The 55,790-nt window shown below is 42.1% G+C and overlaps 2 protein-coding genes across 2 annotated transcripts; one reads left to right on the forward strand and one right to left on the reverse strand.

Moving 5' to 3' along the window:
• Positions 1–15,080: 15,080 nt before the first annotated feature.
• Positions 15,081–35,860, reverse strand: slc12a9 (solute carrier family 12 member 9). The gene is made up of 14 exons (XM_034198373.1): positions 35,595–35,860; positions 31,771–31,991; positions 31,492–31,626; positions 30,854–30,991; positions 30,459–30,761; positions 30,004–30,111; positions 29,414–29,525; positions 28,191–28,348; positions 25,929–26,011; positions 22,890–23,014; positions 21,354–21,546; positions 18,765–18,939; positions 17,538–17,684; positions 15,081–17,058 (listed from the first exon to the last, which is right to left on the reverse strand). Exons 2-14 carry the CDS (start codon positions 31,967–31,969, stop codon positions 16,226–16,228), a joined length of 2,709 nt encoding a protein of 902 aa, XP_034054264.1. The 5' UTR covers positions 31,970–31,991; positions 35,595–35,860; the 3' UTR covers positions 15,081–16,225.
• Positions 35,861–39,334: 3,474 nt separating this feature from the next.
• Positions 39,335–54,539, forward strand: gnb2 (guanine nucleotide binding protein (G protein), beta polypeptide 2). The gene is made up of 10 exons (XM_034198140.1): positions 39,335–40,036; positions 41,726–41,803; positions 41,909–41,947; positions 42,443–42,549; positions 43,667–43,730; positions 45,457–45,619; positions 47,661–47,727; positions 47,812–48,013; positions 51,211–51,427; positions 52,949–54,539. The coding sequence occupies exons 4-10, from the start codon at positions 42,479–42,481 to the stop codon at positions 53,053–53,055; spliced, it is 891 nt and encodes a 296-aa protein (XP_034054031.1). The 5' UTR covers positions 39,335–40,036; positions 41,726–41,803; positions 41,909–41,947; positions 42,443–42,478; the 3' UTR covers positions 53,056–54,539.
• The last annotated feature ends 1,251 nt before the right edge of the window (positions 54,540–55,790 follow it).

Genomic DNA, 55,790 nt, shown 5'->3' on the forward strand with positions numbered 1-55,790 from the left:
GAGCGCACAAACCAGACTCTTCACAACGAAGGATCACTTCTTCTTCAAGGCAGGGAAGGGTTTGCAGTACGCAGTCTACTGTCCCGCAGCTGCTGCCTCTCTGTTGGACTCCGGTACTGCACACAGTAACCACGCCGCAGTCACCCCCGTCGTGCGGGCCGGATGTGGCCCGCGGGTCGCCAGTTGGTGGTTGTCACTGTCACTACCCGATCTGCAGCTCTGCCCGATCTGCAGTGCGCATGTGCGAGATGGTCCGCCATATTGGACAACTCCGGACGGCAACCCAAGATGGACACTTGACACAGTGGCTTTTAGCAAAGCTCAAAAATAAAACGAGAGAGAGATGAGTTATTGTTATTACAACGTGACTTCACTATTATTTAACAACTCTTTTTATGGGGTTCTTTTATTTGGGGTTAAGTACATTGTCAGAATAAGTGAGAAATGAATTTAACTTCTGTTAGACAGCTATCATACTGAATACATATTTACTGTGAATGTGTGCAAAAATGTATGGTCTAACAGAAGTTAAATCCATTTCTCACTTATTCTGACAATGTACTTAACCCCAAATAAAAGAACCCAATAAAAAGGGTTGTTAAATAATAGTGAAGTCACGTTGTAATAACAATAACTCGTCTCTCTCGAGTTTTCCTTTTGCGCTTTGCCAAAAGCCACTGTGTCAATGTTGTCCTACTGGGGTTGCCGTCCGGCGTGGTCCTATATGGCGGACCATCTCGCACATGCGCACTGCAGATCGGGCAGAGCTGCAGATCGGGTAGTGCATCGGAGGACAGCGTTTCAGCTGGGATTTTGTGACAGCGGACATTTCTTTTCCCCTCCTCGGAGCGGATTTTTTGTGTGCTCATGGACTCTTAGTGGACGTTAAGAATAGGCCTTTGGTTGATGCCTTAACGTTTTCTTCCCTCGTGTGCACACTTGGCAGCGCAGCCCGTCGGCTGTCGGGCTCGCTGTCGGGGACAGACACGTTTCTCAGACTGTTGGCCGAGTTTCCAGACCTGTCGCTGCCCACCTTCTCTGCGCTTACCACTAAGCATGGCGTGGAGCACCACGTCACTACCGAGGGGCCTCCTGTCTACGCCAGGGCCCGGCGGTTGAACCCTTCTAAGTTGGCTGTAGCGAGGGCGGAGTTCGCAACCATGGAGCGCCTGGGCATTGTCCGCCGCTCCGACAGTCCTTGGGCTTCCCCCCTGCACGTCGTCCCCAAACCGAACGGCGGGTTCCGCCCGTGCGGGGATTACCGCCGACTCAACGACGCCACTACGCCTGACCGCTATCCGGTGCCGCACATTCAGGATTTTTCGGCGCATCTGGCCGGTACAGGGGTGTTTTCCAAGGTGGACCTGGTGCGTGGATACCACCAGGTGCCCATGCACCCTCTGGACATTCCCAAGACAGCAGTGATAACGCCTTTTGGACTCTTTGAGTTCCTGCGGATGCCTTTTGGACTCAAGAATGCTGCTCAGACGTTCCAGCGCCTGATGGATTCGGTGCTGCGGGACCTGCCGTTTGTGTTTGTCTACCTCAACGACATACTCGTCGCCAGCGCTTCAGTGCAGGAGCACCTGTCCCACCTCCGAGCCCTTTTCACGCAGCTCAACGAACACGGATTAATCATCAATCCTGCAAAGTGCCAGTTCCGGGTGTCTGACATTGATTTCCTGGGGCACAGCGTCACCAAGGGCGGTGCGGCACCTCTGCCGGCAAAGGTGGAGGCTGTTGCGGCTTTTCCTCGCCTGCTCACAGCCCGGTCGCTCTGTGAGTTTCTGGGGATGGTGACCTTCTACCACCGTTTCATTCATCATCGCCCGGGACGCACACATCATGCGGCCGCTGTATGAAGCATTGAAGGGCAAGACCCCCGTCCAGGCGATCGACTGGACGGCAGAGGCGGATGTCGCTTTTGCTGAGGTCAAGACCGCGTTGGCTCAGGAGGCTTTGCTGGCACACCCATCATCTACGGCTCCCATCTCCATCACCACGGACGCGTCGGACTACGCGGTCGGCGCGGTGCACGAGCAGTGGGTGGAGGGCGCTTGGCAGCCGCTCGCCTTTTTCAGCCGCCAGCTGACGCCCAGAGAACGCAGGTACAGTGCTTTTGACCGTGAGCTCCTGGGTCTTTATTTGGCCGTGCGGCACTTCCGTTTCATGCTGGAAGGCCGGGAGTTTACGGCGTTTGTCGACCACAAGCCACTCACTTTCGCCATGTCTAAAGTGGCGTAGCCTTGGTCGGCACGTCAGCAGCGGCAGCTTTCCTACATCTCTGGGTTCACCACAGACAATAAGCACGTGGCTGGCAAGTCGAACCTGGTTGCAGATTGCCTCTCCAGAGTCGTCATCGGAGCCGTCCAGTTGGGCCTGGACTATACTCGCATGGCGGCGGACCAGGTCACAGACCCCGGCGTCCAGGTTCTGAAGGTGGAGGGCGCGGGGCTGCGCTTGGAGGAAGTGGTGTTCAGCGACGCGGGCGTTACCCTCCTGTGTGACGTCTCCACAGGCCTGTCGCGGCCAGTCGTTCCCGCCAGCTGGAGGCGCTCTGTGTTCGAGGCAGTGCACGGACTGTCACACCCCGGCGTTAAGCCTTCGGTGCGCTTGGTGGCCGCGAAGTTCATCTGGCATAGGCTGAAAAAGGACGTGAGGACTTGGGCTGGTGAGTGCGTGGCTTGTCAGCGCGCTAAGGTGCACCGCCACACGAAGGCCCCTTTGGAGCGTTTCCTGGTGCCTGAGAGGAGGTTTGACCACGTCAACATCGACCTGGTTGGTCCATTGCCCTCCTCTCAGGGCTTTTCCTACCTCCTCACCATGGTGGACAGGACGACCCGTTGGCCGGAGGCGGTCCAGCTCGTTTTGACTTCGGCCGCGGACGTTGCCCGGGCCTTCATTGCAACGTGGGTGTGTCGTTTTGGCACCCCGTCGGACATTTCCTCAGACAGGGGCTCTCAGTTCACGTCCGAACTCTGGAACGCCGTGGCAGGCGGTTTGGGGGTTAAGCTGCACAGGACTACCGCTTACCACCCTCAGGCTAACGGCCTCTGCGAGCGCTTCCATCGCTCCATGAAGGCGGCCCTCAAAGCCGGCCTTAAGGACGGGAATTGGGTCGACAAGCTGCCCTGGGTGATGCTAGGCCTGAGGACTGCGCCTAAAGAAGACCTGCAGTGCTCTACGGCTGAGATGGTCTACGGGCAGCCGTTGAGAGTTCCAGGAGATTTCCTCCCGAACGCATCGGCTCCCTGGTCGGCGTCGGCCCAGTGGGCTTTCCTGCAGGACGCCGCTGAGGCCTTTGCTCCGATCCCTACTACTCAGCACGGTACTCAGGTGTCCCAGGTTCCCGCAGAGCTCCGCTCGGCGGAGCACGTGTTCATCCGGCACGATGCGCACAGAGGCCCCCTGCAGCCCCCTTATGATGGGCCTTTCCGGGTCTTGGAGCACGGGGACAAGCACCTGGTGGTCGACCTGGGTGGCAAGGCCGAGCACGTCTCGGTGGTCCGGGTGAAGGCTGCTCACCTGGACTTGGACCAGCCTGTGGTGCTGGCTCGACCTCCGCGACGGGGCCGCCCCCCGGCCTCGTCCCCTGTCACGGATTTAAGACCTGTTGTTCCGGTCCCTCCCCTTCCGGGAGCCGCACAGGCGGAAGTCACTTTTCCGACTCCCGTGCTCAGGAGTCGTGGGGGTCGGCGTGTCGTTCCTCCCCGCCATGCTGATTTTGTTTATGTGTGAATTCTGGGGGGGCTTGTGTGGTGACACCATGTGGGACCATAATTCACCTTGCTTATTGTGTTGCCACACGGATCCTTTAGTGGGGAACACCTGTAGCTTTAGCTGCCATTCCTGCTAGCTCATCAGGCAGAGCAGTGCATGTGTTAACCTCTCTGATAAGAATGGATAATAAAGATTGGAACTCCATTCTTAATACACCGCCTCTGACTCTCTTTTCACGGCACTACAGGACCCAATTATCCCAGTGGTAGCCGCCGGAGCTAACGGAGCCGCAGGGGGCTAGCTCCAGCCGGCGTCCCGGAGCTAGCCCACTGCGGTTCCGTTAGGTCCGGGCGGTGGAGTCCGTCTTTTCTTAACGTGTGAATGACAAGCATTAAGAATAACAAAATATAGCTAATTCTCTTGCAGATTGTCTAATTTGATTATGAATGTAACGTTTATATAGGGGAACTACACTGTTAGCAGTAACTTGGTATGCATGTATTTTGTTAGCAGAGTAAGCATAACTTCATTGCTGTTTAGCATCCAAATAAGCGGAGGAATAACGAAACATCAGAGACAGTGACATTTCATTCAACGGGCTCTCCCATTGGAGGCGTGGCTTTATTTATACCCATCATGACCTTTAACCTGTTACGCTATTGGCTTCCGGTCATGCACAACAAATAACACGAATTGGTAACACATTTACCTGAATGTTAACACCCCCACTTGATATCACATTTGTGTCTTTTTTTTTTTTTAACAAATAAAAACATTATAAGGTTCTCTACCTTACAGAAATTGTTACTCTCCAAACATAAACTTTGCAAACTTAATCAACTTAAACTTTGGTGCAGGTATTGTCATGACATCTGCCACCATCTGGTCTGTTGGACAATAAATCAGATTTGTTTTTCCCCCTTCCACAGTAGACCTCAGAAAATGATACTTAGTGTCAATATGCTTGCATCTCTGTCTGTTAACAGGATTCTTTGCCAACGCTATTGTGCCCTGGTTGTCTTCGTAAATCGTAGGTAGTGTATATTCACATTTGTCAATGCCTTCTAGTAGTTGTATTAAGTACATACACTCCTGCATAGTAGCTGCTAAAGCCATATACTCAGCTTCACAAGTTGATAATGCGACAGTTGGCTGCTTTTTTGTTTTCCAGGAAACCAGTGGCCCGCTCTCATTAAGGCTAACACAATAACCTGACATACTACATCCGTCGGTTAGATCAGCAGCCCAATGTGCATCGCTGTATGCTTGTAAGCCCAGTTTTTCACTCTTACTTTTCCGGTAACACAGTTCTCTGTCGATTTTACCTTTCAAATATCTCAGTACATGTGTTACAGTAGTCCATTGCTCTTCTGTCGGCTCAGAAAAATACTGGGACAGTTTACTGACAACAAAACTCAAATCAGGCCTCGTGCACACAGCCAGGTAGATCAGGCTACCTACTGCCTCTCTGTACATTCTAACATCCTTCATCGGAACAGCATCATCTAAGTAGTTCAGTTTTTGCTCACAAGGTGTCGCTCTCGGTTTACAATCCTGCATGTTAAACCTTTCAAGTATTTTGTTCACATATTTCTTCTGCGACATCTTTACACATGAATCAGTTTGATCAAAATCAATGCCCAGGAAATGTTTTAGTTTCCCCAAGTCTTTCATCCTGAATTTAGCTGTGAGCATCTCCTTAACAACTTTCAATGCATTGTTATCACTAGCTGCAATGATTATGTCATCAACCCATATTATCATTATCACTTTCCAGTTTTCAGTTTCTTTTCTGTAAACACAATGGTCAGCCGGGTTCTGTAGGAACTCTTTTTCACTCAGATACTCATGCAGCATTTTGTTCCAATTTCTGCCTGACTGTTGAAGCCCATATAGTGACTTTTCTAGCTTGTACACCAACTTTTCACCTTTACTGGATTTGACCTCAAAACCTTCTGGCTGTTCCATGTATATCTCACAGTCTATTGGTGCATGTAGGTAAGCAGTTTTAACATCCATTTGGTGTAAAATCAGATTTTCCTGTGCTGCTTTTTGCATTAACACTCTGATACTGGTGAGGTTAGCGGTAGGTGAAAATGTCTCATCATAGTTTTCGCCCATCTTCTGACTGTATCCCTTTCATTACATATCGTGCCTTGTATCTTTCGGACCCATCAACATTGGTTTTGATATCATACACCCATTTACCCCCCACTGCTCTCTCACTCTGAGGTAAGTTGGTCAGGATAAATGTATCATTTTCTTTTAGTGATTGCATTTCCTCATCCATTGCAATAACCCATTGTTTTGACTCAGATGAAGTTACAGCTTCCCTAAATGTTAAAGGGATATTGCACATTAATCTGTAACAATAGTCAATATTTGTCAGTAGCTGATCCTCACTTTCCTTACCACATACACTGGCACATAAGTAAGCTGGCTTCTTCCTCACTCTTGAAGGATAACGCCTAAGCTCACTCTTGTCGTCTTCTGTCTCTGTTACCACAGGTATAGATAATGGACTAACGTTAGTATCACACTTGATTTTGCCAGATTTGTTCTGTACCTCAAAGTCATCATCAGAGACAGTTTCTGTTTGTGTTTCTCTTTCTGAATTGGTCTTGGTCACAAACTTCACAAGTCTAGATTTTTGCACTTTTCCACTGTGAGGGAAATAGACCATGAAGGCTGGACTATTTTTGTCATATCCAACAAAAATTCCCTCCTCACACCTTGAGTCCAGTTTCTTTTTGTCTTGCTTATAGGCATAGCACACTGACCCAAACTTGTGCATTCTGGACAGGTTAGGGCCGTCTACCTGTCAGCATAAAGTAAGGTGTCTGTTTTGTGTGGTTGTTAAAGCATCTATTCCTTACTACGGCTGCTGTCTGTACTGCATAGGTCCACATACTTTTTGGCATCTTATTTTCTATAAGCATGCACCTGGCCATGTCAAAAAGTGTGCGCCAATTCCTCTCAGCAGTGCCATTTTGATGTGGGGAGTACGGTGCTGACTTTTCATGTCTAATCTTATTACTGCATAGCAATGCTTGGTAATGTTTCCCTGTGAACTCTGTGCCATTGTCTGACCTGATACATTTTACTTTCCCGTATGGGGCAGTATCGGCCAGAAATCTCTCTGTTGCTTGCACTGTGTCACTTTTGTTTTTAAGGAAATACACAAACACTGCACTGGAGTAATCATCTGTGAATGATAAAGCATACTTAAAGCCTTCTCTGGATTGCGGATCTATTGGTCCTGCTATATCTGTGTGCACCAACTCTAGAGCTTCTCTGGCTCTTACATCAGGCTCCCTGTTCCTGGTTTGGGTAAACTTCCCTTTAGTGCATACATCACAATGTGGAGGTTTGTTTACCTTACCCTTAACTGACATGCCTTTAACAACATTCTGTAACTTCTGAATATCATCATAATTACAGTGTCCTAGGATCTCATGCCATGTCTGTAAATCATAACACCTGTTGCATTGGTCATCACATTCATCATTTACTGTGTTCAAGAAATAAAGTCTGTTCAATTCATAAATGTGAAAATGTGTACCGTCTTTGTGTTGCAGGACGTCTTTGCCCTGCTCGAAGGTTACCGTTGCTCCTTTGGTAGTAGCTGCTTTCACAGAAAAAAATGTCTTGGGGGTACGATGGGATGTACAACGCCTTATTCAGGGTTGTTTTGTGTCTTTTCCCCATGCTATCCACCATAATAACAACAGCGTCCCCTGTTCCTTCTGCTACACCATTGCACCTGGTACCATCAGCTAATTCCACACAGTGGGATTCAGCCTGGAAGTCATCATCAAACCTCTTGAACTTTGTTACATCCGTGACGATATGTGAAGTCGCCCCCTGTGTCCACCATCAGTCTTCTCTCGGTGATGCTGTTGCCCTGGCTGGACCTTGTTGTCCACGTCGTTGACTCGGAAGCATACTCCTCGCCAGTCGTTTCATCCGAAGCTTTCCGCGCGTCGTCCTCTCCCGTCGCTGCTTCCGCCTGCAGGCCGCATCCCGATGCGTGTTGCTTTTACAATGACTGCACCACAGCTTACGTTGGCAACGTTCCGGCCTTGTGTCCACTGAGGCCGCACCTGTAACCAACAATGTCCGCACACTTCGTTCCTTTATCCCATGCTCTTGGAACAGAGGGTCGTCTCGGTCTCAACTGCTTCCCGCGCCCTCAATGACGTTGTCCTCTGGTGGCGGTGTGCGCATTCGCTCAGTATCCTCATAGCTGCGGAGCTTAGTCTTAAATTCCGCAAAACTATTGTCCGGTCAATTTGCGTGATGTGGATGGCGAATGGTTTAAATGATTCTGGCAGTCCCTTCAAAACCATTGCTACAAGAAGCCCATCCTTAATTTCTCCTCCGCGTTTCTCAAAGCGGTTGGCGGTCTCTGCACGTATTATATACTCCGTCACACTTTCACTGCTTGACTTTAGGAGTGATGTCAGTTCAGTATTTAGGCTGATAATACGTGGTTTACCTGTGCCAGCATAATAGTCTCTTTAAATCTTCAATGCCTGCCGACCATTATCCGCCGCCTCCCTCATTACAAGGGACAAACTTTTGTCATCAAGAAATTGGATAAGCTCTGCATAAGCCTCTTCATTTTCCCTTCATCGTCCGCCTCTTCATCTTCCTCAATTATGTCCGTGGGACTCCTTAAAATAGTATTCTTCAGTCCCTGTAAGCGAAGATGGCCCAAGAATTTCGTCTCCCACAGTTCATGGTTCTTTTCATCCCCGTCAAACACTAGCCGAGACCAGCGGCTACTGGATCCTGTGCCCAACCTGCTCATGGCGTTAGCTTAGCTTGCTAATCCACCACACGTGCTACGTTGCGACTTTCCATCGGTGGACAAACGCCGGAAATACTTATTTGGGTGTCTCTGGTCCCATAACCTGTTAGCAGAGTAAGCATAACTTCATTGCTGTTTAGCATCCAAATAGGCGGAGGAATAACGAAACATCAGAGACAGTGACATTTCATTCAACGGGCTCTCCCATTGGAGGCGTGGCTTTATTTATACCCATCATGACCTTTAACCTGTTACGCTATTGGCTTCCGGTCATGCACAACAAATAACACGAATTGGTAACACATTTACCTGAATGTTAACATATTTCATGTTAGCTTAGCTTCTTAGCCTGAGCTAGCTCTGTTTACTTCCAGTTCGGAGGCAGCAGGTCCAGTGTTGCGAACTCCATAGTAAGGAAAGTAGCTATTGGCTGCCCGAAAAATCGCCAAGAAGTCGCTAAATGACGCCATCGCCTAATTTGCATATCATGTAATCGCGGTAAAAAAACGTTCCACCCGACCCGCTCTGAGGACCAAAATTGAAAACCACCAGAGTAAATCCAGACGACAGTAGATCAGAAATGTCTCTATTAGAAAAAGTAGAAAGTAGAATAGTTTTTAGTAGAAATCTCCCTTACAATAAAGGCAGTATGGTATGCCCGTGTGTCATCTCCAATAAATGGCTTCAAACCATCCTTTAAAATCAGGGTTTGATTCCCACTCCTTTCTGTACTTTTGTGATACAGTTTAGACTGTGACATGATTGACCTACGTGGACGTTTAGCTGTCACAGAGAGGCCACACACAGTGGACGAGGTGATTAAGTGACTGAAGCTGTCGAGACGCGGGAGAGTGTGGCTGTCTCCTCTCTGCTCTGACTGCAGCTGAGCTGCTGCGGGAGCAACTGTGAGTCTGCACACCTGTGAGTACTATGGGAGGGCAGAGGGGCTCACGGCAGCCTCGTTAACTGCAGAACAATACGTGAGTCTCCAAACACCAGAAAAGTCCCTATAACAGCATTACAAAGTCGTTAGATCAGTCGTAGTCGCTTTGACAAAAATAAGTAGCCGGAAGGGTTTGGAAAGCCGCCAAATCTAACGACAAGTCGCCAAGTTGGCAACACTGAGCAGGTCCCGCCTCGGCTCCGCCTCTTTGCCCTTATTTGGAAGCAGGCGGGATTAGACTCTGACGTCACAGTCGAGCCGTTAGTGGCCGACTCCGCCGACTAAGGGCTTCTCGGCAATTCTGCAGAATCCTATGGGTGACGTCACGGACACTACGTCATTTATACAGTCTATGATGTATACCAGTAGTCCTCAGGGCCGCCCAACTTGGGGGCCCCAAGCGACATTGTGAGATGAGCCGCCCCCCCAACCGACAGGAGTGAAATGTTTTGGAAACAAAGTAGGCAGAATGAGTCTCTCTAGCTTAGTAAAGGTCTATGTTCATCCCTTTGGAGTCATTTATTTTAAAAAAAAGCACATTAGCTACTTGTATCTCCAAATTTGGGACCATCTTCCCAAGATGGGCCGCCATTTCCAGTCGAGGAAACACATTTTACCACAGAATTGTAAACCATTGGATACATTTTGGTGGTTTGTTATTGAGTTACTGTATATGTTTGAGACTATGGGGAAGTCAAATGTACAATTAAGAAACTTTCTCAGAGCTTTTTGTCTCATTTTAAACACCAAAATGTAAAACATAATAATATTATTATTATTGCAAAAAACATAACGATTTTTTCAAAACTCCAACGGGAACTATAATTGAATTTCCATGTTTAAAAGACATATAATTGAAACAGTATGATCCTATATTCAAAATGCATTCTGCAAAATAACAGTAAATTGGTTAAAAGAGCGATATTTTTTCCTAATATGTCCTGGCATCAGTAGATACACAATGCTGTCTTTAAATATACTCCTGGCAACCTGCAGCTGCATATGATCGAATGAGCTATTGGCTGATTGGATCAAATTATTGATTGGCCCATTATATAAAGGAGATTTAATTGGCTGATTGGGATCAAGTGGTTTCACTGGCTGATTGGAACGAGTCATTTGATTGGCCTGTGGGTTTCCAGTCACTCAGTGGTGTTTTAAGTTGTCCTCTCTGGACTCTCTCTGTCCTCTCACATCTCGGCAGGCTCGTCAGTCCCCTCCTGCTCCCTGGCTAAATGACGCACTGCGTGCTATTATAACCATCCTCCGGGCAAGCTGAGCGGAAATGGTTGAAGTCCAAACACCCTGACAACCTCCTAACCTATCAAGCTCTCCTCTCCTCTTTCTCTTCTTCGATGCTCTCAGGCAAAAAGCACTTTCTTTCAAGATAAGATCCATTCTTCCCTATTCCAATCCCAAAAAACTATTCTCTATCTTCTCCACCCTCCTTGACCCCCGCCCAGAGGCCCCTTCCCCCCCTTCTTCCAAGCGACTTCGTTAACTACTTTGAAAAAAAGGTTGATGATATTCGCGCTTCATTTTCCAACTCACCATTACTCACTCCACTGGCTCACCAGACCCCCTTTCACCCACACACTGACCTCCTTTGCCCCTCTCTCTCCAAGTGAGGTTCTTTACCCTCATTACCTCTGACGTACCACCTGTCCTCTGGACCCTATCCCCTCAAACCTCCTTCAGACTATCGCTCCTGATATTCTATCTACCGTTTCTTCTCACCCATCTCATCAACACTTCTCTAACTTCTGGTCACTTTCCAAACAGTCTCAAGGAGGCAAGAGTAAACCCTCTCCTAAAGAAACCCACTCTCAACCCGTCTGATGTTATAAACTACAGGCCTGTCTCTCTCCTCCCGTTCCTGTCTAAACACTTGAACGCGCTGTCTTTAAACAACTCTCCTGTTATCTCCATCAGAACAACCTTCTTGATCCGCACCAGTCTGGTTTCAAGGCAGGTCACTCAACAGAAACTGCTCTCCTTGCTGTCTCTGAGGAACTGCACACGGCTAAAGCAGCCTCCCTCTCCTCTGTCATCATCCTTCTGGACCTGTCTGCTGCATTCGACACGGTGAAACCATCAGATCCTCCTTCGCACTCTCCAAAAAACCTTGGAGTTTTCAGGCTCTGCACTTTCCCTCCTCACCTCATACCTCGAAGACCCGCACCTACAGGGTAACTTGGAGAGGGTCCGAGTCCGACCCTTGTCAATTATCTACAGGGGTCCCTCAGGGGCTCTGTCCTCGGTCCTCTCCTCTTCACTCTGTACAAAAAAAACCCTAACCCTTTTTCTTCCGGGAAAAATCTTGTCCGCACTGCTTGACCTAACAATCACATCGGCCCCTCTGTTGTGTCCCCGACTCAGACTGCAAGGAATCTGGGTGGGGACCCTAGATAACAACCTGTCCTTCAACATGCAAACATCGCTGCTGCAGATACACGCTTTACAACATCAGGAGGATACGTCCCCTCCTGACCCAGAAAGCGACGCAGGTTCTGGTCCAGCTCTCGTCATCTCACGCCTAGACTACTGCAAGTCCCTCCTGGCTGGTCTACCTGCATGTGCCATCCGAGCCTCTGCAGCTCATCCAGAATGCAGCGGCTCGTCTGGTCTTCAACCTTCCAAAATGTTCCACACACCACACCGCTCCTCCGCTCCCTTCACTGCTTCCAGTGAACTGCTAGAATCCACTTCAAGACACTGGTACTTGCGTACCATGCTGTGAATGGATCTGGCCCTTCCTACATCCAGGACATGGTTAAACCGTACACCCCAGCACGTGCACTCCGCTCTGCATCAGCCAAACGGATAGCTGCACCCTCACTGCGAGGGGGACCCAAGTTCCCATCAGCAAAAACACGTCGGTTTGCTATACTGGCTCCAAAATGGTTGAATGAGCTCCCCATTGACATCAGGACAGCAGAAAGCTTACATATCTTCCGGCGCAGACTGAAAACTTATCTCTTTCGACTCCACTTCGAGCAATAAAATGAAAAACAGAAAACAAAACAAAATAAAAAGCACTTATATACTAACAAAGGACTGGCTTATCTACAGTAAAGCCAGTTGAGTAGCACTTAAAATGGTTTGGCTCTATGAAACCTGATGTACTTATATGATTCTGTTTTCTTCAAGTTTGTATCTTCTTGGTCGAATGCACTTATTGTAAGTCGCTTAGGATAAAAGCGTCAGCTAAATGAAATGTAATGTAATGTTATTTTAAATGGTGGGAAAACATTTGGACTGAAAATTCAGAACTTACCTGTTCTAGTGGTGCAGGTTGGAATCGGCCCCTTTGCTGCATCTCATCTCCTCCCTGTTGATCCTCGGCTATACTAAAGACAAAAATAATGTAAAATTATAGAATTGTAGAATAGTGATAAATACTAGCAGCAACCAAGATTTTACGATTCTGAATTACTTTCATTTCAAAATGACTGCTGCAGCAGGTGCTTTGATCCATGATATTTCTCTGTTGACATTGAGGTTTCTGCCAATATTTGCACAGTGTTTCATTGGTCGAATAATACGCAGGTTTTACAATTAACCTTTAGCTGTTCTCAAACACAACCTGTGGTTTGCAAAACTGTTGCACTTGACTTATGTCTTTGTCACTTCTCGTGGATTCATCTTCTTATTATAGACACATGCATTCCAAACATTTGGTCTACCTATGCTGTAAAATGTATTATCTCTGATTTTTCACACGGCATCTATTGCACGTCTGTCCGTCCTGGGAGAGGGATCCCTCCTCTGTTGCTCTCCCTGAGGTTTCTCCCATGTTCCTCTTTAGGCAAGGCAAGTTTATTTATATAGCACCTTTCAACACAAGGCAATTCAAAGTGCTTTACAAAAAACCAAAGACATTAAGAAAATGGCATTTAAAATCAGTCATTAAAAAGAAAAGATAATAAAATAAATATTAAAAGAAAAAATACAAGTTAAAAGTTACAGTGCAGTTTACGATGTGAATAGTTCAATTAAAAGCAGCGGCAAAAAGCAAAGTCTTCAGCCTGGATTTAAAAGTAGTCAGAGTTGCAGCGGACCTGCAGGTTTCTGGGAGTTTGTTCCAGATATTTGGAGCATAATAACTGAACGCTGCTTCTCCATGTTTAGTTCTGACTCTGGGGACAGAAAGCTGACCAGTCCCTGAAGACCTGAGAGATCTGGATGGTTCATAATTTAGCAGGAGGTCAGAAATGTATTTTGGGCCTAAACCATTCAAAGCTTTATAAACCAGCAGCAGTATTTTGAAATTTACTCTTTGAACTGTGGGTTTTCTCTGGAAGTTTTTCCTTGTACGATGTGAGGGTCTAAGGACAGAGGGTGTCGTATTGTCATACTGATATTCTGTACAAACTGTGAAGACCACTGAGACAAATGTAACATTTGTGATATTGGGCTATATAAATAAACATTGATTGATTGACTTCTCAAACAAAAAGCACTTTTAAAAAGGCCGTATTATGCTTTTTGGGGTTTTCCCTTTTATTTCTTGTAGTGTGTTATGTAGGTTTCTGTGCATGTTAATGGTCTGCAAAAGCTCCTTAAATCCCAAAGTTCCCTCCAAAGGGAGTTTCTCTCGCACACACTCTTTCCCCTGCCTGAAAAGCCTCCATTGGACTCCTTTGTTTACTTGTGAGACATAGTGACATCACTATGCGCTTCTATTGGCTAGCGCTCCAACACTTTTTATGTGATAGGCAAGGGGAGGGACATCTCTAAGCGGTTAACCAATCACAACAGAGCCGGTCAGCTAACCAATCAGAGCAGACGAGTGAAAAGAGGTGCTGCAGCACAGGCAGTATGAGAAAAATAAAGAGCTTTGTGAACATTAAAGCATGTCATCAGGTCACAGAGGCACTCATACAATAATAATAATAATACTAATGTGTATGATGTGAAGGGAAGTTTAACTTGACCAAAAACAGTCCATTATTCCGTAGTGTGTGGCTCCCTTCATGGTGTCCACCAACATGACGAACAACAGGACAGCCAACTGCTTCGTGAGGAGTTCCTCAGGGTTTGTCCGCGAGGCCCTGAACACTGTGGGTCTCTCCAGCTTCACCAGTGGCTCTCTGTCCCACGCTCTCCAGGTCAGAGGAACGAGAGGCTGTGATCACTTACCAACCGTCAGCTGCTGCGATATCTTATAACATCATGTTTTCCCCTCTTTCCCATCACCTTACAGAACATTGCTCTCACAATACTGCTGCCAGACTGGTTTCGTATGTTAACGTTCATCAGAAATCTACGAATAAAGCAGAAGCCGACAAATATTATAAAAGAGTATGCAAGGATACGCTTGTTGAAAAGGAGGATTAGTCATGTGACTGCATCTGCACTTAAGCTACATTTTTGACTGACGTTTGATAGCTACATTTAGGCTATTATGGTACTGTACATGAGGTTTACTACAAGTCTACTATTCTGTAATAATTAGCCTGAATTATACATGCACATTCTCTTTTGTGTATTTATGTATCTTCAATTATTGCATCAAGTTTTTACACATCTGTATACATTACTTCAATCTCAATTCTTAGATTAGTATTTATCTTATTAAACATGACAGACGTTAGGACACAATCAGTTTGTATTGCATTAAAGCAATCTTTTAAATACATATTTTCTGATAGGATTTTACAGTATGACAGTGACAGTGATACACAGTACATTTTGCATATATTTACCACAATGACAACCAGCAGTGTAATTTGCACATCTAATAATGACTGTTACAGTTTACATGACTCTTTATGCTTTGTCTCAACATTGAAATGGGCGGATGGCACAAAACAAAACAATAAAGGTTTAACTTTTCATTCTGTGATTTGTGAATGGGTGATAATGCATTTTGTGTGTGAAAATGTAACCCGTTGCTTTGGTTTAGATTTGGTTGGTATCATTGTTGGTCCCAAACTTAACGAGTAACACAGACTCACCATCAGTGTAATCCCTTTTTTGCATCATGAAGCACAAAATCCCAGTTTATTTTTCAAGTACGCACGCACACACAACAGCAAGAAATGCTGTTTATAATTCTGAGGTCAAATGTACAAAACAGTTCCCTTCTGACGGCTAGAGATTTCCACATAATACCATTATTAAATTAAACTAAAAACCAAAACCAAAAAAGGAATCACTTGGTCCAGCAACCAGCAGAAATGTCAGAAATGAAAAGAAAGCATAAAAAAGAAGATTTAAAAAAACAAATGACTATGCGTTAACAAAATACTTTTAAGAAACTGAACCAGGTAAATATGTCTCCCCAACTTGTAATCACAATATCATAATTTCCTCCCTGAAATGTTATATATATAAATATGAAATCCTAGACAACCCGTATTCATCAAAACAAATTGAGTTTTTTTCCAAAGAGTCAGACACATTTTTTATTTCCGCCTAAGATAATATAATGCAGACAATAGGTTATATCCACATAAATCACGCCCATAAAGTAAGTATTTCCTCCATTTCATGGCTTGATCACCAATCCATTTCAAGTATATTTAACTTTAACTATTTGAATGCAACTCCTCAAGGGGCGTAATAAAGAAATGCACTTGACTGTTGACCTTTTGTACGCTTGAGTAGCAACAGAAAAAGCTGCAGTAAGTGGACGTATAGTAACGGTTACAAACAGTGCATTATGTGTAAATAGGGCCAGAGTTTAAACGTACATAGATAAGCCTCTGCTGCACTTACAATATCAATAAACACTGAGCTCATGCTCACAGATCAGTGGATGTGACAGGGGTGACGCCGTGAATCAGAAGCGTTGGCCCCAAACTATTGGTTACTGCTTCCACCTGAGCCAGGTACTGTCGATTCTGGCTGCGCTGCGGAGAGGGTCGAGGTAAATACAGGAAGCGAACAGCGGCCTGCGAGCTGTGCTCCATCAACATACTGTTCACTGCGGACAGGAAGTCCTCGGACAGAGCTTGTTTAGCCTCCTCCTCTTCGGGTTGGAGGTGATGCTGAACCACAGAGTCCCACGGCACGATCTTTATCGACGCCCTGATCCTCAGCTTCCTCAGCAGCTCTCTAAACGTCTCTTCGTTCACCACCCAGCCCTGGTCGCTGGACTCAGTCTCCACATTCAGGAAGATCCTCATCCTCGCGTGGCGCCACTTGTTGGACATGTTGAGCACGCAGGCCATCTGCAGCAGGAAGAGGCTGCACACGTCCTCGTAGTCTCGGCTGCCCGGCTGCAGAAGGTTGAGCGGCCACACATCGATCGTCCGCTCCGACCCATCCACTTTACTGTCCTTATCCTCACCCTCCAACTGGAAGAAATAGCGCCCGACACACACATTCTTGTTCATTTTAATGGCGTCTGAAATGATCCCCACATACTCCTCTGGGGACAGCCAGCGGGGGCTCTCCACATGTCGGACCGGGGGAAAATGGGCCTGTAACGACGGCAAATCTACCCCGAAATTATATTCGCCCTCACTCCCTAGTTCCATAGAAGCGTCACAGAAAGCAGAGTCTTGGAGGAAGAAGTCTTCAGGAGTGCAGCTGTCATAGAAACCCAAAATCAGGGTGTTGGGTTTCATGCCACCTTGTAGAGGGAAAGAGAAGTACAGTTAGTGTTGTGATGTCGTTTAAAGACCTACTTGTTCTCCCGTGCTTTTGCATACCACGTATAAGACTTATCAGTCTGTGTTTTCTAAATTGGGGTTTTCTATTTTGTCGTGTTTTAAAATGTTTTTACATCGTGTATGACAGTTTTTCAGTCTGTGGCTACAAGTATGGTTTTATGGACTGAATTTGGGAACAGAGATGAACGCAATAAACCGTATTTAATTTAGTCTTAATCTACATTATTTAATTTCATATTCAGTTCTTGTACATATCATATTCTATTGATATGTATGTAGACTTTTTGCACTACTTTGAATTTTATTATATATGTTGCATCGTTGGAGGAGCTCAGGTCAGAAGAATTTCATTGCCATTTCTACAATGTAGCTTTGTGCATATGACAATAAAACCTTTGAATTTTGAATTTTTGAGATGAGGAGAGGAAGGAGAGTTTACCGAGGCCGGTGATGCGCAGCAGGTGCTGAGTCCCCTGTCTGACGGAGAGAGACAGCGTCAGATCTACGAAGGCCTTCACCCCGAGTTTATCAACCAGACGCAGCCAGAAGTTATACTGCTGCTGCACCGGGTCTGAAGGCAAGGAGTCTGTAACGCAGGAAAGAAATCAGATGCAATACTACTTCAAATTCAGTTTTTTTCCACCAGAATTGTAAAGAAAAGGTTATTTATACTTTAGGAAAAACATTAAAATAATCAATTCAAAGTAAAAATCCTGCATATAATCTAATTTAAGATCATAAATCATAATTATATCATTAATATATATATAATATTCATCACAAGACTAATTGTTAATAGAGATGCAAGTAGGATCTTACTGTTGTAGATGGTTGAGGTAGATTTGATCAGTTTAGTCTAGTTGAACTAATTTAACATTTCAAAAAGGTAATTTAATTAGTTATTTTGAAACACCATTCAAATAAAAAATATATATTACAAACTATTGTGAGCACTTAAAGAGTTTAGCCCATTTAAAACTAATGCACCAATAATTACAATGGTTCAAATATGGTTTATTGCACTTGTGGTAAGACTCTCTGGATAAAAGTGTCAGCTAAATTAAATGCAATGTCATTAATTGATTTACATATTTGATAATGCAACCAGTCCCAAGCCAAAAAGGTCCGGTTCGAGTAGCAAAAATTAACTAAATGTTTTTTTTGTATTGTTCATAGACTTTGCAATGTACCCTAGTGTACACCAGGGGGCAGAAAAACAGGTAAACTGTGAGTTAATGCATGAATAAAATAATACATCAGCTCTGCTCTCTAAAATATGTTGGTTCTGTTACACATTATATCGTTTTTTACAGTTGGAGTGTGCCATTTAGCAAATATAAGCAAGTAGCTGGACATGTGGCTGCTTTAAACTCTGATGTAACATTGATACGGAGGATACTTGTTTATTAATAATGCACGAGGAGTAGCAGATGGAAAGTGAAAGGCTCCATGATGGACTTCAATCTTTAATATCTCCTGCTCATCATGTGCTCTCAGGCTCAGTGATACAAATAATCAGATGAAGTTGATTGGATGTATCAGCAAAAGGCTTCCAGACTCATAAAAAAGGCCAAACGGTGAGTTCCAGTCGGCTGCTAAACGTCCACAGATAAGAATAATGTAATAGTTGGCTGCAGATGGCCAGACCGTCCACAGAGAGAATTACCCAGATCTCCCAGCTGCACGTGGCCCAGAACATACAGGCCACCCTTCTTCAGCTGGTTGATGAAGAGGATGAGCTGGCAGGAGGAGCGAGGGTTGGCCACCATCAGCAATATCTGCGGCCGCCAGAACTTCACGTGGTCCTTCCTCACATCGAGCATCAGCAGGTACTTACGCACCTAAAGCAAGAGGAGGAGAGCGTTGTTGACTCTGTGTGGCACGTCTGTTTATTAGTGTGTGGGTGTTTCTCAATGTCGAGGAAGGCTGCTCCAGAGCCACTATTTCAAGGATGCTACGTCATCGACTGCCACCGAAGGACTGTTCCAATGTCCAGGATGCTTGGAATTCTACCAAGGCCGGCGTCCTTCGTTGCGGGAAATTGCGAGGCTGCACATGTGTATCCTCCGGTCTTAACATCCCCACAATGCTTTGCGCACGGACCAATTTCCAAAATCTTTGGTGGAAATCACACTCCATTTAAGGCGGGGCCTCTGAAATGACGCACACCTGCACACCTGTTGGCCTGTTCCACCATTCTACGATTTCCGGCAAAGATTTGGAAATTGGTCCGTGCACAAAGCATTGTGGGGATTTTAAGACCGCGGAGGATACACATGTGCAGCCTCGAAATGTCCCGCAACGAAGGACGCCGGGCTCGGTAGAATTCCAAGGAGCCTGGACATTGGAACAGTCCTTCGGCGGGACTCGATGACCTAGTATCCTTGAAATAGTGGCTCTGGAGCATCCTTCCTTGACATTGAGAAACACCCTGTGTGTGTGTGGATCCAGATCAGGGTTAATATAGAAAACTAAAACTGATACTAAAGACTTAAGGTTTTCTAACCCCCACTCACTCAATAAAAAAACAATTATACACACAAAATAATATTGTTTTTTTAACAATAATTAAAAGAAGACAGCATGAATGTTGTCAACCCTCTTCACATTGAACCACTTAAATTAAATGCCATTTAAAAGTTAAACCAAATCTATTTATTTACAGTAGTATGTGATACTTCTGAGACATTGTAACCTGGCCCTAATAAAAAGAAATAAAACATTTGAATTGATATATTAATGATTTTGATCTGTTTTTGTTTTGCACTTTTATTATCATTACACTACAGGTACTATGTAACAAAATGGTTTCTCTGCATTTGACCCATCCTAGTGTTAGGAGCAGTGGGCTGCCATTATGAACGGCGCCCGGGGAGCAGTGTAGGGAACGGTGCCTTGCTCAGGGACACCTCGGTAGCACTTGGTCTTGCCAGGACTTGAACTGGTGACCTTTCAGTTGCCAAGCCAAGTCCCTATGGACTTCGCCAGCACCATTAGCTGTTAGCTCAAATCTGGCGTATTTTCTCCTACCGAGATTAACGTTGTTTGTGCATTGTTTAATAAAGACACAAAGTCAAAACTGAAACTAAAATAAAACTAGCGTTAAACGCATTAACTAAACGTAAATACATTTAAATCAAAACAAATGTTATAGTTCCAAACATATATCCTTGTTTTGTAAATATTAATTGTTGTGTTTTTATTGCACATTTAAAAATGTGTCTTTGATTGACTATATATATATATATATATATATATATATATATATATATATATATATGTATATTAGGGCTGTCAGTCGATTAAAATAGTTAATCGCGATTAATCGCAAATGAATCGCACATTTTTGATCTGTTCTAAATGTACCTTAGAGGAATATTTTTCAAGTACTCTTATCAACATATGAGTGGACAAATATGCTTTATGCTAATGTTTATTATCATTTCAACAATGACAAATATTCTCATGAATATTAAACACAACAACCTCTGAACATTACAAATATTCGCCTCAATTCAACCTGGAACCTCTCTCATTCAATAATACAATACAAATGGTGTGTGTGTGTGCGCGTGCATGTGTGTGTGTGTGTGTGTGTGTGTGTGTGTGTGCGTGTGTGTGTGTGTGTGCGTTGGAGCTATGTGCAACTCAAGGCTCGAACGGGAGCTGCCTGGACGCTGCAATCATGTTGCGCGCACTATCCGTGCTGAGTGTGCTGACTTTTCGTACAATGTCCCACTGTCTGGCTTCCTGCATAAAGTCAAGTGCTCGGCGCAGTTGTGGCGAAATGTCGCTCCTCTGTTTTCATTTAAACATCTCCTTATATCCGTTAGCACAGCTAGCTAGCACCAGATGCTAACAACAATGCACTTAAGGTCTCTCTCTCGCTCGCTCGGGCCACACATACACACACCCTCCCGGTCCTCCCAATAGCCAGTCGGTGCCTGCCGGTGAGCTTGGAAGTGTGGTCTGCCACAAGCGGGCGGCAGGAGCGGGGCTGTCAGCATCAGCTTGTAGATGGTATTTTAAACTCGATGCGCTCTGAAACTATGGGGCGGCCGAGGAAAAAAAATACACATGCGTTAAATCGCGTTAAAATAATTAGTGGCGTTAATTTTTAACGCGTTATTAACGCGTTAACTTGACAGCCCTAATGTATATACATATTTGTTTTTATATTCGGGATAGTGGGAAACGGTATTTCGATCTCTCTGTCTGTACATAATAAAGTTGACTTTGACTTTGTTGGAGATACCTGATGGAAGATGAGCGCCTGGCTGATGTAGCCCCAGCTGCTGGTGGGCGATTTGTAGTGGAGGAAGAGCAGCAGCAGCAGCAGGAGCACGATGCTGCCTGACGAGTACATGGGGTTAATGACGAACATCATCACCAAGCAGCTCACGATGCCCAGTAGGCAGGTGTGCCACGAGAACAGCTGGAAGGTGGGTCTGTTGAACACAGAGGCAAAACACTGAGGTCGCCAGACACATCGAAAACAGAAGCAGAGAGAGACGATAAACATGACTTTACTGTACAATAATATATATCAGGGATGGGCAACTTTGAGGATAGGGAGGGCCACAAACAAATGTTCCTCGCTACCAGAGGGCCACTTAATATATAACGGTTATAAATCCATGTGAGAATGATTGGGTTGTTAAAGGGGACCTATTATGCCCATTATCAGGTTCATTGTGTGCCCCTCTACTGTATCATGTAACCCTTTGTGGATCATTAACATGCACAAAGACCTACTGTATACAGTATATTTGGTACATAGAAAATCCCCAAAAGCACAATATGGCCCCTTTAAGAACCACATCTGTCTTTAAATTGTGGTTTTTTTAATCTTTAAAAAGATGAACACTTATGCTACTACCATTTATTTTTCTTAAAGGGGACCTATCATGCAAAATGCACTTTGTGATGTCTTTTATACATAAATATGTGTCCCTGGTGTGTCAGGGAACTCATGCAGTGTCAGAAAATAAAACCCTCTCTTTTTTCCTCCGTACCCAAATCTCTAAAAACGGGGATACAACGGAGCTGATCCAGATTTGCGTCCGATATGACGTAATATCGGAAATGTAGGCTGGCTTTACACCCACGGCCCTATCAGAAACGTTGCTATCAGAAACAATGCCCGACTGTTTTGGACGTAATATAGTCGGTGCATGTTCACATTAGCATCGCTAACACTCAGAGCTAACCTGTACTGGACTGCATGTGTGTGAAGAAGCAGGAAATAAAAAGGAACTCACCTTGTGGTATAACCGGCAAGAGAGAAAGCCTTCGAGCTCCATACTGTTTCAGAAATAATCCTTGATAATCCATGATACGGCGTTTCATCACAGCAGTATTTAGTTTAGACAGTAGTTGCCGGGTCACGCATGAGCTCATTTTTTTTTTTTTAAAGCTTTATACCCAAAATCTGCACTTTTGAAACAGGAAGTGAAATGGAGGGATATGAGGCATGGCTAGAATGGGTGATCTGTTTGGTATTTTGAGCAAAACCCTTCAGACATGTTTTTTATATTTTTTTATATATCTGAGACCTATGCTATTGTCTAAAAATAGCATGATAGGTGACCTTTAAGTGTCCCTATGGTGCTATGAATATGTAACATTTTCTGAACTAATATCCTAAAATATATTCTTATTTTAGCATTAAATGTGAATATATTACTTCCTCACCACCTGAAAAGGTAACTACACCACTAGATTCAATAACAGGATGTTGAGATATAAAATCGCATTTACTTTCTTCTAATAGTGATTGATCTTTAATTACCTGAAATTCGGTGCAGATGCCCACTCAAGAGCCAGGCAGGCCAGGTCAACGGCAGCGTAGGCAAGCAGATAGAAAACAGTCACCAGGCTCGCTACAGCATTGAGCTGACCTGCAAACACTACACACTGAAACACAAACACACACAAACACAGATTAGGACACCAGTGGTAACTCTGAAAAACAACTACACAGCACACTGGAAAGCACCCACAATCTCAACATTTAACGAATGGAAGGCTCTGATGAGTGAAACAGCATCATGTGAGGTTATGTTGGTAAGAATGAGGGGTAGAGGTGGATCTAGGAAATAGGGATTACTTTGTGGAATACCTGACTCTAACTAGTAGCCTGACTGTACTCTCACAAAAGGGCCTTTGTACAATTATTCTAATCAAGCATCATTTGTTGTTATTATTTTATGATCGCTGTAGCGTCTGAATGATCTTACACCTTTGTATTGTTCTGTTTTCTTTTAACCAGGAACACTTAACCTGTTAGGCCCCAAGCCTGTTTTTCAGGTTTCAGGCTCAAAAATGACATTCCCAGAACAAATGATCTTCCCTTCTAAAAGGGTTAAATTAATAATCTTTTTTCTCAAAGTAATGATAAACCTGTGAGTTGGATGTAGAAAAGTCAGAATCAATATAGATGTTTTTTATTTTAAAGAAAATTCAGATTGCACATGGTAAAAAACTGTAAATTATAGTGTCCGTCCAAAAAGTATTTTGTACTTATAGTGAAAACCAGGGGCGTCGCCTGGACCTGAAAACATTCGGGGCTTAGCCCACAGTGGCGGCGGCCGCGGCGCTACAGTGGAATTTTCTACTGCAACACTCCCCACACGCACACACAGTACACCCGCGACTGTTACAATGAAGGCTCGATAATCAGCTCATGGTATATAGGCAGGGGTAAAGTGCTATTTTTTACGAGTGGGGGGCGAACCTCACCTCCTCTAGGGGGGTCCGGGGGGTCTGGTGCGCACCAGAGAAGCGGACTATTAGGTGTGAATGCAAGACTAAAGTGAACTATCTAAACACTCAGAGAGTCCTTTAGCTCACCTGAGTCTCTCAGTCTGAGAGGAGAGGACTCTCCTCCAGCTTGTTGTGGAACAAACAGCTCCTTATGTCCGTTAGTGCAGTTAGCTAACCAGATGCTAACAACACGGTCCCTGCTGGCACCGGTCCCTCTCTCTCCCTCTCTCTCGATCACACTAAATGCGCTATTGCCACACATACACAGAGCCGAGCTTGAATGACACAAGCACACGTTTATTTCCATGCAACTCTCTGATTGGTCTGGTGTCATGCCTCTGTTGCATTCATTGAACACGGGAAATTACAGTCCTACCGTCCTCTCTTGTGTCATGATGAAGTTCACGTAAAGCACGGTCAATGTATTATATTATTGAGGGAGAATTGTCCGGGGCTACAGAAAAAACATTCGGGGCTAAAACCCCGAATGCCCAGGCGACGCCACTGGTGAAAACTAACCTTGGATGATGGTAAGGTAGACTAAAAGCTTTAGGAATCCAAAGTACAACATATAATAAGTACCATGTATCAATATTGATGCAAAACAAGTGATATTTGACCTTTTTAGACAGATTTAGCAAAAAAAACCTCTTCTGGGGCCATTTGGGTGGATTTTCCATATCTCTGGCCCCCCTTGCTCGATTTTGACATGTGACATCTCTTCCTGACCGTTAGAGCCAATAGAATCCAAGGGAAGTCGTCCCGCACACACTCATGTTAAAAAAAAAAGGTTGCGTCTTTGCGCATGCAAGCTTGCAGTAGAGGGGAGAAATATCCCTGCTCTGATATCAAGCAATGGAAAAGCTGTTTTATTGCTTATGGATTATCAGAACATTTCAAAGGGGATACAGTCACATTGGATATTAACCTATGGATTAACTACAGCATCGTTTTTATCGTTTTAATGCCATTGAAGACCAGTTTTGACCAGACAAAGACGAAGGTAAGCCATGTTAGCGTTTTGGGCTACCTAGCGCCACATGTTTTGATGTACGTTTTTGTTGATAACGAGTTTGTATGTTGTGTTGAGGTGGGCACCGTTAGATTCTGTGTCTCCTTGCGATCATAAACGATGTGTTGGATGTGCACCTAGGATAAGTAATAAGGGAGCTAGGAGTGATTTTCGGTGCAGTAATAGGTCAGCATTTTTCGCTCTGGGCTAATTCAGAGGGTCAATGTTAACATTGTGTGTTTTTTTTTTTTTAAGAAAATGAAAAAGATCAGTTAAATTAGTTTTTTTCCGTTATATGGATATAAAATATTCATAGTTTATTAAATATTAAGGTTCCTTAGACGTTGTTTCCTGCAAATGACGTGATTTCGGCACCGGAACCGGGTCCGTGGGGCTTAACCAGGGGCGCAGGTGAGATTTTTAAAATGGGGGGGACGCAACTGAGAGAAATTATTTTCACGATATTTACTTACTATTTGTTTTACTATGTGTTTTACAATCACAAGTAACATTAACCGTAAGCTCAAATATGAACTGTTTCAAGATCAAATATAATACAATGTAAGTAGCCTATGTATTTTTTTTAATATATTAAAAAAAAAAATGTTGGGGCCCCAATGGCATTGACCAGTTCACGCAGTCTTCAAAGTAACCAAGCAACCTAAATTAATTTGTAATTTGTCTGTCCAATGACCTTGCTCCCTTTCATGTCATATGATACCTTGCGTGACGAGCGAACCGTTTAATCAACCTGTACTGTACTGTAGCTAGCAGCAGCAAGTTCGGCAGCATTATAAAAAATATAATAGCTTGCATTTATAATGTACAGCAAACCAAAGCACAAGAGCGGCGCTCAAAAGAGAAAGGACAAGAGAGAGTGTATTTCCGTGTGTGTGCGCTTATGTTTGGGGCGATGGGGGGAACAAAACAATATTTGCACCGGAGCCAATCACAACCTTGTTACGCCACTGGAGCTATGTAGTATGTATTTTCATAAATAAAAACTTTAACTTTTTTTAACTTTAAAAACTACACAGCAGGTCACAAACTCACCTGTGCGAGTCCCCAGGTGTACAACACGGCCACCCAGGGATTCCCCGAGCTCGATGTGATGGTAGCTGGAGCTAAAGGCAGACCTGAGAGGGAAACAATCAGCTGTTAGACGACTGGAGAAGATGGATATTGTGACGGCCCTCTAGGCCTCAGACCCAATTCCCTGGTTAGCCACTCCCGCAATCAGGAGAGATTGCTGACACCTGATTTTGGTTGACTGCATAGTATGGGTGCCTGAGCAGTCAGTCTCTGGGTCCTTCTCAGGTCGATTAAATGGAATCCTTGCGTCCCTCACTTACGTCGTTTCCCTGCGTTTAGTCCCTCACACCAGGGAAGCATGGAGAGACGCAAGGAAACCACGAGAAGCAGGGAAATTAGTTTTAAGAGCAATGGGACGTCCTTTCTTCCGGAGAGCCACGTGAAGTGACGTCCGTTTGTGATGACGCCGCACAGCTGTTCGTCTGACAGCAGCTCTGTCCCCGTTATTTTCACAAACACCCCGCCTCTGTTAGTACACATTTACTGACACAAGCATTTGTATCATCTGTTGTAGACCCGAATACATTAAATAAAATAAGAACTCATTCTCAAAAAAGATAAACGCCATTCTTAAAATGTATAAACGAAAAAAGCGATCATGAAAATGTTTCCAATAAATTAATACAAATTTTTTTTACCACTTTGTTGTTCAGATATATCACATATTTGTAACTAAATGATACATGAATTGAAACAAAACAGTATAGACTGAGGAGTGACTCCCGTGAGGTTCATGTATTTTCTTCACTCCGCTGGGAAACTGCATCATGTCAAGAAGCATCAGATCAGTGCATGCCCTGCATCGTCCAATCAGTGAGCGATACACAGTAAGGGGGCGGGGCGAGTGTCTGTGGATTTCATCGGAGGATGGTCTGGTGCTTCCTCGATTATCGCTCCTCCATTATCGCTCCTCGCTCCTCCGGCAGAAATAAGCGCCATGGGACAGTACTCAAGATGGCGCAGACAAATCAACTTCCAGTGATACCGAGGACCGAGGAGCGAGGAAATGAAAATAATCGACCTGAGAAGGACCCTCTCTCTCCTCTTGGGTTGCTTGGCTCTACTGGATCTTGGTTTGTTTGTCTTTGCTTTATATACTGATGCAGCGTGTAGTACACACCCACACACTTCACACATTACTGATTAACTGACTTCATAGTTAACTTAGTTTCTTTAAATGAATGTACTTTAATTGGATATGAATCATGTGTGGTCTCCTTCTTTTGTCCGTCCTTGAGCCAGGGCGTGACAAAATAAGTTTAGGAAAATATGGATATATTTCCCAATCGTTCCTGATTAAACTTTTGCATTTTGGAGGGGTCTCAACACTGGACGGGTTGTCGCGGGGAGGAGGTGCTGCCGTACTGACATTTATTGTTTATTATTGACATTTTTGTTTTAGCTGATTTATTTCTTTATTTTTTTGTTTGTCTTTTTGTCTGTTTGTCTTCTGTCTGTGTGGGATTTTGTTTGCCCTGGTGTTAAGCAGTATTTACATTGTTACTCTACCTATTTTTCTATAAAGTGAAGATGTGTTTACCTACTTTTGATACATGCTCTGATAGAACAACTGTATGCTGTTGAAAAAACCCAATAAACAAAGTAAAAAAAACGGATATATAGAACTCCCTTCCCAGTAAAATCTGAAAGGCCAACCCTCTTGAATCCTTAAAAAATAAATCTCTCAAAACTCACTTATTCACCCTAGCTGATCAACAACCCACTTTACTCGCACTTGGATTTGGACTACTGTTTGTTTGTACTGTTTCTGATTTTATGTAAGGTGTCTTTGAGCACCAGGAAAAGCGCTTTAAAAATCAAATGTATTATTATTATAATATATATATATATAGAGTACCACCTCTGCACAATACAACTGATGGTCTCAAACACATTAAGAAGGAAAGTAATTCCACAAATGGACTCTTGACAAGGCACACGTGTTCATTGAAAACCATTCCAGGTGACGACCTCATGAGGCTGACAGAGAAGCCAAGAGTGTGCAAAGCTGTCATCAAGGCAAAGGGGACAACTTTGAAGAATCTAAAATAAAAATCATATTCTGGATTTTTTTAACACTTTTTTGTTTACTAGATAATTCCATATGTGTTCTTTTATAGTTTTGATGTGTTCAGTATTAATCTACAATATAGAAACAAATTAAATAAATAGAGATGTGAAGGTGTGTCCAAACTGGAAGTGTATATGGTGAGAAACACCTACCAAAGAGCTGATCCAGAGCGAGAGCGTGGAGGATGCGGGACGCCCCGATCATGGAGCACATCGCCGCTGAAAGAGAGGCGCAGTATATCCCAACGGTGACTAACGGAGACCAGATGCTAATCCTCTGGAGGAACCCATAATCCTGGATCAGCAGGGTCCTAAAGAGGAAACGAACGTCTGCTTATTTGATTGTTGACCTCTTTTTAATGCATCTGATTTAGGAGTAACGGATTATATGCAACGGTATTAAGGATACAGAAAAAAAGTTATATTAGAAAATACATAATCAGATAACTGTTATATTTCAAAGAAATTGGGGATTACTATTCGTACTACAAACTAAATAGAGCATGTAGTGTTGTAAAAGGAGCACATTGTATTTCTCCTTTGTTAGCTGTAATGTTCTGTAGGGTAATATTTTAAGTGTGAATTGATACGCCTACTGCCTGAATCTGCTATATGTTTTTTTCTTTGGTTCATTTGTTCTGTTTTTTATTCAGTAGGTGAACCTACTTAATTAAATAGTGTGTGTGAGCTTAACTGTGTGTATTAAACCAAAACGTAGAATTTTCTGTCAGCTCAGATTTTATTTCTGCTTTTTTAAACTGTAGAATGTGCTCATGTGTTTCATTGTTGGTGTATAGGCTACTGCCTGAATATGCTGAATTAAAGGCAGGTTTTCCTATAAATACAATTATTTTTGATTATTGGTTTCTTCTTTACTAAGGTCACATTGCTCTGTTGTCTTACATGGGTGGGGTAGGTAATTTTGGAGAAACCAGCTCGAGTGCGCTAGAATTTGAAAATACACAGCCGGAAAAAATCTGCCACTTCCTTCCAGAGCCCCTCCTCCAACACACACGAATGCGCACATGACCAATGAGGGCACGAGATAAGTTTGTGCACAGATGGAAGGCTGACAGGCAGGTAGGCCATCCAGTTATTTTAGCCGAGCCGGCTCAGATGATTGGTCGTGCTTTTTACAGCGCCACGGCTTCCACAGATGACATTTTTTAATGGATTTTTTGTCAAAGCACTTCAGATATTCATTGCTATCGGGATGTTAAGAGCATTCCATGGAATATAACAAGTGTATCTCGAGCCGGTTTCTCAAACTTACCTACCCCACCTTTAAGTACAAAATCACAAGTAATTGTAATGGAGTATATTTAAAAATGTACCCTCCCAACCCAGTTCAGACATTATTATAAAGCACTTCAGACCTGTCACAGGTGGCGCCCACCAGAAGGAAGAGGAGGACGTAGACTGCAAAGGTGTAGAAGACGGCCACGATGGTGCCTTTAGGGATGGAGATACTCGGAGTCTTCAGGTCTCCTACAGAAAAACATGCAGAGTGAGAACAAACATCAGGGTTTGCACGATAGTGTGTGCAATGCATGGTTACTGAGTTGTGGTAGACATATTGATTTTTAATGGTCTTGGCTCTCATTTATCAGATATGTTTTTAACATTTGAACCCTCTAGCACCCCCAGGTCTTTATGTACTGGCCTTTGAATTATATTTTGAAACAACAGAGGGAGGTTAGTTGTTGTTTATTAATAGTTTATGTGTCTGGTTTGTGAAGCACTTTGTTTGAGCTTTTGTGAATAAAAAGTGCGACTTTTCTGCATGAAAAATAACTCCATTGTTTGTCAATTGACAAGTCAAATTATTGCAGCTCTACATATAATCCTAAAAGGTAAAAGAAGCGTTTTGATAATGGAAAATAACTCCAGCTAAATTCCACCTGGGGCAATTGCAGCGTTCATTCTCCAATGTGATTCAACTTCGAAGATAACACCAAGCTTATACCTGACATGTTGGCTCCGGCCATAATCCCGGTGCAGCAGGTGAACATGACGGCAAACACGGTGGAAAAGGACATGACAGAGTTGGTGCTGTAGTCCAAAGAGTAACCAGCTGCAGTCGGAAACAAAAAGAGGAACAACAGTGAAACCTTTAACCTGTGCTTCTAAATGTAGCTTCAGTTGTGTTCGTAGTTTCACATCCTCATATGTATGTAGTGTTGTTTGCATTTGATTGTTCTCTTTTATCCTTTCGCCTGTATCTACTTGTCTTTCATCCTTTCTTTATAACTAATGCTGTTGATGTATTGTGATTTTAAAAAGGTGTCTATTATCATCTGGCCGGGGACAACAGCTGGAAATTAGCAATGCTGGCTAAAGCTGCCTTTGTGACAGTTGATCAATGGGGACTGTCCACGACACTATAAACAAATAAACTAAACTTCACGGCCCAACACTCACAGCCCAGGTTGTTCCTCAGAGTCGTGACGCTGAAGCCTGTGTAGCTGGCGTTGTATCGGAGGGTCTCGTTGCCAGATCTCTTGTGAGTGATGACGAAATCACGAGGTTTGACCGCCACAGAACTGATGAAAATGGACAGCAAGGACACAGTGACCAAGATCAGGATGACGAAGGAGGTGCGGGAGTAGATTTTGGCGCCAACCAGACACACGAGCAGACACAGCAGAAGAACCACTGAGGAGTACAGCACCCCATACCAGTAACCCTGAGGAAGCACCCGCACCCCCTGAGACACCGACGAGTCTATAACACAGGGAGAAGACAAACTGAGAATACTCACATTAAAAACTCAAGTCCTAAATTAAAAAGGTGGAGGAACAGAACCAAAAACATACCAGGATCAGAGCCGAATATGTCAAGTATCGCCTCCACAAGACCAAGAACGTATTCTCCACACGCACACACTTTGGCCAAGAAGAACATCAATCCGATGCTTCCTCCAAACTCCGGGCCCAGAGAGCGACTTATCATATCTGAGCATATTTAGTTAAGGTTGATGTTTCTACTCAATTTAAAAGGACATGTTATGCTAATTTCCAGGTTCATATTGTAGTGCAGCACCTCTTTTCACCCTCTGTCTGAAACCAGAGCCCAGTCTGCTCTGATTGGTTAGCTGGCCGGCTCTGTTGGGATTGGTCCACCTTTTAGTAATGTCCTGCCCTTTAGCCTATCACGTACAATGTGTTTAAGCGGTTGCCAATAGAAGCACGTTACTATGCGAGGTCACTATGTTATGGAAGTAAACAAAGGAGCCCAATCGAGTCGTTTCAGGCAGCTATGGAACTTTGGGATTTCAGCCTTTGCAGACCATTTACATCCACACAAAACTATATAACACACTACAGGAAAGGGAAAAGCCCAAAATGCATAATAAGGCCCTTTTAAGATTGATGTTTCATCTGAAATAAGTGAATCTGTTGGAAAAACATAACTAACACTCATGAAAAAACAACCGTTGGGTCTCTAAGGATACAGTAGGCGCCACCACCTTGTATAGCGCCGTTGGTGGAAATGGCACAGATGGACAGTATTGTGAGAGATATGATCGTGTACGCCACAATCACCATTAATAGACCCTGCAACAGCCCCGCGTGACCGACCACGAACCCTGCAGGAGAGATCACATCAGCGTTAGTCACCACTGTACAGCACAATGACTCAGTTATATTGTGAGGCACTCAAACAAACACCCACTGTCTACCACCCAAAACTGCTTTTTCAGATCTCTGCACACGCACGCATGATCGCTCACCGGTTCTCAGGAACAGCACGATACTGAACATGGAGAGGATGGTCGGCACCATCACCCCGAAAAATGTGTTCAGTTTCCGCGGGTCTACTGTTGGCGTGCCAGAGCCGGATTCAGGGGTCACGTCCGACTTCCCGCCACATGCGGTCACCGCCAGACCGCAGACCCCCGAGGTCATCAGGGGGGTGCGTTCGTTTGACATGGTTGAGATGAGACTGCTTACCCTGTTACAAATAAATGAATGAGGACCGGTTTTAAACAGATGTGACTCAACTCCTCAAAGGCAAAGAATCTAACATGCTTGTTTTTCACATCACTGGATGGAAGAATTATCCTAAAACAGACACCCAGACAATTTTCTTATTATTAGACATATTTATGTTATTTCAGTAGACCCCTTATCTTTTGTTTATGAGAGAATATATTACGTTTTTTGTAAGATGTGTATCTTATTTCATATCTATACTGTATTAGCACCAATTGAAGTTATTGCCTGTAACATTTTGCCTTGAAAGTTTAAAAAAAAGAAAAGACGTTTATCATCACAAGGCCCCAGAAGAAAATGTATTACATAATGAATCTCCCATGATCAGGTCTCCTTTTCCCCTTATGGACAAAGTGAGACCATTTATTAGTCTCACAGAAAAGTATGTAAGTGTTACAAATAATCCTCAATGTATTTGTTTCTGTTTCAATTCAAATGTAGCAACAAGCCACAAAGAGACCCGTTTGCTTTCTCACACAAAGTTATGTTTTTAACCTTTACAGCACGTGAAAGCTTCCACCTTCATGTAAAACAAAGTGCTTATTTTTAAAGAAGACATGTTATGCTAATTTCCAGGTTCATATTAGTATGTAATGTAGTGTCTCTCCTGTGACATGTCTCCATGCTTTAATGTTCAAAAAGCTCTTTATTTTTCCTCATACTGCCTGTGCTGCAGCACCTCTTTTCAACCTCTGTCTGAAACCAGAGCCAAGTCTGCTCTGATTGGTTAGCTGGTTAGCTTGGTTTCTCTGTTGTGATTGGTCAACCGTTTAGAGATGTCAGGTACATTGTACCTTTTCAGACCATTTACATGCAGAAAAACCTATAACACAATACAGGACTAAACTTCAGATTCACCCGTCTAAAAGCATGCTATTGAAATTAAACCAGTTTTGTAGCATTCAGGTGCCTACCAGTACCCTCAAACTAGCTTTGGGTCATTCCAGAATTGGAGGACAATTTAGACGCCAACATTTTAGAAAAATGAACCTTTTATTTTATTATTTGTTGTCATGTATTTAGGAGAAACAGATAATAAACCATCAAAGTGATTTGCCCAGCTAAGGCATCAAATGTACACTTTTTATTAGATGTTTTATTTGTTGTGTGCCATGCTTTGTGCAACCCTGTTACAAATACTCATTAAGCAGAAAAAAGTATTTTCTAAAGATATTCTTCAATAAATTCTATTACTATTAAGTAAAGAAAGTCACATTTAAATTAAATACTCATGTCGTTTTTGGATAAAACTGGTTTAATTGTATTATTTTATAACAGAAAAGAACAGGGTTGAAATTAGAGCAACAGGGTTGCATAAGGTAACAGTGTTACATGGCTACATTACTTTTGATTGTAGATAATGACATCAATGTGACAAATAAATACTCAGGACAACAGAAATGTTGTTTGATAATATTTTATATATATTTTCCAATGAAGAATTAACCCTGTTACTCTAATTATAGTAACAGGGTTGCAAATCAATGCTAATTTGAGCTTTTACCTCAGGAATTAATGCTAGCTGCACAATGTAATGCTATTGTCAAGGAATGGACACACTTAGATATTTAACTAAAGAAAGATACATTTGAAATACATTTGTTTTAGTCTCATAATGTGAGTAACAGGGTTGCGTTTGTATGAGTGCCACACTCCTTCAAGAGTGACAAGATTGGAAATATATAAAAAATAAAAGAGAGGACTTAGTTTTGGTCTACCCATGGCACTAGCACATGGCTTGCTGATGTCCTTTCCACTGTGTCATGTGAAAAAAACTGTTTTTTCACTCTCTCTGCCAAGCTAAAAAGGTTTGGGTAACAGGGTTGCGTGCATGTTGAGGGACACACCTTCAGTGTAAAATTACTGTTATTTAAAATGTGTTTGTGATTTAACAAATTGATTTTACCATTACAAGGTTACCCTTACATATAGAATAATACCAAGAAAAGTAAATAAAAACCCTATTTTAAATGTTATATTTGACATGCAAGTTGGTCACCAAGAAGCTGGGACAAGAGAAAAGTCAATTTTAGGGGATGTTCGAGAGCTATTTGATATTTTAAATAATATTTTGAAACCACTTTTTCTACAACTTTATATGCATCTTGTCTCAAGACAAGTATGTTTAACACAACAAGTGCATGTTTTAGCTTTTTGGGCATGGATTATTTGATTTTGTATATGTGGGACATGAAATGTCCTCCAATTCTGGAATGATCCCTTTATTGTAACCTATTCAGTTAGGAACTTCCCTTTTCCGCACCACCTTACTGCGAAAAATACAAAAAAGAAACCAGAAAAAGCGTGTGAGTGATGTTTGCGAGTCGCTCTTCTTAATGAAAGCTGCACCTCACACCACAGGCTGGTATTTGCAGTCACCTGATTCACAGCTGCTTGTCTCTTTTTACATGCACACATCCCAGCTGAGCAGCCTGAGCATGCCCTGCTGTGCCCAGGTGACCTGGGCTGTTTTCTCTTTAAGATGTGACTTTGTCATTCTTTTCTCAAGGAGACAGATTTCATCACTGAAGCTGTTGCCAAAGTCAACTGTGTAATTAGCTGCATGAATCACATGATGGGGATACCTGAACTCCGACAAAGGTTTTAAAACATGATTTGTCATGAAGGAGCATAACATCATAATTATCACATGGATCACACACTTATTTAATGAAACAATTTTCACATCATTTGGAGCAAATATCTGTAAATATAAGTCCTTTAGTGCAAAAATGCCAAAAACTTAAGATGCTCAGAAGTGTCAATGTTTTGCTTTTAAATGACATTGAGCTAGACGTTTGGTTGGATAAGGAATTGGAGGGGCATGTCATTGACTATAATAAATAATGTTCCAGATGTATGAACATATCCATAAAATACTGTAGAAATATGCATTTCTATCCACCACTGGGTCACCAAAAGTATACCTAGAATCTTTCAATGGATTGGCTGTTTTGTATGTTTTCCCTAGTTGCACATTAACACGTCTTGAGTCAAATTCAAGTGCATTTTCAGCGTTTTAAAGGGGGAAGTTGTATAGTAAATGACAACTGTGTACATACATTGATCTACATCCACGATAGTGTTGTTAGTTCCTTTTATTGACAGTGATGCTTTAAGTTGCACATGCTATTCATGCTGCACTGAGCTGATTTCTCTTATGTTAATTCAGACCTCCTAAATCTAAATAATAAGGCCCTTTCAGGGTCCAACGCCACCCCCACTTTTGAAACAAGTCTGTTACCAAAATAAATCACCGATTCCGTCACTTTTACGTAGCATCAGGGTGGAGCAACTGCGGCATTACAACTTTACATCTTTAACGAGACAGAAGTGGTACAAATGTGAATTAATAATACGCCACAACAGTCGCGGTTGCATCTTGGGTAAATGTTTGTTTACGTTTTTAGGCTCTCGGTCAGGAAGGGGTGCCGGACAGTCATAAAACTACACAGCCGATGTGAAGTGCTCGTGCAGGGTGTCATTCATACAGCAACATCCAGGACATTTAGCACCAGACGCACCCTGTATCCGCTGAAACACCGAGGACAGTGAAACTTACCTCCCCTCACAGTTTCACACACTTCCTGCTTCTTGTTGGGGCTCCCTCCCTCTGGTTCTCCTCCCTATGTCTCTGGTAATCTCTGTCCCGGGTCAGATGCGCAGTGGACGGTCAGATGTGACCAGAGCAGGCCGGTGGACATGACAGGACTGAGCTGTCCGGGAGTTAGATACTGGGAAAGATGTGCTGCCCAATAACAACACAGGAGACATGGCACGCCTCGTCCCCCTATTATTTGTTCAAAAGTGTCACGGGAGAGCAGAAGCTGAACCATGTGACTGCCAAAAGGGGAGGGCAAAAACATCCACAAAAATTAGCAAAGCTACTGCTTGTCTGAAATAACCACACCCATTATGTTTAAATAAACCGTTACATCACAAATAATGTATTGATGACTTCCAATAAGTGCTCATGAAGTGGTTTTACCAGTTGTTGAGTCTGATGTACGCACTTAGAAAAAACAAACAAACTGTATGTGAGCATCAGGCGTAGAAATACTGTGGGCTGACTGTAATGGCTCGTCTTCACAGCAGGGGGCACTACTGACGAGAGATGACGTCCATAGGAAGAGGATCACCATATAACAGGACATGAGATGACAAGTAAGGGTTACATCCATAAGAAATGTTACATGGAACAAGTACCTCTGTAGTTTTGATAGTACCATGGTACACATCATGGTATGAACTATGGTAAATTACTTGCCTGTTGCTGTGGTTCTGTCTGATGCTCACCTTACTACTTCTTTGTTGACATCCAACTGGATTCATCTTCTTCTTATTTAAAGACACTTGCATTTTCAAGCATTTGGACTACCTATGTTGTAAAGTGTTATCTTTTTAATGTACACACAACATCCATTGCACGTCTGTCCGTCCTGGGAGAGGGATCATCCTCTGTTGCTCACTCCAAGGTTTCTTCAATTTCCCCCCATTAACTGTGATCTTTCTTTGGGAGGGTTTCCTTGTACGGTGTGACATGTTGGCTATATAAATAGACTTTGATTGATCTATTGATGATCCACCACATCAGGAAACAGTATGTGCTATGGAACAGGACCTATCAAATATACTGTGGATGCACCATGGTACTACTAAAATGTTTTACAAATACCATAGCATTGTCAAAAATACCATGGTACTTGTACGTGTAACAGTAGATACTGTAGAATGCAATGGTACATCAAATAAAATACTGGACTGAGGCAAATGAAGAATACTAACTTGATTTATTTGTATTATTTAACATGTTGAATTGAAACATAATATAACATACAATGGTAATACGATCTGATTTACTGCAGTATTTACCCATTTCTGAGTTACCGGTACTACTATGGTATACAATGGTACGCATGATAGTGTACAATGGTAAAATGTGGGAAATGTTGTGTTATGTGCAAACAATTTGAAGTCTGTGTAAGCCTGCATCCATTCTCTTCCAGGAAAACACACAGAACTAAATCAAACAAGGGCATGATAGGGATTGTATGATATTAATGTGTGAGGTTAAGGAGGGCAGGGTCTATTTACAGTTTACCAATTGTTAGTTAGCATCTCCACAATTTTACTTTGCAAGCTCTGCGACAAATGGTTTCCATTACTCTGTAACGCTATAATGCCAATGCTACACATGCAAAAGTGTAATATACTCTGGGCCCAAACATTTGCATAGAGAAATACAGTGTCAGGTTAATAATGTGCCTGTCTATTATCTTGACTGTTGAAACGTAACACCCATCACAGACTGGAAGAGTGAAATAAATATTAGATTTTAATTTTTTGTTTAGAACATTTTACAATTACAAAGTGAGATTCACAGATAGATAGATGGATAGATAGATGGATAGATAGATAATAGATAGAGAGATGGATAGATAGATAGAGAGAGAGATAGAGAGATAGATAATAGATAGATAAGTGGATAGATAGATAGATAGATAATAGATAGATAGATAGAGAGAGAGATAGAGAGAGATAGAGAGAGAGAGATAGATAGTTAGATAGATAATAGATAGATAGATAGATAGATAGAGAGAGAGAGATAGAGAGAGAGAGATAGATAGTTAGATAGATAGATAATAGATAGATAGATAGATAGAGAGAGAGATAGAGAGAGAGATAGAGAGAGAGAGATAGATAGATAGATAGATAGATAATAGATAGATAGATAATAGATAGATAGATAATAGATAGATAGATAATAGATAAATAGATAGAGAGATAGATATATAGATAGATAGATGGATAGATGGATAGATAGATAGATAATAGATAGATAGATGGATAGATGGATATATATTGATAGATAGACATAGATAGAGAGATAGATAATAGATAGATAAGTGGATAGATGGATAGATAATAGATAGATAGATAGATAGATAGAGAGAGATAGAGAGAGAGAGAGAGAGAGATAGATAATAGATAGATAGATAATAGATAGATAATAGATAGATAATAGATAGATAGATAGATAGATAATAGATAGATAGATAGATAGATAGATAGATAGATAGATAGATAGATAGATAGATAGATAGATGGATAGATAGATAGATAGATATTGATAGATAGACATAGATAGAGATCAACAGAATAACAGGATAACCCACTCTTGTGCAGTAATATTGGGTGAATTTCTGAATTACATCCAATCCAATTAATTTAATATGCATTACTTCCCATCTAAAATCTCCCCAAGGCTCCAGACTCACTGAGGGAATCAGTTTCAGTATACAGTAGAGAAAGTGCAAGATGTCACCTGATCCAAACATCAGGTCATCTGTTCATGCTCTGCTCTCTTGTTCATTTGACCTCCAAAATCACTGGAAAAGCCGGATGTAGGCCCATTGAACTGTATCTTCTAAAGCTGACTCATATTTATTCATAGTATTTAAACGCGTCAATAATTGTTTAAATATTTATACCTGCTCTATAGTGTATTCAATTTCTATACTGTGTTGTATACGTACTGTTCATTCTGTAAATACAACTCTTTATATCTGTTGTATGTACAGTACTGAATAACACTGCACTTTACTGCTTCTTTCGCACTTCTGTTTAGATGCTTACTGCATGTCGTTGTCTTAGTACTTGCACTCTGTGCAGTAACCATAGTGTTGAATATATTCTATTCTGTAAAGTGAAGAGGATACCAGAGATGGGAGAAGTACTCAGATCTTGTACTTGAGTAAGTAGAAGTACCAGGGTGTAGGAATACTCGGTTACAAGTTAAACACCTGCATTCAAAATGTTAAAGTACTAAGCTATTAGCATCAACATATACTTAAAGTACCTCATTCTGCAGATTGGTCCATTTCAGAATAATATATGATATCTTTTATAATTATTCATCATTAAAGTGTTCTCAAAGCTGGTAAAGGTGCAGCTAGTTTTGACTTTGTATACTGCAGGGTAGCTTGTGAATTTACTCCAGGTGCAACTAAAGTCTGATTACTTATTTCACATCATTATCATCCTAATCTGTAAAGCAGCTAAAGGTATTACATGTAGTGGAGTAAAAGTACACCATTTACCTATGAATTGTAGTGGAGTAGAAGTAGCATACAATGGAAAGTACGAGTATCTAAAAATTGTACCTAAGTACAGTACTTGAGTACATCTACTTAGTTACTCTACGCCACTGTTAATAGATGGGTGTGGTTGAAACATGCTTCATGTCCTGATTTGAGAACCCTTTTTTTGCAATCGCCCACCGCGTGATCTGCCTGTTTCTGAATGATGATATTCAGAGGAGAGAAAACAGGAACCGTGTGGATCTCTGACCGACATGCCTCTCATTACTGACAGAAAATACATGCAGTAGATCTTCTGATGGGATGGTTTCTTGCAGCCATTATCCTTTTCTAATGCTCTTATTCTCCTATGTGAGGCAGATCTTCCCTCAGTAATTCATTGTAGGCTCGGAGGCGGTTGTCCTGATGAAGTGTCGGCAGAGGGAGGAGGAAACCAAAGAGAGGAAGGAAACGAGGATAACGTCACAAGAAGCAGAATCGGAGTAAAACGGACTGAATAGTATTTAATGGACAGTGCTTGATGTGGGCCAGGGGACCGAGCTGCTCAATTGTGTTTGTTTACGTCGCATTTGGACAAAGATGTGTTTGTTAACTGATCGGGCGTGAAAAAAAAAAAAACTTTTCGAGGAGAAACGGCAACACAGCAGCAGATTTCATCTTTTTTCAGCAGGCTCCACCACAGCAGAGAAATGGAAATGTGTGTAGCCCTCCTGCGTTTGCCTGTTCGCTGAAGGATTTGGAAATAGCCTAATCGTGACACACGGAGCTTTAAGTGGATCTCATTTTTTTAATGAGCAGAAAAGACTAAATCCTCCAGCGGATTTTTTTTGTGGGGACGCTGCCTTCGGTTTTTTTTGTAACGGCAGAGGGGGAAAAAGCAGCAAATCATCGGGAGAATTAACAGGTAGCCACCCATTATGAAACGCTTGTGACAGGCTGATGTAGGCCGGCCTATTGAGGGTAAAATGGCTGGGTGATGATGTGCCTATTCGTGGCATCATTTCGACTAAATTAATTTAGCTACATCCGCATTTTAGGAGCTGAGCATCTGAAACAAGATGTGGCCAAGGCCTTCCCTGATCAATATGTGATGTAGCATGCATTCACGGGGCCTGTCCTCCTATTTAAATACACTAGGACGAGTGTTAATGCTGCAGACGGTGAAATGAACATCGTTATGGAGCACATCCTATATATATTTATTGATATATATTTGGATCGAGGCTTCTTTCTTTTACTGCGGTTTTATTTCCGTGCGGAGCTCCCAGGCCTGCATGTGTTAACCTGGGATCTGCACCGTTTCTCTTGACATTAACATTTACTCTAACATACAGTGATGTGTGGGCTCTGCATCTCCTCCAGCTGCAGATGGAGGCACTGCCATGGTGGTGTAGCTCCACATCAGATGTGCATCTTGAAGGGGTGGGGCCAGTCACACTATGGCATCATGTTCTTTCTCTCCTTGTGTTATAAAATATGCTCTTTAAAGGCCAGGACTCTGTAATCACAGCTTTATTCTAACCCCCCTCATCAGCATCATCATGTATGCTCAGCTACTCAGCCATGCATCAGTGCAGGTGGAGTCTATATGATGTGTGTCTTTTTCTACCATTGGCATGACTTCAGCACAAATCTGCTCGCCCTCCAGTCGATGCTCGCAGGCGACAAAACATGCCATCGAGCATCTGGCTGGACCCATCCAGGCCTGATCCTCTGATGCATCATCACCCCCCCTCAGCCTTTCTCCTCCTCATTGGCTAAATGAGCAGCTGTGCCAGGAGACTGAGACCCATGATGCACCCCTTTTGGCGTCCATTAGTGCCGTGTGATCCATCTGGTCGCAGGTCCCTCCAGGGAACAGTGACCTACTGTAGCTAATTGCTCTTCCTTTTCGCTGTGCACTGTATGCATGTTTGCTGAGGATTTGAATTGCTGCACAAATGCAAATAGAGGCTCCCTCTTTGAATGAGTAACTGTGCTCATATCAGGGACAGGATATGCTGCCTTCATATTGGATGTGATGTACAGTATTTGCATGACCTCAGTTGGCCCGTAGCTAAATGAAACATCTCCTGCCATGTTCATTTGTAAGAAACCACAGCGTTCAGATGAGATAAAGATGAGTGTGTCCAGCATTAGCACAAGTTCTGACTTGACACACGACCTGTATAGTGTTACGCTCTCCCTCAGCCTCAAAGGGAGTGTTCGCTCAGTTTCTGCTGCCTGGTAGCGATGCTGGCTGCTCGATAGCAGTTTAGTCATTACAGATTATTCTCCTCAGTTTAACTAGGCATGGTTGCACAGCTGTAAACAGATTACAAGGTTTTTTCTCACTGTGTGGGTTCAGTAAACCTTAGAGATTAAAATGCATTTTTTGTTTTTTAATCTCAAATCAATGGCAGACTGTATTTTAAGTCATTTATTTTACTTAATTGATTCATTTTCGATGAAAGTGGACTCATGGATTATGGCAGCATGAAACTATGCTAATCCCAAATTGGCCTCACTTATACATCTGCAGTTATTTGTATTAATTCCGAGATTATGCTCGATGTATATCAGAGTCTGATATTTGAACTCTTCCCACTAACAGGTGACAGCTTGAAAAATCCAAAATGAGTGAGTTGGAGCAACTTCGCCAGGAGGCTGAGCAGCTTAGGACCAGATACGAGTAAGTCCAAATGGTTTTTACAGTTTTTAATGTTCGTATAGATAATGCTGATATTCACATGGTTTGAAATGTATTTGTTTCATCCTATGATCCCTTGTCTATTAGGATGCCAGGAAAGCATGTGGAGACTCAACCCTGACACAGGTAAGTGCAAATGATCCAAGTATAGCTATCATGAATATCTATACATGTTTAAGGGAAGCTTGATTTTAGTGATAACCATTGGTTTGGTGACCATTAGTATGGAAACATGATACCTTAAACCAAAGGTAAAACTACATTTGGTTTTAAAGACCTTGAAGGTTAAAAAATGTGTACGCTATTGAATTTGGCATGCACAATTTGTAAAAAATACATGATGAGTTATTGTTAGTTATACCGGCTCCCACCCACATTATCACCAGAGTAACATGAGGTTTAACCATTCATTTATAACATTAGTTTTTACATCTCTATGCATTCATATCATCTAACTTGGCATGACTTTCTAGATGTCCCTGTGTGGGGTTTTGTCCTCAGGTTTTCACCATTTTGTTAGAATCCCAAGTTTCACTCTGGACCTTGGAACTCAATTATCAATTAAAAAATGATGGAGGGTGAAGGTGTAATTGTTTGATTAACCTCTGCTCTCTAACCCAGATAACTGCTGGTCTGGATCCTGTGGGGCGGATCCAGATGCGGACGAGGCGCACCCTCCGAGGCCATCTCGCTAAGATCTACGCCATGCACTGGGGCACTGACTCAAAGTAAGTCCATACTATACAGAACATGTTCAATTATATGTTTATAATACATTTAAATATACAACAGAGAAACAATACTTCATTTAATAACCTTACTGAACTGTAGCCTAAACTAGCTGTGCCTAAAAGTGTTAGTCTAAGCTAAATCTAAGCCAAGTCTTTGCCTGCACTGTTCTTTGTGCTAAGTGCTAATTAGCTAATGTTAGCATGCTAACACACACTGAATGGTGAACATGGTAAACATTACACCTGATTCAGCATTGTGGAATTATCATTAGAGAGATAATATTAGCATTTAGCTCAAAGTGATGGTTTTTTAACATGTTGTAGCAGTTTTAGGTTCAGTACTATACACTACACTTAAAGGTGGGATAGGTAAGTTTGAGAAACCGGCTCGAGATACACTTTTTGTTATATTCCATGGAATGCTCTTAACATCCCGATAGCAATGAATATCTTTAGTGCTTTGACAACAAATCCATTAAAAAACGTCATCTCTGGAAGCCGTGGCGCTGTAAAAAGCACGACCAATCATCTGAGCCGGCTAAAGTAACTGGATGGCCTACCTGCCTGTCAGCCTTCCATCTGTGCACAAACTTATCTCGTGCCCTCATTGGTCATGTGCGCGTTCGTGTGTGTTGGAGGAGGGGCTCTGTAAGGAAGTGGCTTATTTTTTTACGGCTGTGTATTTTCAAATTCTAGCGCACTCAAGCTGGTTTCTCCAAAATTACCTACCCCACCTTTAAATAGCACAAAAGCTGTTGTTAGGCATTGTGTGGCCTTTACCCACACAATGTCTTGAGAGAGAGACATGTACCAACCGGGAACAGACTCAAAATGACCTAAAAGAAACTACAAAAAAATATAAAAAGAGAACAGCTGCAAAGACAGCCAAAGGAAACAACCACAAAGGCACAAAATGACTTTGTAAGGCCACAAACACACAAAAAAAGAGGCTAATCTGCCCATGAACGGTGCTGAAATATCTACGGTAAACCTTTCCATCTTTCTACATTTTGGCTGTACTAGTGGACTTGTCAATGTGGAAGACAGGTGTTTTAACTGAGAGTCAACAGTGTTATATGTCCATTGACAGATAAGGTATGTTTGCTCTCCACAGGCTTCTGGTTAGTGCCTCTCAAGATGGAAAACTGATCGTGTGGGACAGCTACACCACTAACAAGGTAAAGTCAGCTGAATTATTCTGCTTATCAGCTGGATAAATAATCACACTCGGCCTCCGTTCCAACTGGATATCAAAGTGGAGTAAAGTCCTTCTCTCTTAGGAGTGCGGTTTACTCATTTTGTAACCGATGCTGACATATTCTTGCATTACAAGGGACATTATGTTTTCAATGTTAACAAAACCTATGCTCTTATTAAAGATCACCTATTATGCAGAATCCACTTTTTCATGTCTCTTCTACATCAACATGTGTCCCCTCTTCTTCATGTCTCTTCTACATCAACATGTGTCCCCTCTTCCTCATGTCTCTTCTACATCAACATGTGTCCCCTCTTCTTCATGTCTCTTCTACATCAACATGTGTCCCCTCTTCTCCATGTCTCTTCTACATCAACATGTGTCCCCTCTTCCTCATGTCTCTTCTACATCAACATGTGTCCCCTCTTCTTCATGTCTCTTCTACATCAACATGTGTCCCCTCTTCTTCATGTCTCTTCTACATCAACATGTGTCCCCTCTTCTTCATGTCTCTTCTACATCAACATGTGTCCCCTCTTCTTCATGTCTCTTCTACATCAACATGTGTCCCCTCTTCTTCATGTCTCTTCTACATCAACATGTGTCCCCTCTTCTTATGTCTCGTCTCTTCTACATCAACATGTGTCCCCTCTGTGTAAAGAGACTCTGAAAGTTTCAGGAACAAAGATTCTCTCTCTTTTTGTCCTGATCCATTTATATAAAAACCTGTCTGAAAATGAGCTGATCAGATTTCGGCCACTTTATGATGTCATAACGATTAACCATCGTGTAACCATTAGCCAATCACCAACCAAGGTAACCCCCCCCCACCTTATCACCTGAATCTCCTCCTAGAGCACCACTAGGCTCTTTCACACCGGAGTACTTTTCCCCAGGAATAGTTCCGATATTTCCTGGGATTTGCATTCACACCAAAAAAACCTGGAACTAGAACTTTTTTTGCGAACCTTTTCACCCCTTTTTAGTGCCTGCTAGAGAGCAGGGACTTTCCTGGGGAGAAAAAGGTTCCAATTTCTGATTGGCTGGGGGAATTGCAAACCACACCCCGGAAAACTCAGAAAAGTTTTGTGAAGCCGCCATTTTATTTGCTCGCATTAGCATTATTAGCATTAGCCCAGCGCACAAACGCAGAGAGACTCAGAGAGATGAGGAGGTGTCGGCGTTCTGGTGATTTACTCGGAAGGCTTCAGTAGTTCGCTGCTGGTAGTCCCAGCTGCTTCTACTGAAGCCAGTACCCAACTCCGGGAAGTTGTTTGCGGCCTGCCAGTAAACCCAAAGCAGAAGAAGAAGAAGAAGTGACGTCAGCGGCTTCATTTGCCTAATCCTCCCTCAGGGACATATTCCAGTGTGAACGCGATTTACTAGATAGTTCCAGGAAATAAAAGTTCCGGGGGAAAGTACTTGGTGTGAACGCGCCTTTTGTGTTCTTTTTAACCAAATCTCTCTCAGAGGGGCGTGGGGAGGGGCTCCTTATTTTCATCTAAAGTAACAGACAGAGAATCAGCACTTTTGAAACAGGGCTGAAACAGAGATGGGATGCTGCAATGATCTGTTTGGTGTTTGGAGCCAAACACTTCAGAAACATGTTTTGTATATATCTGAGACCTATACTATATTGATGAAAAACAGTATAATAGGAGACCTTTACATTTTGACTAGTTAAACGTGTATTAATGCCTCCTTAGATACACGCAATCCCTTTGCGCTCCTCCTGGGTGATGACCTGTGCGTACGCCCCCTCTGGGAACTACGTGGCCTGCGGAGGCCTGGACAACATCTGCTCCATCTACTGCCTGAAGACTCGCGAGGGCAACGTGAGGGTCAGCAGGGAGCTACCTGGCCACACAGGTGAGAAACATGGCGCTCTAAAACCCACTTCTCCTGGAGTTCAACCCTCCCTGCGAGTCAAATTGATGCGATGTTTCAGTAGAGCGAGCAGCAGTGCCTCGGCCTCGTGGGAAAGCTCCGCTCCCAAAACCCCTAAACAATGAAGATTTAATTTACATGGTTAATTAATCGCAGGGCAGCGGCATCTTAATGAGCTGAGACATCAACTCCCGTCTGCGAGACTCCACTGTGACACTGTAGCTGCTGAACGTCATTCACAAAATAGGTTGTGACTTTATATCAAGATGACGCTGCAATTACCTATTTGTAAAGAATTTGAAAGGTTTTTAAAATATGTAACACTTTCTAAGTCCATTATACAGTATGCACATACTTAAAATGACTTGTAATCTGCTTATAGCACCGTATAATTATAGTAATTAGCACTCATATGTTCTCTTACTGTGTTATAACAATAATCATAAAGCATTTAAGATTCAAGTTGTATAATACGTTATAACTGCGGGTCACACATTGCCTTTTTGTGCATGCTTTAGTGTTAAAATGTATTTCTAAGAGCAATTATATTAACATTACATTTGATTAAAATAGTGATTAATGCATCATAAAAAGACGCCAATGTTTTACAACTATGGGAATTATAATATGCTATTAAAAAACGACCAGCAACAATAAAGACCAATGAAACAGATTCTCTTGGTGCTCATAGTCTTCGAACGACCGTGCTCTTTGAGGGAAAGACTGTGTTATTGTCATGAAGTATCGGGTGTCAAGATCAACAAAACAGAAAGCTCAATAACCAACTCCATCATAAATAAATAATTTGATGGTTTGATATAAATGCAGGAAATGACATTCACTTTTCCCCCTAATGTTTTGTACAATCAGTGTACTGTTACATCATATTCCTATTTCATGGTTATTGTATTACAGTAGCTTCCACTCAACTATCAACTACCCTTAAAGAGGACATTATGTTAGTGTTCAGGTTCATATCAGTATGTAGTGTCTCTACTGGGACATGTCTCCATGCTCTAATGTTCAAAAAGCTCTTTATTTTTCTCATACTGCCTGTGCTGCAGCACCTCTTTTCACCCTCTGTCTGAAACCAGAGCCCAGTCTGCTCTGATTGGTTAGCTGGCCGGCTCTGTTGTGATTGGTCAATTGCTTAGAGATGTCCCGCCCCTTAGTCTATCAGGTACAATGTGTGGGAGCGATAGAGTGGCGAAGTCACGCCCATCTACTTCCGACCCATGGGACCTTATTTCTGAAAAATTGTGTATTGAAGTCAATGGGGAGAGAAAACGTATCTTTCGATCCCATTTGAATTGTGCCACGAATTACACATATGATGTTTGTCAATCTTAAAAAATCATTTCCATGTCTTAAAACTGTTGAAATATAAGACTATGAAAAATACGCAACTAGAAAGACTACAAATCCTAGATTCTCGGTCCTGCATGCTGGCTCTTACGGAACCGACTAACTCCCCTTGTGTGTATGCACAGCTCTCAACATGCCTAGACTTGGAGTGATTTTCACCTCGTTTAATACTTTTCACTTCATTCTGAAAGAAAGAGGTGAAATGTGCTAACATAACGGCCATCTTGGTGTTGGTGACGTATGCAAGACCAGAGATGTAGTTCATTGAGCGCTTCACACAAAAAAAAGTGTTACTTCACAGTTTTACGACACATTTGTATTTTTTTGACTTGCAAAATTATCTTTTAAATTGACAAACATCATATGTGTAATTCGTTGCACAATTCAAACGGGATCAAAAGATAATCTTTCTCTCTCCATTGACTTCAATACATGATCTTTCCAAAATAAGGTCCCATGGAGGTCCACCGGAAAGGGAGGGACTTCGCCACTCTATAGCCAATAGAAGCACGAGGGTTAGATAGAACAGAAGTAAACAGTTAACAAAGGAGTCCAATGGAGGCGTTTCAGACCATTTACATGCACAACAAATAGCACACTACAGGAAAGGGAAAAACCCCCAAAAACTCACCCTGACGCCTGTCCTCTGTTCTCTCAGGTTACCTGTCATGTTGCCGTTTCATCGATGACAATCAAATCATCACGAGTTCAGGAGACACCACCTGGTGAGCCACAGAGATTTAAAAAGCAAATACATATGTTCTTCTACTCTGCTCAGTGTCTAACTCTCTGCCCTCTCTCTGCCCCAGTGCACTGTGGGACATCGAGACGAGTCAGCAGACCACAGTGTTCTCGGGCCACAGTGGAGACGTCATGAGTCTGTCTCTGTCGCCCGACCTGCGCACCTTCGTGTCCGGAGCCTGCGACGCCTCGGTCAAACTGTGGGACATCAGAGACAGCATGTGCCGGCAGACCTTCACGGGCCACGAGTCGGACATCAACGCCATCTGTGTGAGTGTGGAAGGGCAGTGGCCAAACTACAAATTGTCTAAATACCTTCTATTTTTATTGTTTATCCTTATCTTATATAAGTTCAGTTCATTTATCATGGGAAGTAGTGTTTAATCAAACAATTCGGGTCTTAAAAATCCCCCAAATCAAAAGATATGCTATATTTAATACAAAATATGAAAGATTGACTAGAGCTGCATATTTAAAAACATCCCCTCGAGTCGGACATCAACGCCATCTGTGTGAGTGTGGAAGGGCAGTGGCCAAACTACAAACTTTTTTCAAGATTCAAGGCTTTTATTGTCATGTGTTCATAGCTACAGTGTGGATATATCAATGAAAATCTTAGGTCACAGGCTCGTCCAACAGTGCAACACAATAACACAGATAATAGTGCAAGTAAATCAAATCAAATAGAATATAATAGAAATTGTGCAGAATAGTCTATATACAGTAATTGGAATATTGATATAAGTTGCAGACAGATTAATGTTATGGATGTTCTTTCAAAAGTTCAGGTGTCAGTCTTATGGCCTGTGGGATGAAACTGTCCCTTAGTGTGCTGGTTTTAATCCGGATGCTGCGGTACCTAACCGTAAAAACGGTAAACTCTCTAAATACGTACTATTTTTATTATTTATCCTATTCACTTATCATGGGAAGTAGTATTTAATCAAACAATTGGGGTCTTAAAAATCACCATACATCAAAATATATGCTACATTTAATGCAAAATGAAATACATTTATTTATTTATTCAAATGGTAGAAATGGCCGTTTTCAGCTTCTGAAATATTAGGATTTCCTGCTTTTCTCTGTTTTATTTCATTTTAAACACATTATCTTTTGGTTTTGGACTGACAACATATTTAAAAACATCACTTCGAGTCGGACATCAACGCCATCTGTGTGAGTGTGAAAGGGCACGGTGGCTCTGTGGCCAAACTGTCTCAATACGTACTATTTTTATTATTTATCCTTATCTTATATAAGTTCAGTTCACTTATCATGCAAAGTACTATTTAATCAAACAATTGGTGTCTTTAAAATCACCATAAATCAAAAGATATGCTACATTTAATACAAAATATGAAAGATTTACTAGAGCTGCAAAGATAAATTAACCCATCAATAAGTCAATTGGTGGATTAAACCATTTATTTGATAACACATTGGTCGTTAATGTATTTTTTTTAAAGTCCAAATGGTAGAAATAGCTGTTTTCAGCTTCTGAAATATTAGGATTTCCTGCTTTTCTCCGTTTTCTTTTACGCAGGTGGCTCTGTGGCCAAACTGTCTAAATACGTACTATTTTTATGTATCCTTATCTTATTTACGTTAAGCTCACTTATCATGGGAAGTAGTATTTAATCAAACAATTGGGGTGTTAAAAATCACCATGAATAGTTGACCCGTTAATTAGTCAATTGGTAGATAGAACAATTTATTTGATAACATTTTGGTCATTAAAATATTTTTATTAATGTCCAAATGGTAGAATTAGCTTTTTTCAGCAATTCAGATTTCCTGCTTTTCTCTGTTTTATTTAATTTAAAACACAATATATTTTAGTTTTGGACTGACAACACATTTAAAAACATCACCTTGGACTCATTAATGGTCTTTAATTTGCCATTAAAAAAACAATTAAGCCACAAAGTTGATTGAAAAACGAACTAAGGGAATGACATATTGACAGAAAATAAATAAAAACAATATTAAGACATATAGTTTCATCCAGCCAATTAAATATCTAAATATATACGAGATAAAAAAAGAAAATAAGCTGCCTTGTGCTGTCTATTAACTAACATTAGAAGCCTGGTATCCTTAGTGGTCTAAAGTGTCCCTCCTGTCCTCCGTCTGACTCTCATAGCAACAGAGCAGTTCCAGGATTTGTCTCGCAGTGACGTCACACGCTGTCTTGTCTCCAGCTTTGGGGGGGGGGGGATTTAAACTAGGAGCACGCCAGAGGATTAACAAGATTATCAATTAACACCATATCTGAACATCCTGACTCCATCTGATTCTGGACGGATGCACCACAAAGGTTACAGCCCATACATGACAGGTGGAAGGATCCACAATAAAACATATTTCTGGTTTTAAATCTCTCCAATTGATCAGATTCAGTCTGAGAGCAGAGACGCGAGTAGCTAAGGATAATCGTAGAACAAGGACTTACCTACTTGTCATCTCTTGTTAAGAGTATTTCCGTAGGCCCAATTCCAAACGGACCCCCTACACACTCCCCCAAACTCTGTCTGTACTCACACTCACAGCTGATGAGGCTCCTTCTTTGAGGCGAGGCGTTGGCAGAAACAGGAAATGTTGTAACTTTTCACAACAACGGTTAATAATCAGCATCACCTGGACAAAAAAAAGTATTTATTTAATATATTATTTGTAATAAAACTCTAAATCTATAGTGGTATTTTCATTTTTTGTAAACTTATTTTCATTTTTTACATGATGTTTACGAGCTGATTGGTTTTTGCGACGGTCCCCTGCATTCAAATGCAAACTTTTCTAGATTAGACACAAATAAATGATTGTAAGTAAAACAAATTAAATAAATGAAAATACAATTTCATCTTTAAATTTCAATATCTTATCTTATTTTCAGTTTACTATTAATTTTTGCATAGAACTAATGGTCAGGTGGTTAAGTCAGGACCAATGCAGACTTCCCTCTCCACAGTAGTGGGTTTCTAACAGCACTTGTAACAATGGAGGTATAAAGAGAGCTGGATATACAGTTGGAGGCGGGACCTTGTTCATTAAAGTACCATATCTGGGCCAATAGAGCACTTGAGTTTTCCTCAAGCTCCGCCTTCGAACTCCTGCTCTCGGGCTCAGTCAAATGTAAGCAGAGGTAAAATAACTCCGGATACAGATTTTAGCACATTTTACAACTTCAAGGCCCTAATAGTACTAATAGACTCTGTAGTTGAGTATGCAAAAAAAAAAGTATCAATTGAGACACTACAGACGTCTCTTTCTCAATGTAAGTCAATGGGATAAAGTATTTGGTCCAATGACGTAACGGGCAGACACGGAGGTTGTAGTTCCACCGTTTGACCACTACAAAGATTGTAATCTGTGCACTAGCTAAAGGGCTTGGCGCGTCCATTTGGAATTGGGCCTTTTCCTCTCTTCCTGCTTCTTATCCTTCTTCTTCTTCTCCTCCTCCTCAGTTCTTTCCCAACGGCAGCGCCTTCGCCACCGGCTCGGACGACGCCACCTGCAGGCTGTTCGATCTCCGTGCCGACCAGGAGCTCAGCCTCTATTGCCATGACAACATCATCTGCGGCATCACCTCCGTGGCTTTCTCCCGCTCCGGCCGCCTGCTGCTGGCCGGTTACGACGACTTTAACTGCAACATCTGGGACGCCATGAAGGGAGACAGAGCAGGTGGGTGACAACGAGTAGCTCTAAATCCGGGTGTTTTTTCACCGAGGGCCACATACTGAAAAATATACGAAGGGCTGGGCCGCTCACTCGAGGTATATCGCCTCATAGGTTCAGTTATAAGTTAAGTTAAGTTAATAATCAAATGTAGGTAAATGATGCTTGTGAGTGCTGGCAGCTCATCCCTTAAAACAGAAGCCTCAGATTGATTATAATAAGGAAATGTTAAAATGTTTCTAACTTTAATTGACTGAATTTATTTGAAAAGTGGTCATGAATACTACTGTGTAATATATTTTTACATTTATATTCAAGAAGTACAATATAAGACAAGCACAAGTTTCATTTGTGGGTCATATTCCATTTTACCTTTTGAACTTGCTGAGGGCCGATTCAAGATGGTCCGCGGGCCGCGTTTGGCCCCCGAGCCGTAGTTTGGATACCCCTGCTCTAAAGTAATACTTTAAATGTAGAGGCACTCCGTTTAGACGTCAACAATATTAGTAGTTTTACAAAAGTTAGTATACTGTGTTTCTTTTTGCAACTTGCATCTTAAAATCGTCTAAACTAGGGTTGTAAGAGGGACATGTAACACATTGTACACTAACCCCCTAATCCCACCAGGAGCGTCTGCGCTGCGTTGTGCTGCGGCTGCGGCGTTTTTAGCGATCGCGGCCACTCTAGTCAATGGGTGCTATTCCACCAGACCCACTGTGCCGCACTGCGCCGCGGCTCGAAGCGTCCCAGAAGCTCCTCGCCGCAAGGAATTTCTAAAATATAGGATGAATCCTATTTTTGACGCAGCGCGGCGCAGCGAGCGGCACAGCGCGGCGCAGGCAGGAAGTGGAACATTCATCCAACAACTGCGAGGCTGCACACACGACGCTCCGCTTCCGCAACGTTTTGAAACGCGCCTGGTGGGTTATGAGTATGACGCAGGAGGAGGTCGCAGCGCAGCGCAGCCGCAGCGCAGACGCTTCCGGTGGGATCAGGGGGTAACTCTGTTTCTGACCTTCACCTGCAATTATTTACTCAAATACCAAGTAAGAGTACACCTGGTGCCCTCTTTTGATTTTATTTGTTTTTTAATTAACCACGAGTGGCATAACGTCATCATTCGAAGCCAAACAACGTTATCACGACTGTAAGAGAAACTAATGTCTGTTTAAAAGGCGTCTAAGAGGATTAAAGAGGCCCTGTTATACTTTTGGGGTTTTCCCTTTCTGTAGTGTGGCATACAGGTTTTAGTGCATGTCAATGGTCCCAAAGCTCTAACTAATATGAACCCGTAAATGAGCGTTATATGTCCTCTATATGGAAACAAAGGAAGGGAGCTGTGACAGTAATGTTTTCTACCAGTTGATTCACACGTCTCGAGCCTTGTTTTGTAACAAAATGTGTTGCAAGTTAACGCAGTTCTAAACACAAGGTCGCTATGTGTTCAAAAGCGTTTCATCGCAGTCTTGAGAGCAAAACATTTTAGAGTAACAAGTGTTCTTTTGTCTGTCCCCGTCCCCCCTGCAGGGGTCCTGGCCGGCCATGACAATCGTGTGAGCTGTCTGGGTGTGACGGATGACGGTATGGCGGTGAGCACCGGGTCCTGGGACAGCTTCCTCAAGATCTGGAACTGAGCTGTGCACACCGACAGCAACACACACACACACACACACACACACACACACACACACACACACACACACACACACACACACACACACACACACACACACACACACACACACACACACACACACACACACACACACACACACACACACACACACACACACACACACACACACACAGCTCCCTTCTTTGGACACAGTTTGCACCCTGTATTCACTGTATGTAAGATTCAACAGACAAACTGCAACATTGTACTGTACATAATATATATGACTTAGGTATGACTTTATACACACACGCGCACACACACACATGCACACTACCTACAGCTGATTTAAGTAAAGACCCGCACATGCACACACACACACACACAAACACACACACGTATTCTGTAAAATGTAAAAATGTGACAAAAACAGTTGAATCTTCAGTTGCTTAAATAAAAAAAAAACACAAATGCCACTATGACCTGAAGCCTTTTAACACGTCTAACACGCTCATTCACACACACACACACACACACACACACACACACACACACACACACACACACACACACACACACACACACACACACACACACACACACACACACACACACATAGTTTTTCCTGCGAGACACTGCTCCTCCAGTTAAACAGGGGAGAAGACGTTATTGGACAATTCTGTCTTTGTTTACAATGAAGTCCAAAATGCACTTCAGACAAAACATTTCTGTACTATTTTTGTCTCGGTAGCACATGTATCTCTGCGACACTAATGTGAAGGAAGTGAGGAGAGAGTCATGTGAGTCCATCGACACTGAAAAAAGAGGAGAATATCAACTCTTATTTTCATCTGGCTCGAGACATTATGTAGTCACTGTTTTTATAGATACGTACCCCCCACACACAGTACATCTGCTCTACTTGTTTTATTTTTTACACTTATTTTATTCATGTTCTCCCTGTGTGCCTCAGATACACTTTAAGGATTATTAATAGAGAATATTGATACAGTTAAATTAACATTAAAAAAAAGATCTGAGATTCAAAAAAGGTGGGTGAAAAAATAAAAGCATTATAAGACACATCTTAATAAAGCAGGAGCCAGTATTCATACTTTGACTTTGTCAATGTATTATCTGGACTTTACGATGGTATAATTGTACATAATATTAATAAATAAATAGCCTCTCCTGCCAGTTATCGTGGTTTTCTTTATTCACACACTGTGGAAGTGATGAACTCGATGTGAAGAGGTACAGTTTGGCCATTTGATATGACTACACATGATATGTCTGGTACTGGATTTGCAACACACACATTGACCTGAAAGGTTCCCACGCTATTTAGAAACTATACAATTGGTAATTTTACAGCATAGGTCAATTTTGTCAATTTTAATTAGTTATTTTTATTTTACAATAACACAATTTTTTTTTGATATTATGGAAAAGAGGGGTCATTTGAAATGTTGTCGTTAAATTAATTAAAAAATATCCTATTAACCTTTCTGTTTTACTCAAATGTGACCAGTTTCTTCATGTTTTTAAGGTGTTATTTCATCCAATTGCCACAAAAAACAAAACATGGATGGTTCCATATTATGTTATTTGAAATACTGGTCACGGGTTGGGGATGTTTAATTCAAATTCATCTGCTGTACATTTTGAAAAATGATTAAAGTTTTGCCTTTTATAAATTATATTATTAGGTTTAATTTGATTTAAATTAATTCTATTGACCATCAATTCCTACATAAAAAAAAGAAGCTTTAGGTAATAAGATTTGGGTGATTATGTATTCTACTTGGTTTATAATGCAAGGTTAAAACCCATGAGGGAAACAAGTAAAAAAGGCAAGAAAACACAAAGTTGGAATATTGTTAATAAAGTTGGTTTCTATTGCAGAAAGACAACGTGGTAAGGTCACACTGATGGTTTTTGCCAAATCATGAATCAATGTTTAACAGACTAATAGTTTGGGTAAGGATCATTCAAATCCAATGAATCTTTATTGGCATGACAATATCAAAAACACAGTGTTGCCAAAGCACATACAAGGTGGTACAACAATAATCACAATATTATGTAATTAAAAACAAGGAAGGAAGCTGAACATAACTGATGGATATTATTAAACAAATCAAAATTATTGTAATAAAAATAATATCAATGTAATGTACATAACTGTGTGTAAATGATGTGTGTGTGTGGTCTCCACTGCTCAGATTGTGGCAGGTAAAAACAGGATTGGCATTTTTAGACGTCTGTCATGTGTTCAGATTCAGGATGTTTGCTCTTAGATTAGGGGACATATTTAGTCCGGACTGGCTGCAGTTTTGTGTATTGATAATAATACAATTCATAATTCACTTTGTGTTTTTTTTACCTTCTGATTGAAGTGTCTCATGCACGATGTGCAGATTCAAGTGTTTGTACCTCCAGCCGCCAGGGGGCGCAGCAGCTACCTCGTCTCCTCAGCTTCACAAACAGGATAAAATACGTTTTACATCAAAAAAGAAAACAATAACATGTACCTTAACTTTGAGGCTATTCATTTATGTTAAAATAAGTGGACATATTCACAGTCTTCAAAGCAAAGTGCACATAAAGTAAATGATACACATCCAGTGATTTGAGCACCATCATGTGGTTCAACACTAGCGGACATTTCTCATTTCATTACTATTGTATTAAAGGCACTAAACACCAGAGTTGGGAATTAACTAAGTACATTTACCGTAGTACTGTACTTAA

The sequence above is a fragment of the Gymnodraco acuticeps genome, unplaced genomic scaffold (assembly GCF_902827175.1).
Source record: "Gymnodraco acuticeps unplaced genomic scaffold, fGymAcu1.1, whole genome shotgun sequence".
In the NCBI taxonomy this organism is placed as follows: Eukaryota; Metazoa; Chordata; class Actinopteri; order Perciformes; family Bathydraconidae; genus Gymnodraco; species Gymnodraco acuticeps.

Coding starts and splice junctions, on each gene's coding strand:
- slc12a9 (XM_034198373.1), bottom strand. CDS start 31,969: ATGTCAAACGAACGCACCCCCCTGATGACCTCGGGGGTCTGCGGTCTG. Junction 31,627..31,770: donor CGTGCTGTTCCTGAGAACCG/GTGAGCGATCAT, acceptor TCTCTCCTGCAG/GGTTCGTGGTCGGTCACGCG. Junction 30,992..31,491: donor ACAAGGTGGTGGCGCCTACT/GTATCCTTAGAG, acceptor AAATATGCTCAG/ATATGATAAGTCGCTCTCTG.
- gnb2 (XM_034198140.1), top strand. CDS start 42,479: ATGCGGACGAGGCGCACCCTCCGAGGCCATCTCGCTAAGATCTACGCC. Junction 42,550..43,666: donor CACTGGGGCACTGACTCAAA/GTAAGTCCATAC, acceptor TGCTCTCCACAG/GCTTCTGGTTAGTGCCTCTC. Junction 48,014..51,210: donor CGGACATCAACGCCATCTGT/GTGAGTGTGGAA, acceptor CCTCCTCCTCAG/TTCTTTCCCAACGGCAGCGC.